General features: G+C 37.8%; 1 protein-coding gene across 1 annotated transcript; it reads left to right on the forward strand.

Annotated features, from left to right (window-relative positions):
• Nucleotides 1-18447: 18447 nt before the first annotated feature.
• Nucleotides 18448-41094, forward strand: LOC144893375 (uncharacterized). Its single transcript, XM_078783959.1, has 4 exons — nucleotides 18448-18957; nucleotides 19044-19237; nucleotides 19329-19526; nucleotides 41010-41094. Exons 1-4 carry the CDS (start codon nucleotides 18583-18585, stop codon nucleotides 41092-41094), a joined length of 852 nt encoding a protein of 283 aa, XP_078640085.1. The 5' UTR covers nucleotides 18448-18582.
• Nucleotides 41095-72089: the final 30995 nt, after the last annotated feature.

Raw genomic sequence — 72089 nt, forward strand, 5'->3', positions numbered from 1 at the left:
CCACTTTATAAACTCTCCAGCATTACATTATTTTTAGTTAAGACATTACATCATTTTCTGTTGAAACATTACATCATTTTCTGTTGAAACATTACATCATTTTCTGTTGAAACATTACATCATTTTCTGTTGAAACATTACATCATTTTCTGTTGAAACATTACATCATTTTCTGTTGAGACATTACATCATTTCCAGTTAAGACATGCCCAGACTTGCCCAGACTTGCCCACACTTGCCCAAGGGAATTTCCACAGGAAATGACACACCCAGTCTTTCTTATAAAAGGCACTAACCACACAGGCCTTTTCAAACACACTTTCTGCTTCACTTGAGAATGGACTACTATGCTGAAAAGGAGTTGGATAACTTTGACATTCCTTGGAGTCCTACTACCTGTGTGGAGCTCAACCTTCAGATTGATGAACTGGACTCGAACCTCTTATCAATGGAGGTAAGTTTATTTATTTATTTATTTATTTATTTATTTATTAGTAGTGTAATAATGTTGCTTCTGGGACACCTCCGTTTAACATGTGAAATCCCTATCTAATACCCCCTTGTCTTTTTCAAAAATCATAAACACCTCTATTTCTCCCACCCTCATCTTTATGAACCTTTTGTCTGTAGTACCTATCCTTAATGTTGTTCATTAGACCACTCAAACACTACAAATATTTGTTTTCTCTTATAGACCTATCATCCTTCTTCTACATATCATCTGGCAGATTAATCTTTGACCCACTCAAACATTGACCCATTCACTTCCATATTAATTCTTTCCCTCCCTCATTGCCCCTAAACACCTATATTTCTCTCACCCTGTTCTTTACGAACCTTCTAACCTTTTGACATGTTATCCTTATTCATTAGACCACTTAAACACCTGTGATCCTTCTGACCTCATGGACCTTTTAACCTTTTACTCTTAATATCATCTGGTGAATATAACCCACTCAAACAACGACCCTACAAATATTTGTTTATGCGTGGGAAATAATTTAATTCTCCTACAACTCTCTTCACCATCTAATATATTAACAAAAAATATGTTTGAGTTTGGTTCTTTATTAAGATATTTTAACTGAGCTAAGATAAAATGGTAAACCTCCCTCAATGTTCTTGCTTGAGCGCCTCCAGTGCCACATACCATTTTTAAATTAAAGTATATATTTTCCTGACAACCATCAAAGTTTTCCGTCCACTCAAAAATATTTCCATCTTTTTTACCCAATTCACCGGTATTTAAATTAATTCTCTTATTTGTTTTGTGAACTTTTTTACCAGTTGCCTTTTCAATTATACCTATTTGATATTTTTCACATTCATTATGTTTTCCATTTATATACCAAGGTTGATTACACCTCCACTCTTTAGTCTGGTTGATACTTGGTTCTATCATTTATATAATAGTAAAAAAGGCGGCGGTAGCCCGTTAAAATCCCCAACCCCCCCCCCTTTTTAACTTATCACTTATATATATCTTATCACTTATATATATCTTATCACTTATGTATATCTTATCACTTATATATATATCTTATCACTTATATATATATCTTATCACTTATATACTTATATAACCATAAGGGAGACTATCAATTCCATTTTCTAAAATAAACCTCTTATCATCAAAAGCCCCCAATGCTTTCTTATTTATCTCTTCTGAATATAATTGATGTTTATAACTTCTTATTCCATTAATCTTTCTAAACTCTTCTTTCTTTGTTGTTAAACAGTTATAATAATCCTTAAAGTTTATTGTTTCTTTAATAACATTTTTCTTTACACCTTTTAACTTCTTATCAGTCTTTTCAACGTTATTCACAATGTATTTATAAGCATAAGCCTTTGACCTCAATCCCACAAATTCACTCATAACATTTCCTCCTAATTCATCCTTGAACTTTCCAATCACCTTTTTATTTTTAGAAGAGAACAACTCACTCTCTGGACTGTAATTACTCGTGTCATAGATATTAATGTCTCTTTTCATGTCTGAATAAACATCGTTGGTATTAATTTTCAAAATAAAACTATCTGTATCCATATAAAGTAGATTAACATCATTTTGATATTTCTTCCTCAAGTTATTATAAAAGTAATCATACATTAATGACTTTGATAAATCAAGAATTGTTGTTCCAATATAAATAGGTTTGTTCATTTCAATACTCTCTTTAATCAAATGGATCGCACAAAAGTTCTCAGTAAAGACCTCAGCTCGAGTAAAACTCGGTCTATTAATTAATTTTGATGCTTGTTCCCAAGATGTTGATAGTCTGATATTTTGTCTTTTCCTCACATTCTCCATAGTCTTACCAAAGACCGCATTATTCATCAATTTATAAAAGTCTTTCTCAAAATCTGTTTTTGACTCTGTTCTTCTTTGTGTATTAAAATCAATGTACCCCTTTAACCAATGACTTTGATTGAACTTTAGAACCCTATGGATCTTCTCTACTCTTAGACCTTTTGATAAATATTGTCGCAAATTTCTTTGGTGTAGAACATAATTTTTCTTGTTATATAATGTAGTAAGTAATTTTTCTGTTGATTCACCTATATCAAACGATCGTTGATAATCACTCAACCATTCTTTCTTTGGACTTGCTTTCTCACAAGCAAATGGGAGATCTTTGTGTAGGTTATGGAGTTCCTCTGGATATTTTAAATCAATTTCAAAATAATAACCAACTTTTTCTTCATCCAATTCTTTTTGTGTAGAGATACATACATCTTGTAAAACGTTTTTGTAGTCTTTTTCCTTTACCCATCTAAGTTTTCCATAAGGAAGAGCCTGAGACATTGCCCAGCCATACAGGTTGTTCGCGTCATAGTACATCAAGTAAGAACTCTCTTTCGTTGGATCATAATTTGGAAGATATTTGTTATTTGCTTTTGCGTATCTACTCGAGCAGACTTGTGAAATTCCACCTCTTTTTGCCTTTTCAATCATCAAAAGCATATCAACATCGGTTATCAAATCCAAATCTTGTTTTGTCATTTTCAACATCGCACTCCAGGCCAATCCAGGTGCTGTGTAGTAGTGAGCAGGATCCAATCCATATCCAGTGCGACAAACAGATCTAAAGGCTTCAAATACATCGGCCAATAAAAGCACATCAGTTTTGAGATACAAATCGTGATACTCGCCAAGATTCTTGATGTTATATTTTTCCCAAACATTTTGTGCGTGTACATAATCTTTATCAGATATATGACTATTATTTAATTTGTTATAGAAATTTTCTTTTGAAGGAAGTTGTGTTTCATTGAATCTCTCAAATGAGTCCATATAGTCATAGGGGTAAATTCCCTTTTGTGTTAGAAAATCTTTATCTAAAAAATACTCTGAAAGACATGGAAACTCTTTTAGATTTTGAACCAAGTTAACCAATGGACTTGCCATGAATTTAAATGTATCAAGAAATCTGATATGAGTAATAGGAGATGTGTGAATTGTTTTTGTGAATGAAATGTATTTCTGATCCGTGTTTGGAATTGCTGAGATACTTCCAGAAGTCTTTGAGAGTTCCTTGATAAATAGATGTGTATCATAATGAGCGTTGTTATGAAGAAAGACAGGAATGAAAGAGGGGAGTTGATAATTAATATTACAACTTTGATGAGCCGGACCTCTATATTTACCAGTGAGATGACAATGGTCTCTAACCTTTAGACCTTTACCAATTTTCTCCTCACAAATATGACAGACATTGTTTTTTATAAATTCCCTTTTTTCTTTACTTGTTAAGGACATTGATTTATTGGTTTCTCTCATTATCTTGGTTAATCGAACACAGTCTTTTTCTAGTCGTTTCACAAACTCCTCTGGGGTATTTGAGCCTCTATACATCTCTAACTTGTTATATTTATCACCAACAGATGATTTGATATAATAACAAAAACCACAAGGAGTATGTTTTTGATATTTATTTGTGTATGATTCTTTTGGATCTTGAGAAGCAGTATCAATTTTTTCTAAAATACTTTCAAAATCAGCATATATAACAAATGGATGTTTGATCTTTTTATTTTCATCTTTGAATGTGATCTTTGAGCCTTCTTTAGGCATATTGATTACCGTTGATTTATGTTCGCCACAATAATTTGAATGTTTATCTAATCTTTCTTGTGAATTGAAGAAGTTAAGACAACGCAAACAAATATATATTTTATTTGTTCTCTTACAGACTTGTGGTTTTATTAATTTAGCAATATCTTTGATGTATGTATAATGTGAATTTTCGTCTGAATTAAAATATAGAAGATTAATATGAGTTTGTTTACAATTGTCAGAAAGCTTTAAAACCTGAATGTTGTTTGTTTCTGTTAGACCATAAACATTAACTGATAAATTATTCATCTTTTCAAATTTAGGAATATCATTTAAAGTCATCGGAAACTTTAGATCTTTCGTATTTAATGTATTCTCATATTTTTTATAATGAGATACTCTTTCATCAAGAAAATGTGGAGGATGTAAGTGTGCTAAAATAGACCAGAGAAAACATTTATTGTCTTTATTTTTGATATTGATAACTGCTTTTCTATTTTTGATAACACTGGGTAAATCAATGTAAGAAGAAGCTTTTAGAGGATCTGATTTAAGAATATGAATGTCTATGTAAATAATTTTTCCTATATTGAATCCACTTCCTACGATTGAATTATCCACATCTTGCTCTTGTTTAATAAGTTCATCATAGACTCCTGATGTTTTAAAATCTTGATATGAAGATATAAAGTGTGGCTCAGTTCTCATGTATGGTGCATCTATAACTCCTTCATCCTTTGTCATTTCTAATTTTACTCCCATATAAAATTTAAGTGGTTTCATTTCCTTTAGTGTTTTTTCAATCAACGTTTGAACAGCAGGTTTAACTATTTCTACAGCATCAACTATAGACTCTGGTTCAGGAGGTTTGAAGTTAAAGACTCTTATTTTAATATGTCCTTTGAATGCTCCATCAGAGTTTTTAGTTGTGATAAAATTTGATAAATGTAGATTTGTTTTAAGATGTATTTTGAAGCCTTTCTTGAGGATATTTTTATTACATGTAGAACAGTGTTTTGTTTCAGGTGGAAGAGGGGAAAGTTTGTTTAAAATGTTGTATGTATGTTTTGCGGTGAGAATATGTTGTTTATAATATTTTACTTCCTTCTCGCAAGTATCACAATAAACCATATTTATAGCGTGAGAAAACGTGGTGTTTTATATATATCACTGTGCTTAAAATAAAACACTTTTGAGCTTTACAGCTCCGTTTTATATATATCGCTGTGCTTAAACTAAAACACTTTTTCACTCAGAATCATCTAAGTCATAACTATCACATGAATACTCAGAATCATACTCAGAGTCATCAATAAAGCTACTCTCATAACTATCATTTGAGCACAAACTATTAGTATCATAACTATCATCTGTGTTCAATGAAATACTATCATCACCATCGTCCAAGTTCAATGAAATACTATCATCACTATCGTCTGAGTTCAATGAAATAGTAAAATCTTCACTGCTGTATTGACTCATATTTAATTAGCAAGAAAAATATTCCCATCAATATCTATATACTTTCTTTCATTAACAGATTCAATCTCTACAATTTTTATATCAAAAGTTATCTTTAAATAATCTCTAACTATCATAGAACGAAATGACATTTCACCAGAAATATTAACATCATTCATTTTACTTAGATCTACACCCTTTGGATTATTAAAGAAAATACAAATGTCTCCTCTAGAATTATTAATGGTCTTATCATTCTTTTTCAAAGTATCGTGGTCAATCACTTTTTCAAGCTTTGAATAAATTGCCAGGAGTAGAGGAGAAACTTTTGTTAGATTTACTTTAATGGATGTCTTTCCAGGTATAGTTAGAGCTCTTCCTTTAAATGAAATAGAGGGGCTCATGTTATTTTCCATAACTGGTTTTACCCAAAAATTTCCATATTTATCTTTGTTCAATTTAACATCTTTGACATATTTTTCTATATCTTCCACCGAAGTAGAGATTGATTGAAATTTGTCTTTTGTGCTTTGAAACATTGTATTTATTAATGAATAAACTTGCGTTTAGTTTAAGTAAAAATTTACCACATAAATATGATAAGTTCTGAAGGATATTTAGAATTTCCAGACTCTCCATATGATAAATTAGAGAATTGTCCGGCTTGTGATAGAGTGGGGCTTAATGATGAGGATTCATATAAACAATGTATTTTCTGTGATTTAATTTTAATTAATGATAATAAGAAATATAAAAAAATATATAACTCTTTTAAATTAGAACCAAAAATGAATTACTTTACAAGATTAATAAGAGAGATGAATGTTAAGTATTGTGATGATAATACACCATTTCTTTCAAGGGAAGAGACTAATTGTATTGAGGAAATGTATAAGGGTTTAATGATATTTATTATTCAAAATAATTTTAATGGAAATGTTAATACAAGATACTATATAAATAAAATAATGGATTATTTTGAAATTAAACCCGAACTCAGGATAAAATATAGAGTTTCTCAAATAGCTCAAAAAAAGTTGGATAACTTGTTTTCCAAATATATAAATGAATGATTTTTTACCCGTTTGGGAAAATAAGATAAAATTTAATAACCATAAAAACATTCCAAATTCATTGAGATGTCTAATAGTTGGTTCAAGCGGATGTGGAAAAACCTGTTTACTTTTAAAGATGCTCCTTGGTTCTAATTTTTTAGATTATGATAATTTAATAATTTTTACAAAGTCAAGTTTTCAACCCGAGTATCAACTACTCTCACAGGGTTTTAATGCGGGTCTTAAAAAGGAAGACATTATCGGTTTATTTAAACTTCAAAACAAACTAAATGATTATAATATTGATGATATAATACAATTATTTTGTGATACACAGAAATCAAAATCGAAACCCATAACTTGTATTCTCAGTGATAATACGGATGATATACCTTCACCTCAAGATTTAGATAAATCAAAAAAGAACCTTGTCATCTTTGATGATTGTGTTAATGAGAGAAACCAAACAGTAATGGATAGCTACTATACAAGAGGGAGACATTCTTCTTGTAATTGTATATATCTTAGTCAATCATATTTTCAACTCCCTCGACGCTCAATAAGAAACAATGCCAATACTTTTATTTTATTTAAGTTAAATTCAATAGATGTAAATAATTTTTGGAGAGATAATTGCTCTACGTTATGTAGTAAAAAAGAATTTGAAAATTATATGAAACACACGATTGGAAAATATAAATATATTGTTGTGAAACAAGATGAGATACTAAATGATATTTTTCAATAAATAAATACAGAAAATGAATACTGAAGAAAGAGAAAGAAAGTTTAAGGAACATCAACAATTAGTTTCAAAAGTTGTTAAACAACAGGAAGAGATAAAGAAGAAACGGAGACAGAAACTAACTGGTGAAGAAGCCTTTGAAAGAAAACAAGAGAAATTCTTTAAACCACTTTTGAAAACTCAACACCCTACAGTTCCCACGGTAGAATTTACTCCGAAAAAACTTCAAATGCTCAAAGATTTTAGTCAGATAACAAAACAAGAACTTGGTGAATTAGAATATGATGACGAGGGATTATTTCGGAAACTTGAGCAGGTAAATCAACCCCCTAATTATGTTGTGGAAGCTCTTCAAAACAATGAATATTCTGCGGGTTCAAAAACCAGAGCAGGTCTCATTCCAACAGAAGAACCAGCAGTGTTTCATCTTGTGGAAGAAAAGGTATTGATATTTAATGATGAATTGATGTTCTTGAGTTCTACTCAACCAAATGTTAAATTAACTCCAAGATTAATGTTTCTTCTAACAAACCCCGGATTCAGCGGTTCAAAATATTTTGAGGAACCACTTGATATGGAAAGAGAGGAAGATAGGGTATATATTGAGTTGTTAAATACACTTGATTATGGAGTTTCTGTTGCTGGTAAAAGTAAGAAGAATGAGAAGGAGAAACATATTATTGATGCTTTAAGTAAGCTTGGTTCGGGTGTTAGTTTTCTTCCAAATGACCCATCACAATTAGTTAATAGGCTATTATTGTTATTAGGTAGTAAGAAGGCTGGAAACAACAATTGTTTTAATGAATCCTCAGCCATTTTAGATCAGTTGATGAACATGAAAATAATTAATAAATGTCAATACAAAGATATTTTATTAGATATTAAATAAGATGAGAAGCACAATTCTTAGTTTTAATTTCACAACGAGCGATTACACAGCTTCATTCCCTTACCCACTACAACTTGACCCCCTTACCTCATATGAGGCATCTTTGTTGTCAATGGAAACTTACAATACCCTTTTTAATATCACAGAGAAAAACAACAAGTTTAGTTATAATCCAGGCACTGCCTACAAAACTATAACTGTTTCACCTGGAGCTTACGAGATTTCTCAAATATCTTCAGAAGTCTCTCGCCTTATGAAAGAAAAAGGTGATGAACCAAAAAATATTGTAATAGATATTCAAACACACACTTCAAAATCAACTATTAAACTGAAAAATAATTATAAAGTTGATTTCACGATTGAAAATTCGTTCAGAGAGCTATTGGGTTTCTCTTCAAAAAAGATTGAAAATAACGGGACGTTTTACAGTGATAATGTTATCCAAATATCCTCCGGTATAAATTCAGTATTAATTCATTGTGATTTGATTGATGGTGCTTATAACGATGGAATAAGAACAAATACAATATTTTCATTCAGTGCATACTCAACCCCGATTGGTTATAAATTTAATATGGAACCAAAAAATCTTGTCTATTTACCTGTGTCAGGAAAAACCATATACAGAGTAAATTTTAGGATAACCGACCAAGATAATCGTATGATATCCTTTAATGATGAAATTATATCCATCAGAATTCACCTACGTGAAGTTTTTCAATAAATAAATAATGGTTATTGTAAGAAAACACGAGTTGGGAAAATATAAAATAATTACAGGGGAGGGCATGTTCCTTTCACCAGACTATACAAGGTATGTGGGTAAAGGATACTATAAACCTAAGAGACAACGGGGTGTGGGTCATCAATTTCGAAATAAAGGAGATGGGATAATTGATACTCTAATGGGTATTGGTTCAACCATTCTTAAACATAAAGACCTAATTGGTTCAACTGCTTCTCTCATGGGAAATGTAGCAGGTGTTGTAAAGAGTATAAAAGATGCTCAAAAGGAGTCCCATAAATTACAAGCAATCAAAGAAATTAAAAAAGGTAAAACTCAACTATCTTCACAAGAACGACAAAAAATCATTAAAATACTTGGGTCAGGGTTTCAACAATTTTAATACTATATAAATACAAGTATGGAAGCGATTGATAGTATCTATGATTTGGATGATACGATTATCATTTCAAACTCTACTAAAAAGGAAGACTATTTTAAGGTAAATGCTATTACAGGAACCGACTGGAATTCAAACGGAACAAAAAGTTTTGAAATAAATAATCAACAAACTTACTTGAATATAGCTGATAGTTTCTTGCTGTGTAAATTTAAATTCACTAAGGCTGCGAATAATACTAATGCTACACTCGTAAATGATTTCTTCTGGAAAATGTTTGACAGTGTTCGCCTGTATATTGGAACACAAGAGGTTGAAGCGGTTGATTATGTCTCTGCTACATCTGAAATGATGAAATTTACACTATATTCGTTTGGTGATAGAATGGGTAAGGGAGCTGTTGAAGGCTTTATTCCTGATATGTCAACGGGAACAAACACAGACCCTGGTTATAGTCAAAGGAAGTCAATGTATAATGATGACGCAAAAGCTGAGAATAGTTTTACCGTAGCAGTACCTCTTAAAGGTATATTTGGATTTTGTGATTATGATAAAGTTTTGTATGGTCTTAAAATTAGATTTCAACTACAAAGGAATGATAATGTAAATAGATTGCTTTTTGGGGCTGAAAATGCTTTTGGCGACAATAATAAATTTGTTATTAATGATTTGTGTTGGTATATCAATGAATATACTCCTAATCTTAAAACGGAGGAGATGTTAAATAGAAGACTTAACTCAAAGAAACCGCTAAATGTATCATACCTTAAAAGAAGATGTCAACACGTTAAACTGGAACACACTACCTACACTTGGAATTTGGGTGTTCTTGAAGGAAAGCCACGATACCTATGGCTCATTTTTAAAAAACCAGATGGAGAGGAGGGTACTAATAAGAATAATGCGCTGAGTGATAATGCTAAGGTGAAACAACTTCGGGTTTCTCTTGATGGCACATTTTATCCGCGAGATAGATTGGAAATTGATTGGGAAAAAAATGATTATGCGGAAGCCTACAAGTCCTACCAAAAAGTGTGTGAAAGTAATGGTAATAATGATCCTATTTTGGATATGGTTGCATTTAAAGGTTTATATACAATCTACGCAATTGACCTGAGTTCTCAAAAGGAAACTATAAAGTCTAATCGAGTGGATACTTCTCTATACATTGAAAGAGGGGAGAATGAAGAAGTTGATGCTTATTGTTTGCTTTTGGAGGAAACAGAATTACAGATTAATACAGATAATGGTGTTATGATTAATATCACATAGGTTTTTTCTCATAAATAAATGGTAGGGGTATATGTTAATCAAATCAATCTTAATAAATTAACATCTTGTATTCAAAATCAAAAGCCTTGTATTATTAATGTTAATACAATTCAAAGAAAAGGAGCTGTAAGAATTGATGTTTTACTCACACACACACAAGTAAAAACACTAAATGATGTTGGATCACTTAAAATTAAAATGACGAAACCTATGTTAAAGAAATATTCAATAGACGAGTCAAGAGGAGGATTTCTCCCGTTTCTAATTCCTTTATTTGCTGGTTTAAGTGCGGCGGGAGCATTGACTGGTGGTATTTCAGCAGCGGTAAAAACTGCTAACGAAAGGAAGGCACAACTAAAAGCTCAAAAAGAATTGGAAAGACATAACAAGGAGTTGGAGAAACAAATTAGTGGAAGTGGTGTAATTGTAGATTTTGCTCAAAAACTTGAAAGTCTACCTGATAAAGCTAGATTGTTGGTTGGTGATATGCTTTCCTCTATCGCTCAAGCGGGTGTTAAACTAACTAAACGGGGTAATGGATTGTATCTTTCTCATAAATAAATGGATAAATGGTTTAAACAATTTGGAAAGAATACAACGTCAAATATAGAACTAGCCAAGTATTGTAAAACACTAAAAATTGATAATGTGGTAATCTGTATGAGAGATGAATTAATACATATAAATAAGAATACAAAGAATATTATTATGAATTTAGACACACAGAATGGTTCTCATTGGGTTTGTATTCATAATAGTCAGGATAAATATTATTTTGATAGTTATGGTATGCCACCACCTGTTGAAGTAATACAATTCTTACAGAATGGTGTTTATCAAACATTTCAAGTTCAAGAAATTAATTCTAAATGTTGTGGTCAATTATGTTTATATGTATTATTTCAACTCAACAATAATGAAAATTTTTATGATATCATTTTTAATCTAATATAAATGACTTATGTTGGAAAAGATGGTTCTATCTTTGGAAAATCCTCTCAGGATATTGATTTATCAAATTATTATACAAAGGCACAGGCTGAACGACAAAAATATAGTGTAAGTAAAAATATTAATATGAAGAATACTTATAAATTAATCAATTATCCAAACCCTACAGATGCGAATGACTTAATTAGATTAAGTGATTTATCACAATATATATTTTTAAAGAAAACAGCACGTTTTGTGAAAGAAGTAAAATTTACAACCACAACACCTGGTTATACTGACCATACACCTTTCCTCATTGAATTTAACTACCTGCTTACAAATGAATTTTATAAAGAAGGACATTTAGTTAATATGCGAATTAATAAATGGGGGTATGATATGCCTGATTTAGGGTATAATTGGTCTTTTTCAATAAACATAGAAGACCTACATGATTTAAATCAGTCTCGTAAAGAAGAATATTATCCACTTGGTGAGGATAAGGATTTATGTGGAAGTACAATTAGTAAACAACAAATACGTGATTTTAAGAAAAGAAAAATATATGATAGTATAGCGATGGTTCGCATGACAAAGAAGGAAGGTAATGAGATAAGGATAGAAAGCCGAGGAATACAAACCGATTTGGTAGTGGGAAGATGGGGTGGTATTACCTGTCATAATATTAATCTCACATATATTTCTGATACATAAATGGCAGGAAGAAGACTACAAGAGAATTATAATTTTTGTATTCAAGGATACCTACAAGAAAAGGGTGCTCGGTATTACATACCTTATGATTTGGAGCATATACATGGGAATTTTGTCATTAAAAACTGGCCTTATACTGATATTGTTAAACCCACAAATAGAGACTTGTTTAAAATATTAAATAAAAATGAACTTCTCAAAGTTATGAAATATAAAACTCTTTTAGAAATCGTCAACAAATCTTATTGGTATCCTATTATGAGAAAAATAATTATAGATACAAGAATATCTCAAAATCCAGATGAGTATATGTATAATATTCTTTGGGGTTCAAACTCAAGGGTAGCAAGGGATGAGGAAGGAGTTGAAGAAGAGAAGGAGGAAAGAGAGAAAAAGGAGAAGGAGGAAAGGGAGAGGGAGGAGAAGGAGGAGAGGGAGAAAAAGGAGGAGAAGGAGGAGAGGGAGAAAAATGAGAAGGAGGAAAGGGAGAAAAGGGAGAAGGAGGAAAGGGAGAAAAGGGAGAAAAAGGAGAAGGAGGAGAGGGAGAAAATGGAGGAGGAGGAGAGGGAGCAAAGAGAGAGGGAGGAAAAATATAAAAAGATGGAAATCATTGAGATTCATAAAAGATTGAGTGTATTAAAGCAAATAAATCAATCTCAACGCACCGAAGAGGAAATTAAAGAATTAACAACTCTTATGAAGATAATGGTTTCAAAAATAAGAACGTCAATGTCTTCAATTTCAGGGAGGAGATTTAAACGAGAAAGTGGTGAAGAAGAAGAAGAAGAAGAAGGAAAAGATTATGTGATTGATGATGTTGGTGTCATTGACTTTAGTTAGTTTTTATTTGTAAATAAATGGAGGAGAGAGTGAAGGCATTCCTTATGATTCTTTATGTTTTAAAAATAAAGATTGAAATGTATATGTTGAAAACCAAAAAGGTTTTGATACTCTGTCGGAATTTTTCTGATAAATAAATATGAGTTATTGTCTCAAATGTAAAAAGAAAACTAAATCTAAAAATATCTCTTATGTTAAAGCTAAAAATAATAGAGTTTATCAAAAAGGAATATGTCAAGTATGTGGCTCTAAAAAGTGCCAATTCATCTCTCCTAAAAGAGGAGGAGACATACAAAAGTTTCTGTCAGGAAGTAAATTTACAACAACTGGAATTCCAGGGGAATTACACCTTCCAGGGTATTCTTTCTGTGGTCCAGGAACAAACTTGGATAAAAGATTAGATGAGGCTGACAATCCTAAACCTTGGTCTAAACCTACAAATAGGGTTGACGAAGTGTGTATGAAGCATGATATTGCTTATGGGAAAACCACTACGTTGACTGAAAAACATAAAGCCGACAGCGAAATGTTGTATAATTTGTCTTTGATACAAAATCCAACGTTGAGAGAGAAAGTTGATAGGTTTATTGTGAGAAATTTGATAAATGCTAAATTGAAACTTGGTCTTGGTTATTCCTCAAAAAACTATTAGGCTCTAATGATGTCATCAAGACTGAGGAGCTTTTGGCTGAAGAATTACACAAACCTATAATCACAAAGTTTAAAAGAAGGAAGGTTTATTCTAAATACACTGACCACATATGGTCCGCTGATTTAATTGAATTGAATAATGACAGGGGATACAGGTATGCTTTAACCGTTATTGATTTGAGGAGTAGATTTGCCTGGGTTGTCCCTTTAAAAAATAAAAGGGGTGATACTTTAATGTTAGCCTTTAAGCTAATATTTGATCGGGATAAAAGGAAACCAAAGAAGTTATGGACTGATGAGGGAACAGAGTTCTATAACAAAATATTCATGAAATTTCTTAAGGGGAAGGGTATTAAATTATACAGCACCTTTAATGAAGGAAAGACAGTTGTTATTGAGCGTTTTAATCGTACTTTAAAAGAGAAATTATATAAAAAATTCACACAACTCGGTTCTCAAAAATGGGTGTATTTAATTCAGGATATTGTAGATAATTACAATAATACAGTTCATTCATCAACACAATCAAAACCATCAGAAACATTTACAAAATTAGAATATGAAAAGGAGATTAATTTGAGAAAGCCCAAGTTTAAAGTTGGTGATATTGTAAGAATATACAAATGGAAAAGTCATTTTGAGAAAGGTTATACACAAAAATGGACTCGTAAATTATTTAAAATCATTGATGTAATGGATACAGTCCCTTGGACCTACAAATTATATGATTTAAATGGAGAAGAAATCTTGGGTTCATTTTACTCACAAGAATTACAAAAAACACAAGTAAGCAGATAATACCCTTGAAAATAATAAATAAATAAATAAAATGTAATGGGGATACGTTTTTAAATCTGTGAACCCCAAACACAGAATCCCACAACTTTTTAGTTGGGGCTTAACTTTTGTGTGTGTATAATGGGGATACGTTTTTAAATCTGTGAACCCCAAACACAGAATCCCACAACTTTTTAGTTGGGGCTTAACTTTTGTGTGTGTATAATGGGGATACGTTTTTAAATCTGTGAACCCCAAACACAGAATCCCACAACTTTTTAGTTGGGGCTTAACTTTTGTGTGTGTATAATGGGGATACGTTTTTAAATCTGTGAACCCCAAACACAGAATCCCACAACTTTTTAGTTGGGGCTTAACTTTTGTGTGTGTATAATGGGGATACGTTTTTAAATCTGTGAACCCCAAACACAGAATCCCACAACTTTTTAGTTGGGGCTTAACTTTTGTGTGTGTATAATGGGGATACGTTTTTAAATCTGTGAACCCCAAACACAGAATCCCACAACTTTTTAGTTGGGGCTTAACTTTTGTGTGTGTATAATGGGGATACGTTTTTAAATCTGTGAACCCCAAACACAGAATCCCACAACTTTTTAGTTGGGGCTTAACTTTTGTGTGTGTGTGTATGTGCGAGTGAGTCATAATAATATACAAACCCTAACCCAACCCAAGCCCTAACCCAACCCCATCCCTAACCCAAACCCATCCCTAACCCAACCCATCCCTAACCCAACCCCATCCCTAACCCAACCCCATCCCTAACCCAACCCCATCCCTAACCCAACCCCATCCCTAACCCAACCCCATCCCTAACCCAACCCCAACCCTAACCCAACCCCATCCCTAACCCAACCCCATCCCTAACCCAACCCATCCCTAACCCTCACATTCAAAATCCCAACCCTAACCCAATCCCATCCCTAACCCAACCCCAACCCTAACCCTCACATTCAAAATCCCAACCCTAACCCAACCCATCCCTAACCCAACCCCATCCCTAACCCAACCCCATCCCTAACCCAACCCCAACCCTAACCCTCACATTCAAAATCCCAACCCTAACCCAACCCCATCCCTAACCCTCACATTCAAAATCCCACCCAAACCCTAACATAATCTTTCTTTTCTTCTTTTTTAAATACGTATTTCTTTTTTTTTTTTTCCTCTTCCTCCAATTCTGTCTTTCAAGGCTTTTAAGTTTGAAGAAGTAGAAATGGGAAGAAAGAATTTTCCAGCATTTTCTTCCTCGAACTTTCTTGATATTGCTTAAATCAAGCGTCATTAAATAAAGAACATTGTTCATTGCTTTAGAATCCAAAGAGTCTCCAAGAGGAACCCCACAGGTAGAGTCTCCAAAATAAAACCAACTTTCCAAGTTCCCAAGGTATAACCACATTCCTGTTGAGCCTCCAAGATAGGTATCACATTCCGAGTCATCAAAACAAAACCCCCATTCCGAGTCTCCAAAAATATAACCATCTTTCCAAGTCCCCAAGGTAAAACCACAATTTTCAGAAATATTGGGGGTTTCCGTGATAAGTCTCACATAGTATAACTGCGGACCATCAGGGAAAACTTCCCTTTCCCAATTTTTTAGGGTTTCTATGATGTGTCTCACATAGTATAACTGCGGACCATCAGGGAGAATTCCCATTTCACAATTTTTTAGGGTTTCTATGATGTGTCTCACATAGTATAACTGCGGACCATCAGGGAGAACTCTCCTTGCCCAATTTTTTAGGGTTTCTATGATGTGTCTCACATAGTATAACTGCGGACCATCAGGGAGAACTCTCCTTGCCCAATTTTTTAGGGTTTCTATGATGTGTCTCACATAGTATAACTGCGGACCATCAGGGAGAACTCTCCTTGCCCAATTTTTTAGGGTTTCTATGATGTGTCTCACATAGTATAACTGCGGACCATCAGGGAGAACTCTCCTTGCCCAATTTTTTAGGGTTTCTATGATGTGTCTCACATAGTATAACTGCGGACCATCAGGGAGAACTCTCCTTTCCCAATTTTCAGAAATTTGTGGGTCTCCAATGTATGACTTGTATTCTGGCTCATCAAGGTAGAACTTGTTCAGTGGGTTTTGTTTTGATAACTCACAACAAGTATCATCATGGTAAAACTCTTTTTCAGGATTTTGTGGATCTCCAAGGTATAACTCTTTGGCTGGGTCATCAAGGTAGAACTCGTTCTGGGGGTCTTGGTTGTTCAAAATGTCTTCAAACAAAAAAATAACTTCATCCCAAGTTGTGTTAAAAGCAGAATTTTCATTTCGTATCTCAGATACAATTTCCTGTGAAAGAAAATAACAATGTATTAATTTAATACAATATTTTTTATTTGTATAAATCAAGCTCTATGAATATTAAAATAAACTTTGTTAACTCTTACACGAGTCTCATCTTAAAAAAAAAAAAAAAAAAAAAAAAAAAAAATTAAATAAATAAATAAATAAATAAACAAACTTACCTCCATTGATAAGAGGTTCGAGTCCAGTTCATCAATCTGAAGGTTGAGTTCTACACAGGTAGTAGGACTCCATGGAATAGCAAAGTTATCCCATTCCATTTCGGCATAGTAGTCCATTCTCAAGTGAAGCAGAAAGCGTGTTTGAAAAAGCCTGTGTGGTCGGTGCCTTTTATAAGGACTGGGTGTGTCTTCCTGTGGAAATTCCCTGGGCGTGTCTTAACTGGAAATGATGTGATGGAAATTCCCTGAAAATGATGTAATGTATTACCTGGAAATGATACAATGCTGAAGAGTTTATAAAGTGGGTGGGACTTAGCAAAAGTGGGAGGAGCTTAGCAAAAGTGGGCGGGGCTTAGTAAAAAGTGGGCGTGGTTTAACAAAAAGTGGGCGGGGCTTAGTAAAAAATGGGCGTGGTTTACCAAAAAGTGGGCGGAGCTTACCAAAAAATGGTATGTGGCACTGGAGGCGCTCAAACAAGAACATTGAGGGAGGTTTACCATTTTATCTTAGCTCAGTTAAAATATCTTAATAAAGAACCAAACTCAAACATATTTTTTGTTAATATATTAGATGGTGAAGAGAGTTGTAGGAGAATTAAATTATTTCCCACGCATAAACAAATATTTGTAGGGTCGTTGTTTGAGTGGGTTATATTCACCAGATGATATTAAGAGTAAAAGGTTAAAAGGTCCATGAGGTCAGAAGGATCACAGGTGTTTAAGTGGTCTAATGAATAAGGATAACATGTCAAAAGGTTAGAAGGTTCGTAAAGAACAGGGTGAGAGAAATATAGGTGTTTAGGGGCAATGAGGGAGGGAAAGAATTAATATGGAAGTGAATGGGTCAATGTTTGAGTGGGTCAAAGATTAATCTGCCAGATGATATGTAGAAGAAGGATGATAGGTCTATAAGAGAAAACAAATATTTGTAGTGTTTGAGTGGTCTAATGAACAACATTAAGGATAGGTACTACAGACAAAAGGTTCATAAAGATGAGGGTGGGAGAAATAGAGGTGTTTATGATTTTTGAAAAAGACAAGGGGGTAAATGACATTAGATAGGGATTTCACATGTTAAACGGAGGTGTCCCAGAAGCAACATTATTACACTACTTTTATTTATTTTTTTTGTATTTTTTTTTTGTATTTTTTTTTTTTTTGTATTTTTTTTTTTTTTTTTTTGTATATTTTATTTTGTATTTTTTTTTTGTATTTTTTTTTTTTTGTATATATATATATTTTTTTGTATTTTTTTTGTATTTTTTTTTTTTTTTTTTGTATTTATTTTTTTTTTTTTTTGTATTTTTTTTTGTATTTTTTTTTTTGTATTTTTTTTTTGTATTTTTTTTGGGATTTTTTTTTTTGTATTTTTTTTTTTTTTTTTTTTTTTTTTAGATAAGACTCGTGCAAGAGTCAGCAAAGTTTCTTTTAATATTCATAGAGCTTGATTTATATAAATAATAATATTGTATTAAATTAATACGTTGTTATTTTCTCTCACAGGAAATTGTATCTGAGATACAAAATGAAAATACCACTTTTGCCACAACCTGGGGTGAAATGATGATTGATTTGTTTGAAGACCTTTTGAACAACCAAGACCCACAGAACGAGTTCTACCTTGATGACCCAGCCAAAGAGTTATACCGTGGAGACTCACTAAATTTGGGAAAAACAAATTATGAGGTCTGCCTAGATGGTTCTAACTGTGGAGCCTACCTTGGAGACTCACTAAATTTGGGAAAAACAAATTATGAGGTCTGCCTAGATGGTTCTAACTGTGGAGCCTACCTTGGAGACTCACTAAATTTCATAAAATTAGGAAAAGAGTTTTACCTTGGAGACTTTGAAAACTGGTTTCGTTTTGGAGACTCTAGCTGTGTGGAGCTAAACCTTCACCTTGATAAACTCGATTCAAATTTCTCATCAATGAAGGTAATATTTTATTTTAATATACATATAATAATTGTGTATTAAATGTAAAAAATAATTAATTAATACGTTGTTATTTTCTCTCACAGGAAATTGTATCTGAGATTCAAAATGAAAATACCACTTTTGCCACAACCTGGGGTGAAATGATCGATTTGTTTAAAGACCATGACCAAGAGAACGAGTTTTACCTTGATAATCCAACGAAAGAGTTTTACCTTGGAGGCTCTTTGGATTCTAAAGCAATGAACAATGTTCTTTCTTTAATGACGTTTGATTTAAGGTAAGTTCAGTTGATTAATAATCAATTAAAGTATATGTTATTTCATTCAATATTAGATAAGTAATATATTTCTTTTTTACATGTATTTCAGCAATATCAAGAAAGTTCGGGGAAGAAGATGCTGGAAAATACTTTCTTCCCATTTCTACTTTTTCCAACTTGAAAGCCTTGAAAGACAGAATTGGAGGAAGAGGAAAAATATATATATTGAAATACGTATTAAAAAACATTTTAAAAAAATATTGAAATACGTATTAAAAAAAGAAAAGGAAAAAAAGATTATGCTAGGGTTAGGGTTGGGATTTTGAATGTGAGGGTTAGGGATGGGGTTGGGTTAATGGGTTAGGGATGGGTTGGGTTAGGGTTGGGATTTTGAATGTGAGGGTTAGGGATGGGTTGGGTAAGGGATGGGGATGGGTTAGGGATTGGGTTGGGTTAGCGTTCTGGATGTGAGGTGAATTTTTGAATGAATGTCAAACCTCACAGACTCATTTATCTTATATTATCATTGAATTGTTTTAAAAAAGTTGGGAAAAGATAAATAGAATTGGAAGGTCATACAAAGAGATGGAGTTAAGAACTTTTTTTAATGGTTGATGTAATGGATTCAGTTGTTTTGACTAACAAATATGGTGTTTTAATGTGGGGGTTGGGTTAGGGTTTGTACATTATTATGACCCACTCACACACACACAAAAGTTAAGCCCCAACTAAAAAGTTGTGGGATTCTGTGTTTGGGGTTCACAGATTTAAAAACGTATCCCCATGATACACACAAAAGTTAAGCCCCAACTAAAAAGTTGTGGGATTCTGTGTTTGGGGTTCACAGATTTAAAAACGTATCCCCGTTATACACACAAAAGTTAAGCCCCAACTAAAAAGTTGTGGGATTCTGTGTTTGGGGTTCACAGATTTAAAAACGTATCCCCATTACATTTTTTTATTTATTTATTATTTTCAAGGGTTATCAGCTTTGTTTTTTGTAATTCCTGTGAATAAAATGACCCTAAGATTTCTTCTCCATTTAAATCATATAATTTGTAGGTCCAAGGGACTGTATCCATTACATCAACGATTTTAAATAATTCATTAGTCCATTTTTTTGTATAACCTTTCTCAAAATGGCTTTTCCATCTGTATATCTATCTATAATTCCAGTAATCTCTGTACGTTTGTACGTTTGTACGTCTGTACGTCTGTACGTCTGTTTGTCTGTGACCGCTGTTTCTCGACAACCACGGGTCCGATATACTTTTAACTTGCCAGGTATATTGCTGGGGACCCGAGGATGTGCCTTTTCAAGGTTTCATATTAATCGGACAATTACTTACCGAGCTATGTCCAAAAAACGATTCAACCAATCAGAGAGCAGCGAACTATCGCGTGTGCCGAACGTGGCGGACACACTCTGCCTCGGATGGCACATTTGAGAGCGTATTCATTTATTTCACGTTTGCAAACTATGTTGGCGTTAAACTATGTTTTAAAACTAATAAAAACGAATTTGCGATTCATTCGCTTTCCTGCGCGTTTGTGCACGCGATGGCGATTTCTTTACCAAGCTCCGGAAGCCGTTCGCTTTGGACCAAACCATTTCATGTAAATAGAGGGGGGGGATTGTCACCACTCGCAAGCCGTTCGCTTTGGACCAAACCATTTCATGTAAATAGAGGGGGGGGATATAATTTTAGATATATATATAGTACGGGCATGCCCTAGTTCTTACAATATCACCAACTTTGAACTTCGGTTTTCTCAAATTAATCTCCTTTTCATATTCTAATTTTGTAAATGATTCTGATGGTTTTGATTTTGTTGATGAATGAACGGTATTATTGTAATTATCTACAATACCCTGAATTAAATACACCCATTTTTGAGAACCGAGTTGTGTGAATTTTTTATATAGCCTCTCTTTCAAAGTACGATTAAAACGCTCAATAACAACTGCTTTTCCTTCATTAAAGGTGCTGTATAATTTAATACCCTCCCCCTTAAGAAATTTCATAAATATTTTGTTATAGAACTCTGTTCCCTCATCGGTCCACAGTTTCTTTGGTTTTCTTTTACTTTTATTAAATATCTGTTGGAAGGCTAACATCAGAGTATAACCTCTCTTGTTTTTCAAAGGAACAACCCAAGCAAATCTACTCCTCAAATCAATAACGGTTAAAGCATACTTGTATCCCTTATCATTTTTTAGTTCAATTAAATCAGCGGACCATATGTGGTCGGTGTATTTAGAATAAACTTTCCTTCTTTTAAACTTTGTGATTATAGGTTTATGTAATTCATCAGCCAAAAGCTCCTCAGTCTTGATGACATCATGAGAGCCTAATAGTTTTTTGAGGGTGAATAACCAAGGCCAAGTTTCAATTTAGCATTTATCAAATTTCTCACAATAAACCTATCAACTTTCTCTCTCAACGTTGGATTTTGTATCAAAGACAAATTATACAACATTTCTCTGTCGGCTTTATGTTTTTCAGTCAACGTAGTGGTTTTCCCATAAGCAATATCATGCTTCATACACACTTCATCAACCCTATTTGTAGGTTTAGACCAAGGTTTAGGATTGTCAGCCTCATCTAATCTTTTATCCAAGTTTGTTCCTGGGCCACAGAAAGAATACCCTGGAAGGTGTAATTCCCCTGGAATTCCAGTTGTTGTAAATTTGCTACCTGACAAAAACTTTTGTATGTCTCCTCCACTTTTAGGAGAGATGAATTGACACTTTTTAGAGCCACACACTTGACATATTCCTTTTTGATAAACTCTATTATTTTTAGCTTTAACATAAGAGATATTTTTAGATTTAGTTTTCTTTTTACATTTGAGACAATAACTCATATTTATTTATGAGAAAAAGTCCTACATAGTGCCAAAACCTTTTTGGTTTTCAACATATACATTTCTATCTTGATTTTTAAAACATAAAGAATCCTTAGAAATGGCTTCACTCTCTCCTCCATTTATTTACAAATAAAACTAACTAAAGTCAATAACACCAACATCATCAACTATATGTTGTATATCTGCGCTCTGAATTCATTATAGCAAATTTAAAAACCAATATGTTCGTAAGAGTCATTAATTCTTTATTTTCCTCTTCAGTGCGTTGAGATTTATTTATTTGCCGTAATACCTTCAATCTTTCATTAATCTCAGGAATGGTCATATTTTTATATTTTTCCACCCTCTCTCTTTCCTCCCTCTCCTCCTTCTCCTTCTCCTCCTCCTTTTTCTCCCTTTCATCCTTCTCCTTTTTCTCCCTCTCCTCCTTCTCCTTTTTCTCCCTTTCCTCTGTCTCCTTTTTCTCCCTTTCCTCCTTCTCCTTTTTCTCTCTTTCCTCCTTCTCTTCTTCAACTCCTTCCTCATCCCTTGCTACCCTTGAGTTTGAACCCCAAAGAATATTATACATATACTCATCTGGATTTTGAGATATTCTTGTATCTATAATTATTTTTCTCATAATAGGATACCAATAAGATTTGTTGACGATTTCTAAAAGAGTTTTATATTTCATAACTTTGAGAAGTTCATTTTTATTTAATATTTTAAACAAGTCTCTATTTGTGGGTTTAACAATATCAGTATAAGGCCAGTTTTTAATGACAAAATTCCCATGTATATGCTCCAAATCATAAGGTATGTAATACCGAGCACCCTTTTCTTGTAGGTATCCTTGAATACAAAAATTATAATTCTCTTGTAGTCTTCTTCCTGCCATTTATGTATCAGAAATATATGTGAGATTAATATTATGACAGGTAATACCACCCCATCTTCCCACTACCAAATCGGTTTGTATTCCTCGGCTTTCTATCCTTATCTCATTACCTTCCTTCTTTGTCATGCGAACCATCGCTATACTATCATATATTTTTCTTTTCTTAAAATCACGTATTTGTTGTTTACTAATTGTACTTCCACATAAATCCTTATCTTCACCAAGTGGATAATATTCTTCTTTACGAGACTGATTTAAATCATGTAGGTCTTCTATGTTTATTGAAAAAGACCAATTATACCCTAAATCAGGCATATCATACCCCCATTTATTAATTCGCATATTAACTAAATGTCCTTCTTTATAAAATTCAATTGTAAGCAGGTAGTTAAATTCAATGAGGAAAGGTGTATGGTCAGTATAACCAGGTGTTGTGGTTGTAAATTTTACTTGTTTAACAAAACGTGCTGTTTTCTTTAAAAATATATATTGTGATAAATCACTTAATCTAATTAAGTCATTCGCATCTGTAGGGTTTGGATAATTGATTAATTTATAAGTATTCTTCATATTAATATTTTTACTTACACTATATTTTTGTCGTTCAGCCTGTGCCTTTGTATAATAATTTGATAAATCAATATCCTGAGAGGATTTTCCAAAGATAGAACCATCTTTTCCAACATAAGTCATTTATATTAGATTAAAAATGATATCATAAAAATTTTCATTATTGTTGAGTTGAAATAATACATATAAACATAATTGACCACAACATTTAGAATTAATTTCTTGAACTTGAAATGTTTGATAAACACCATTCTGTAAGAATTGTATTACTTCAACAGGTGGTGGCATACCATAACTATCAAAATAATATTTATCCTGACTATTATGAATACAAACCCAATGAGAACCATTCTGTGTGTCTAAATTCATAATAATATTCTTTGTATTCTTATTTATATGTATTAATTCATCTCTCATACAAATAACCACATTATCAATTTTTAGTGTTTTACAATACTTAGCTAGTTCTATATTTGACGTTGTATTCTTTCCAAATTGTTTAAACCATTTATCCATTTATTTATGAGAAAGATACAATCCATTACCCCGTTTAGTTAGTTTAACACCCGCTTGAGCGATAGAGGAAAGCATATCTCCAACTAACAATCTAGCTTTATCAGGTAGACTTTCAGGTTTTTGAGCAAAATCTACAATTACACCACTTCCACTAATTTGTTTCTCCAACTCCTTGTTATGTCTTTCCAATTCTTTTTGAGCTTTTAGTTGTGCCTTCCTTTCGTTAGCAGTTTTTATCGCTGCTGAAATACCACCAGTCAATGCTCCCGCCGCACTTAAACCAGCAAATAAAGGAATTAGAAATGGGAGAAATCCTCCTCTTGACTCGTCTATTGAATATTTCTTTAACATAGGTTTTGTCATTTTAATTTTAAGTGATCCAGCATCATTTAGTGTTTTCACCTGCTCTCTTGTGAGTAAAACATCAATTCTTACTGCTCCTTTTCTTTGAAATGTATTAACATTAATAATACAAGGCTTTTGATTTTGAATACAAGATGTTAATTTATCAAGATTGATTTGATTAACATATACCCCTACCATTTATTTATGAGAAAAAACCTATGTGATATTAATCATAACACCATTATCTGTATTAATCTGTAATTCTGTTTCCTCCAAAAGCAAACAATAAGCATCAACTTCTTCATTCTCTCCTCTTTCAATGTATAGAGAAGTATCCACTCTATTAGACTTTATAGTTTCCTTTTGAGAACTCAGGTCAATTGCGTAGATTGTATAAAGTTTTTGAAACGCAACCATATCCAAAATAGGTTCATTATTACCATTACTTTCACACACCTTTTGGTAGGACTTGTAGGCTTCCGCATAATCATTTTTTTCCCAATCAATTTCCAATCTATCTCGCGGATAAAATGTTCCATCAAGAGAAACCCGAAGTTGTTTCACCTTAGCATTATCACTCAGCGCATTATTCTTATTAGTACCCTCCTCTCCATCTGGTTTTTTAAAAATGAGCCAGAGGTATCGTGGCTTTCCTTCAAGAACACCCAAATTCCAAGTGTAGGTAGTGTGTTCCAGTTTAACGTGTTGACATCTTCTTTTAAGGTATGATACATTTAGCGGTTTCTTTGAGTTAAGTCTTCTATTTAACATCTCTTCCGTTTTAAGATTAGGAGTATATTCACTGATATACCAACACAAATCATTAATAACAAATTTATTATTTTCTCCAAAAGCATTTTCATCCCCAAAAAGCAACCTATTTACATTATCATTCCTTTGTAGTTGAAATCTAATTTTAAGCCCATACAAAACTTTATCATAATCACAAAATCCAAATATACCTTTCAGAGGTACTGCTACCGTAAAACTATTCTCTGCTTTTGTATCATCATTATACATTGACTTCCTTTGACTATAACCAGGGTCAGCATTTGTTCCCGTTGACATATCAGGAATAAAACCTTCAACAGCTCCCTTACCCATTCTATCACTAAACGAATATAGTGTAAATTTCATCATTTCAGATATAGCAGAGACATAATCAACCGCTTCAACCTCTTGTGTTCCAATATACAGGCGGACACTATCAAACATTTTCCAGAAGAAATCATTTACGAGTGTAGCATTAGTATTATTCGCAGCCTTAGTGAATTTAAATTTACACAGCAAGAAACTATCAGCTATATTCAAGTAAGTTTGTTGATTATTTATTTCAAAACTTTTTGTTCCGTTTGAATTCCAGTCTGTTCCTGTTATAGCATTTACCTTAAAATAGTCTTCCTTTTTAGTAGAGTTTGAAATGATAATCGTATCATCCAAATCATAGATACTATCAATCGCTTCCATACTTGTATTTATATAGCATTAAAATCGTTGAAACCCTGACCCAAGTATTTTAATGATTTTTTGTCGTTCTTGTGAAGATAGTTGAGTTTTACCTTTTTTAATTTCTTTGATTGCTTGTAATTTATGAGACTCCTTTTGAGCATCTTTTATACTCTTTATAGCACCCGCAACTGAGCCCACGGCTGAAGCAGTTGAACCAATTAGGTCTTTATGTTTAAGGATGGTTGAACCAATACCCATTAGAGTATCAATTATCCCATCTCCTTTATTTCTAAATTGATGTCCCACACCCCGTTGTCTCTTTGGTTTATAGTATCCTCTCCCAAGAAACATACCTTCACCCTTATAGTATGGTGAAAGGAACATCCCATCCCCTGTAATTATTTTATATTTTCCCAACTCGTGTTTTCTCACAATAACCATTATTTATTTATTGAAAAACTTCACGTAGGTGAATTCTGATGGATATAATTTCATCATTAAAGGATATCATACGATTATCTTGGTCGGTTATCCTAAAATTTACTCTGTATATGGTTTTTCCTGACACAGGTAAATAGACAAGATTTTTTGGTTCCATATTAAATTTATAACCAATCGGGGTTGAGTATGCGCTGAATGAAAATATTGTATTTGTTCTTATTCCATCGTTATAAGCACCATCAATCAAATCACAATGAATTAATACTGAATTTATACCGGAGGATATTTGAATGACATTATCACTGTAAGACGTCCCGTTAGTTTCAATCTTTTTAGAAGAGAACCCCAATAGCTCTCTGAACGAATTTTCAATCGTGAAATCAACTTTATAATTATTTTTAAGTTTAATAGTTGATTTTGAAGTGTGTTTTTGAATATCTATTACAATATTTTTTGGTTCATCACCTTTTTCTTTCATAAGGCGAGAGACTTCTGAAGATATTTGAGAAATCTCGTAAGCACCGGGTGAAACGGTTATAGTTTTATATCCACTTCCTGGATTATAACTAAACTTGTTGTTTTTCTCTGTGATATTAAAAAGGGTATTGTAAGTCTCCATTGACAACAAAGAAGCCTCATATTCTTTTTTGGGGTCAAGTTGTAGTGGGTAAGGGAATGAAGCTGTGTAATCACTCGTTGTGAAATTAAAACTAAGAATTGTGCTTCTCATCTTATTTAATATCTAATAAAATATCTTTGTATTGACATTTATTAATTATTTTCATATTCATCAACTGATCTAAAATGGCGGATGCTTCATTAAAACAATTGTTGTTTCCAGCCTTCTTACTACCTAACAACAATAATAACCTATTAACTAATTGTGATGGGTCATTTGGAAGAAAACTAACACCCGAACCAAGCTTACTTAAAGCATCAATAATATGTTTCTCCTTCTCATTCTTCTTACTTTTACCAGCAACAGAAACTCCATAATCAAGTGCGTTTAGCAACTCAATATACTCTCTATCTTCCTCTCTTTCCATATCAAGCGGTTCATCAAAATAAGGTGAATTAGAATGTCCATCTTTTGTTAGAAGAAACATTAATCTTGGGGTTAATTCAACATTTGGTTGGTCAGAACTTAAGAACACCAATTTATCATTAAATATCAATAACTTTTCTTTCACAAGATGGAACTGTGCTGGTTCTTCTGTTGGAATGAGACCTGCTCTGGTTTTTGAACCCTTCAAATATTCATTGTTTTGAAGAGCTTCTACAATATAATTGGAAAGTTTATTTACCTTCTCAAGATGCCGAAATAATCCTTCATCATCATATTCTAATTCTCCAAGTTCTTGCTCTGTCATTTGACTAAAATCTTTGAGCATTTGAAATTTTTTTGGAGTAAATTCTACCGTGGGAACTGTAGGTGAAATCGTTTGTTGAGTTTTTAAAAGTGGTTTAAAAAATTTCTCTTGTTTTCTTTCAAAGGCTTCTTCACCAGTTAGTTTCTGTCTCCTTTTCTTCTTTATGTCTTCCTGTTGCTTTACAACTTTTGAAACCAACTCTTGATGTTCTTTAAACTTTCTTACTCTTTCTTCGGTATTCATTTTCTGTATTTATTTATTGAAAAATATCATTTAGTATCTCATCTTGTTTCACAACAATATATTTATATTTTCCAATCGTGTGTTTCATATTATTTTCAAATTCCTTCTTACTACGTAATGTAGAACAATTATCTCTCCAAAAATTATTTGTATCTATTGAATTTAACTTAAATAAAATAAAAGTATTAGCATTGTTTCTTATTGAGCGCCGAGGGAGTTGAAAATATGACTGACTAAGATAAATACAATTACAAGAAGAATGTCTCCCTCTTGTATAGTAGCTATCCATTACTGTTTGGTTTCTCTCATTAACACAATCATCAAAGATAACGAGGTTCTTTTTTGATTTATCTAAATCTTGAGGTGAAGGTATATCATCCGTATTATCACTGAGAATACAAGTTATGGGTTTTGGTTTTGATTTTGATTTCTGTGTATCACAAAATAATTGTATTATATCATCAATATTATAATCATTTAGTTTGTTTTGAAGTTTAAATAAACCGATAATGTCTTCCTTTTTAAGACCCGCATTAAAACCCTGTGAGAGTAGTTGATACTCAGGTTGAAAACTTGACTTTGTAAAAATTATTAAATTATTATCATAATCTAAAAAATTAGGACTAAGGAGCATCTTTAAAAGTAAACAGGTTTTTCCACATCCGCTTGAACCGACTATTAGACATCTCAATGAATTTGGAAGATTTTTATGGTTATTAAATTTTATCTTATTTTCCCAAACAGGTAAAAAATCATTCATTTATATATTTGGAAAACAAGTCATCTAACTTTTTTTGAGTTTTTTGAGAAACTCTATATTTTATCCTGAGTTCAGGTTTAATTTCAAAATAATCCATTATTTTGTTTATATAGTATCTTGTATTAACATTTCCATTAAAATTATTTTGAATAATAAATATCATTAAACCCTTATACATTTCCTCAATACAAATAGTCTCTTCCCTTGTAAGAAATGGTGTATTATCACCATAATACTTAACATTCATCTCTCTTATTAATCTTGTAAAGTAATTCATTTTTGGTTCTAATTTAAAAGAGTTATATATTTTTCTATATTTTTTATTATCATTAATTAGAAGATAATCACAGAAAATACATTGTTTATATGCTTCTGATTCTGTATTAAGCCCCACTCTACCACAAGCCGGACAATTCTCTAATTTATCATATGGAGAGTCTGGAAATTCTAAATATCCTTCAGAATTTATCATATTTATAAAGTAAAATTATACTTAAAACAAAGTGCCTTTTTTAGAGGCTTTTTTAAAGATGAAACTGTGCTTAAAGTAAAACACCTTTGAGCTTTTCAACTCGTTTTATGTATATAACTTTACTTAAACTAAACGCAAATTTATTAGCTAATAAATACAATGTTTCAAAACACAAAAGACAAATTTCAATCAATCTCTACTTCGGTGGAAGATATAGAAAAATATGTCAAAGATGTTAAATTGAACAAAGATAAATATGGAAATTTTTGGATTAAACCCATAATGGAGAATAACATGTGTCCTTTTATTAAATTTACGGGACAAGCTATGTTAATTAATAACTCTATTAAAGTAAATTTGACAAAAGTTTCTCCACTACTACTAACAATTTACTCAAAGCTTGAAAAGGTCATTGATAAAGAAGCTTTGAAAATGAATGATAAGACCATCAATGATTCCAGAGGAAACATTTGTATATTCTTTAATAGACCCAAAGATGTGGGTGAAATTAATAATATGAATATTAGTGGTGAACTATCATTCCGTACTCTGATTATTAGAGATTATTTGAAAATAACATTTAATGTAAAAAATATTGTGGTTATTAGTTCTAATGAAAGAAAATATATAGATATTGATGGAAGTTTAATGGTATGTAAATTAGTGATATTAACAGTCAATACTCTGAGAGTTATTATACTGAGAGTCTAGGATCTGAAGATAGTTATGATACTAATAGTTTGTGTTCAAATGATAGTTATGAGAGTAGCTTTATTGATGACTCAGATAGTGAAATTGAAATTGATGAACTAGAGTATCTAAACTTTCTGGCTAATACATAGACGCTTTACTTTAAGTAAAGTTATATACATAAAACGAGTTGAAAAGCTCAAAGGTGGTTTTACTTTAAGTAAAGTTATATACATAAAACGAGTTGAAAAGCTCAAAGATGTTTTACTTTAAGTAAAGTTATATACATAAAACGAGTTGAAAAGCTCAAAGATGTTTTACTTTAAGCACAGTTTCATCTTTAAAAAAGCCTCTAAAAAAGGCACTTTGTTTTAAGTATAATTTTACTATATAAATAAATATGATCAAAGCAACGTATTGCGACGTTTGTGAACAAGAATATAAACAATACAAAAGACACCTTAAAACTAACAAACACACATTTAATCTACTTCACCTACTATCTCCTATTCAGAAGGAAACAAAACACTGTTCTGCATGTCATAAAAATATCCTCAAGAAAGGCTTCGAAATACATCTTAAAACAATTCTACGTTTATCAAATTTTATCACAACTAAAAACTCTGATGGCGCATTCAAAGGACATATTAAAATAAGAGTCTTTAACTTCAAACCTCCTGAACCAGAGTCTATAGTTGATGCTGTAGAAATAGTTAAACCTGCTGTTCAAACGTTGATTGAAAAAACACTAAAAGAAATGAAACCACTTAAATTTTATATGGGAGTAAAATTAGAAATGACAAAGGACGAAGGAGTTATAGATACACCATACATGAGAACTGAGCCACACTTTATATCTTCATATCAAGATTTTAAAACATCAGGAGTCTATGATGAACTTATAAAACAAGAGCAAGATGTGGATAATTCAATCGTAGGAAGTGGCTTCAATATAGGAAAAATTATTTACATAGACATTCATATTCTTAAATCAGATCCTCTAAAAGCTTCTTCCTACATTGATTTACGCAGTGTTATCAAAAATAGAAAAGCAGTTATCAATATCAAAAATAAAGACAATAAATGTTTTCTCTGGTCTATTCTAGCACACTTACATCCTCCACATTTTCATGATGAAAGAGTATCTCATTATAAAAAATATGAGAATACATTAAATATGAAAGATCTAAAGTTTCCGATGGCTTTAAATGATATTCCTAAATTTGAAAAGATAAATAATTTATCAGTTAATGTTTATGGTCTAACAGAAACAAACAACATTCAGGTTTTAAAGCTTTCTGACAATTGTAAACAAACTCATATTAATCTTCTATATTTTAATTCAGAGGAAAATTCACATTATACATACATTAAAGATATTGCTAAATTAATAAAACCACAAGTATGTAAAAGAACAAATAAAATATATATTTGTTTGCGTTTTCTTAACTTCTTCCATACACAAGAAAGATTAGATAAACATTCAAATTATTGTGGTGAACATAAATCAACGGTAATCAATATGCCTAAAGAAGGCTCAAATATCATATTCAAAGATGAAAATAAAAAGATCAAACATCCATTTGTTATATATGCTGATTTTGAAAGTATTCTAGAAAAAATAGATACTGCTTCTCCAGATCCAAAAGATTCATACACAAATAAATATCAAAAACATACTCCTTGCGGTTTTTGTTATTATATCAAATCATCCGTTGGTGATAAATATAACAAGTTAGAGGAGTATAGAGGCTCAAATACCCCAGAGGAGTTTGTGAAACGACTAGAAAAAGACTGTGTCCGATTAACCAAGATAATGAGAGAAACTAATAAACCAATGTCCTTGACGAGTGAACAGAAAAGGGAATTTAGAAAAAACAATGTTTGTCATATTTGTGAGGAAAAAATTGGTGAAGGTCTAAAGGTTAGAGATCATTGTCATCTCACTGGTAAATATAGAGGTCCAGCTCATCAAAGTTGTAATATTAATTATCAACTCCCCTCTTTCATTCCTGTCTTTCTTCATAACAACGCTCATTATGATACGCATCTATTTATTAATGAACTTTCAAAGACATCTGGACACATTTCAGCAATTCCTAACACAGATCAGAAATACATTTCATTCACAAAAACAATTCACACATCTCCTATTACTCATATCAGATTTCTTGATACATTTAAATTCATGGCAAGTCCATTGGCTAACTTGGTTCAAAATCTAAAAGAGTTTCCATGTCTTTCAGAGTATTTTTCAGATAAAGATTTTCTAACACAAAAGGGAATTTACCCCTATGACTATATGGACTCATTTGAGAGATTCAATGAAACACAACTTCCTTTAAAAGAAAATTTCGATAACAAATTAAACAACAGTCATATATCTGATAAAGATTATGTACACGCACAAAATGTTTGGGAAAAATATAACATCAAGAATCTTGGTGAGTATCACGATTTGTATCTCAAAACTGATGTGCTTTTATTGGCTGATGTATTTGAAGCCTTTAGATCTGTTTGTCGCACTGGATATGGATTGGATCCTGCTCACTACTACACAGCACCTGGATTGGCTTGGAGCGCGATGTTGAAAATGACAAAACAAGATTTGGATTTGATAACCGATGTCGATATGCTTTTGATGATTGAAAAGGCAAAAAGAGGTGGAATTTCACAAGTATGCTCGAGCAGCTACGCAAAAGCAAATAACAAATATCTTCCAAATTATGATTCAACGAAAGAGAGTTCTTACTTGATGTACTATGACGCAAACAACTTGTATGGCTGGGCAATGTCTCAAGCTCTTCCTTATGGGAAACTAAGATGGGTAAAGGAAAAAGACTACACAAAGGTTTTACAAGATGTATGTATCTCTACACAAAAAGAATTGGATGATTCAAAGGTTGGTTATTATTTTGAGGTCGATTTAAAATATCCTGAAGAACTTCATATCAAACATAAAGATCTTCCATTTGCTTGTGAGAAAGAAAGTCCAAAGAAAGAATGGTTGAGTGATTATCAACGATCGTTTGATATAGGTGAATCAACAGAAAAATTACTTACTACATTATATAACAAGAAAAATTATGTACTACACCAAAGAAATTTGCGACAATATTTATCAAAAGGTCTAAGAGTAGAGAAGATCCACAGGGTTCTAAAGTTCAATCAAAGTCATTGGTTAAAGGGGTACATTGATTTTAATACACAAAGAAGAACAGAGTCAAAAACAGATTTTGAGAAAGACTTTTATAAATTGATGAATAATGCGGTCTTTGGTAAGACCATGGAGAATGTGAGGAAAAGACAAAATATCAAACTAGCAACATCTTGGGAACAAGCATCAAAATTAATTAATAGACCGAGTTTTACTAGAGCTGAGGTCTTTACTGAGAACTTTTGTGCGATCCATTTGGTTAAAGAGAGTATTGAAATGGACAAACCTATTTACATTGGAACATCAATTCTTGACTTGTCAAAGTCATTAATGTATGATTACTTTTATATTAATCTAAAATCAAAGTATAAGGATAATGTGTCATTGTTGTATATGGATACTGATAGTTTTATTTTGAAAATTAATACTGATGATGTTTATTCAGACATGAAAAAGGACATTAATATCTATGATACAAGTAATTACAGTCCAGAGAGTGAGTTGTTCTCTTCTAAAAATAAAAAGGTGATTGGAAAGTTCAAGGATGAATTGGGGGGAAATGTTATGAGTGAATTTGTGGGATTGAGGTCGAAGGCTTATGCTTATAAATACATTGTGAATAACGTTGAAAAGACTGATAAGAAGTTAAAAGGTGTAAAGAAAAATGTCATTAAAGAAACAATAAACTTTAAGGATTATTATAACTGTTTAACAACAAAGAAAGAAGAGTTTAGAAAGATTAATGGAATAAGAAGTTATAAACATCAATTATATTCAGAAGAGGTGAATAAGAAAGCATTGGGGGCTTTTGATGATAAGAGGTTTATTTTAGAAAATGGAATTGATAGTCTCCCTTATGGTTATATAAGTATATAAGTGATAAGATATATAAGTGATAAGATATATAAGTGATAAGATATAAGTGATAAGATATATAAGTGATAAGATATATAAGTGATAAGATATATATAAGTGATAAGATATATATATAAGTGATAAGTTAAAAAGGGGGGGGGGGGGGGTTAGGGATTTTAACGGGCTACCGCCACCTTTTTTACTATTATATAAATGATAGAACCAAGTATCAACCAGACTAAAGAGTGGAGGTGTAATCAACCTTGGTATATAAATGGAAAACATAACGAATGTGAAAAATATCAGATTCAAGAGGTTGAGCGAATCACTGGTCAGAAGGTTCTCAAGACGGATAAACGTATTCATTTGTTAAGTGGGGTAATGGAGGGCGGGAAGAAAAATATATTAGAGTGGAGTGAGAACATTAATGGTTATCAATCGGATAATAAATATTATAATTTTAAAATGGTATGTGGGAGAGGTGGAGGTCAAACAAGAACCCTCCGTGAAACATACCACTTTATACTTTCACAACAAAAGGTTAAGGAACCTGTATACTTTATAAATATACTTGATGGGGATGAGTTCTATAGGAGAATGGAACTCTTAAAAAAGTTAGAAAGAGATAATATATTTATAGGCTCATTAGTAGAGTGGTCTAAGGAACTACATTAAGGGGCTAGTGGGGGGAATAGGGTAAAAATTACATGGAAGTGAGAATGATCATAGGTTCATAAGGCTAGAAGGATTATAGGTTCATAAAGGAAGAAAATCATAGGTTCATAAGGCGAGAAGGATCATAGGTTCATAAGGTGAGAAGGATTATAGGTTCATAGAGGGAGAAATAGAGGTGTTTATGATTTTTGAAAAAGACAAGGGGTAAATGACATTAGATAGGGATTTCCCATGTTAAACGGAGGTGTCCCAGAAGCAACATTTATCACCTACTTATATATATATATATATATATGTATATATATATATATATATTGTTACGGATCGCGGATTAGATGTTATTATGGGCCGAGCGGATGGTCCACCGCGACCTAACAGTTCCCCCGATTCTTCCCCAACTCACCCGATTCCACCCGAACGTTGGCCAAATCGCGCTACGCTAAATCAATGATTGGAAAGGACACAACGACTGGGATAAATGAAACGACGCAAGGGGTACAGTTCTCAAGACCTCCGGAGGAGGGTATAATTAGTGGTGGAGAAAAGGGGTAGATTACAAGGTAGTGAGGTAAAGACACAGAAGAGATAGGCACTTAAATACAATCTTATCTTACCCCAGACAGACCACACACAAACGGGACAAGGCTGACTTACACAGGGATTGATGGCAGGAAGGGACAGGTAGTCGATAGCACAAGGTGCACCTTGGCTCGGGGGCAGGATCAAGCACGGTCCAAGAGATGCAGGGAGGCCTCACAGCGCTCGGAGGTGGCGTCTTTCTTTCTCCAAGCTCAGCGCGCATCTGACGTCACCTCCCTCTTCCTGCGCATGCTCAGCGGGGAGTGACACGCCCTCGGCTGGTTGGCTCCGCCCCAGATGGGACTGGTCCGCCGCTTCCATTGGGTGCGGGGGTTACCGGGCTCCGCCCTTGACGAGGAGCTGACAGGGAGCCCCTATTTGGTAACCCCGTCGAGCACATGTTCGATGGCGGCTCGCTGGGAAGGCCTCATGCCCTCCCAACACCCCCTACCAACCAAGCCGGAGTGAGGACGCGCACTCCCTGTGCACGCCGCCGCCGTCGCTGTTGTTGTTGTTGTTGTTTCTGAACCGTGAGGAAGAGCTGCGGGGAGGTATTGGGAGGTCCTAAACTTCCTAACGGTGCCATACAATCACATTCTGGTGCAACGAAGGGTCAGAATTAATGGAAACGAATCCTTAACTGACATAGACTAAGAATAACTAGCAAGATGTCCTATAGTTGTCTACGTGAGATGCGGTGGACCTGGATGCGACATTTAATGGGGGAAATAGGGGGAGGTCGGGTCTACAGAGTGTTGTTTACAGAAAATGGGACTAGGGAATGGGGGATTGGGGATAGTTGGGAAGTATTGAGGAAATAGGGGAATATTTACAAGCGGATATGGATGGATGCAAATCCCATATCCGCAACAATATATATATATATATATATATATATATATATATATATATATATATATATATATATATATATATATATATCTATCTATCTATCTCTATATATATAATCGGGAGATTAAATCAGATGCGGACGCAGCTTCAGGGCGTCCATCTTTATACAGACTTGGCATTTAATATGGAATATATTTTTTTTCTTGACTTGGGTTTACTTTCTGAACTCAGTATATCAATCTGGTGAGTTTCTTTTACGCTTCGGTGATGTCTTTGTTGAAAGAACCCTGTCACTGATTGTCTTTCGCAGCAAGAAGTCAATAACAGGATTATATCACAGGTGGCATGACAAAATGTAAGGACAGGTACATTTGACGATTGGCTTCACAATCGGGTATATAAGGGTTGTTGCGTTCTGTATTAGTGGAAAACAACTGCTGCATGTCTACAAAAGTTATTGCCGCTTCCTCTGGAGATGGTCCGTCAACTTGACAATGCTGTTTGTCATGGAGTGGTGGCTTTACGAAATTCTGGCATGAAACAGCGTGCCATTGCTCGGCAGTATGGCATCACTCAAGGTCAGGTGTCAAAGATCCTGAAACGAAATGCTCAGAGGGGTGTCCCTACTCCAATACCGAGGCCAGGCGTCCACGCAGAACCACAAGGAGAGATGATCGCCAGCTGCACCAGTTAGTCTGCAATGGCCGTACCAAGTCAGCTAATCGGCTTCGGGCTGAGTGGCAGCAACTGACAAATGTGCCTGTATCCAGAAGGCTAGTCAACCAACGACTGGTTCAAGCAGGCTGTCGTGCCAGGCATCCCCTGAGAAAGCCACGCATGACCAGACAACACAGCCAGCGCCGATTGCAGTGGGCCAGAGAGCACCGTCAATGGCAGCCAGGAAACTGGATTCAAGTGACCTTTAGTGACTCGTCTAGATTTCTGGTCTATCGTCAAGATGGCCGTGTCCGAGTGCGCAGACAAGTGCATGAAGCCCACAACGAAGATATTATAGTGCCAAGAGTCCAGGCTGGAGGTGGTTGGGTGACCGTTTGGGCTGCTTTTCATGCAGGGGGCAAAACTGACCTGGTTGTTCTGAATGGAAACCTGAACCAGTTCAAGTACAGGGCCATTCTGGAAGAAACATTGCTTCCATTTGCTCGTGCAGCCTTTCTAGGAAACTTTGTCTTCCAAGATGACAATGCACGGCCTCATCGTGCTCGCATGATCCAACACTTTCTTGCTGACCATGGTGTAGAGCATATGGAGTGGCCTGCCATGTCCCCGGATATGAATCCGATAGAGAACTTGTGGGCAGAATTAACGCGTCAAATCGACAACTTGGACCAGCAGCCTACCTCTGTGCGTGAATTGCAGCAGACTATTGTCTCTGCATGGCAAGCGCTTCCTGTCCAAACCTTGGCAAATCTCGTGAACAGCATGCCTCGACATGTACGTGCTCTCCTGAATGCTCATGGGGGTTACACGAAGTACTGAACTGTAATTTTACTGTCCGTAATCCCAGTCATAATTTAGCTTTTGTTTTGGATGATATTTTTTTTGGCTAATGTGCAAAATAAAGAGATACTTCTGGAAAACACACAGAAGTTTAACACAGTACTGTCCATGAATTGAGTTCGATATTTACATCACTTTCAAGGATCAATTTATTTGCTTCGAAATGTCAAATGTGGTTTTTGTTTCTTTTAAAGGTCACATTAACAAAATCTAGAATAATTTCAACATAACTCCAATGAACTTTTGGTTCTAAGTCATCTTGAAAAGTAAGTTCACCCCCACAAAAAAAAAATATTCCATATTAAATGCCAAGTCTGTATATATATATATATATATATATATATATATATATATATATATATATATATATATATATATATATCTATATATATAAAGTAGAGTTGGTCCTGATCTATGTATCTATGATCTCTAAGATCTCGAGAACCCGTGGACGGATTTGCGAGCGGAAAGTACTGTTCGACTCGGGATGGTCCCAGGAATGTCACGGAGACATAAACATTTAAAAAATTTCGGGTTTTAAAATTAGCGTATTATTAGCACTAGCAGAAGAGAGAGGGATTCGAAGGGAGGGAGCGCAGCGCTTCTAGCGCTTCTGACTACAGCACACCTTAAAATTAAAAAAACTTCGGGTTTTAAAATTAGTGTGTTACGCGTAATTAGCGCTAGCAGAAGAGGGAGGGAATCTAAGGGAGGGAGCGCAGTGCTCCCTCCAGCGCTTCTGTTAGCGTAATTAGCGTATTTCGGAACGTTAATTTTTCAACTTCATTATTCGGAATCAGTACGTCCCAGAGAACCTTCGTAACGTTAATTTTTCAACTTCATCCGATTGACATGGGACCAACGGCATGTGACAAAGAGTGAAACATACAGGCTACATTTATTTGACGACAATGAGTTCCGACTTCCGACCTCGGTGGGATGACAGGCTGAGTCAACCCCCCTGGTGTGAAGGGGGAGGAGGAGGGGAGGGGGAAGAGAAGGGGAGGGGAACGAGGGGGAAGGGGATGGGAGGGGGGGAGGGGGAGGGGGAAGGGGGAGGGGGAGGGGGAAGGGGGAGGGGAGGGGGGGGAGGGGAAAGACGGGGAGGGGGAGGGGAGGGGCCCTTCTTCCCCTGGGCACCCCCGCACCCTTCCCTCCCCCCTTCCCCTCCCCCCTCCCCCCTTCCCCCTCCCCCCCCATTCCCCTCCCCTCCTCTTCCCCCTCCCCTCCTCCTCCCCCGCTTCCCCCTCCCCCCTCCCCCCCGTTCCCCTCCCCTCCTCTTCCCCCTCCCCTCCTCCTCCCACTCCCGTGCAAAGCCGGGTACCTCTGCTAGTATATATATATATGTATGTATGTATGTATGTATGTATGTATATATATATATATATATATATATATATATATATATATATATATATATATACAATTATATATATATATATATATATATATATATATATATATATATATATATATATATATATATATATATATATATATATATATATATATATATACAGACTTGGCATTTAATGTGGAATATTTTTTTTTTCCTTGACTTGGGTTTACTTTCTCAACTCAGTATATCAATCTGGTGAGTTTCTTTTACACTTTGGTGATTTATTTGTTAAAAGAACCATGTCACTGATTGTCTGTCGCAGCAAGAAGTCAACAACAGGATTATATCACAGGTGGCGTGGCAAAATGTACGGACAGGTGCATTTGACGATTGACTTCACAGTCAGGTTGTTGAATGCGTCAAATGTTGGTTGTTTGTTATTGTAATCAATAACAATTAATATTGTTTGTTATTGTAATTGTTGGTTGTCAAATGTAAAAATCAAATACAATGGTTGTTGCGTTCTGTATTAGTGGAAAACAACTGCTGCACATCTCCAAAAGTTATTGCCGCTTCCTCTGGAGATGGTCCGTCCACTCGATAATGCTGTTTCTCATGGAGTGGTGGCTTTACGAAATTACGGCATGAAAGACCGTGCTATTGCTCGGCAGTATGGCATCACTCAAGGTCAAGTGTCAAAGATCCTGAAACGAAATGCTCATAGGGGTGTCCCTACTCCAATAACGAGGCCAGGACATCCCCGCAGAACCACAAGGAGGGATGATCGCCAGCTGCACCGGTTAGTCCGCAATGGCTGTACCAAGTCAGCTAATCGGCTTCGGGCTGAGTGGCAGCAACTGACAAATGTGCCTGTATCCAGAAGGCTAGTCAACCAACGACTGGTTCAAGCAGGCTATCGTACCAGGCGTCCCCTGAGAAAGCCACGCCTAACCAGACAACACCGCCAGCGCCGATTGCAGTGGGTCAGAGAGCACCGTCAATGGCAGCCAGGACACTGGAATCACATGATCTTCAGTGACGAGTCTAGACTTCTGGTCTATCGTCAAGATGGCCACGTCCGAGTGCGCAGACAAGTGCATGAAGCCTACAACAAAGATTGTATCGTGCCAAGAGTCCAAGCTGGAGGTGGTGGGGTGACCATTTGGGCTTCTTTTCATGCAGGGGGCAAAACTGACCTGGTTGTTCCGAATGGAAACCTGAACCAGTTCAAGTACAGGGCCATTCTGGAAGAAACATTGCTTCCATTTGCTTGTGCAGCCTTTAGAGGAAACTTTGTCTTCCAAGATGACAATGCATGGCCTCATCGTGCTCGCATGATCCAACACTTTCTTGCTGACTGTGGTGTAGAGCATATGGAGTGGCCTGCCATGTCCCCGGATATGAATCCGATAGAGAACTTTTGGGCAGAATTAACGCGTCAAATCGACCACTTGGACCAGCAGCCGACCTCTGTGCGTGAATTGCAGCAGGCTATTGTCACTGCATGGCAAGCGATTCCTGTCCAAACCTTGGCAAATCTCGTGAACAGCATGCCTCAACGTGTACGTGCTCTCCTGAATGCTCGTGGGGGTTACACGAAGTACTGAACTGTAATTTTACTGTCCGTAATCCCAGTCGTAATTTAACTTTTGTTTTTGTTAAAAAACATTTTGGCTAATGTGCAAAATAAAGAGATGCTTCTGGAAAACGTACAGAAGTTTAACACAGTACTGTCTGTGAATTGAGTTCGATATCAGTTTACATCACTTTCAAGGATCAATTTATTTGTTTCGAAATGTCAAATGTGGTTTTTGTTTCTTTTAAAGGTCACATTAACAAAATCTAGAATAATTTCAACATAATTCCAATGAACTTTTGGTTCTAAGACATCTTGAAAAGTAAGTTCACCCCCACAAAAAAAATATTCCATATTAAATGCCAAGTCTGTATATATATATATACATATATATATGTATGTGGCGGGCCACGTGAAAAGGGGAAAAGGGGGCTTATGGATGTTCCTTGGGTAAACTGACTTTTCATCGTTTTCTGACCACCCGTAAGCCCGCTCTTTAGGTGGCGCGCCACATATATATGTATATATATACGAGGGGCAGTCAATAAGTAACCTTAACTATTTTTCACAACTTGTTTATTGCATGTACGTGTGTAACAACTGTTATTTTTCAACATAATCCCCATTGCGTTCAGTGCATTTTTTCCTGAGGCTGCTTGTGCAGCCATTTGCAGAAAAAATTCTGCCTGTGCAGAAAAAATGTTTTGGCTGCTTGTGTAGCCATTCGTGCACCGCCTCTTGGACCTCTTCGTTGGATGGGAAAATGGTCCCACCAAGCGCCTCTTTAAGTGGCCCAAAGATGTGGTAATCTGAAGGGGTGAGGTCTTGTGAGTTGGGTGGATACCAATGATTCTGAAAGCTTTGGTTTCTACAGTGTGAAGGTGAGCTGGGTGTGAGGCAGGAGCACCCGCCCAGAGGAGAGAGCAGTACTCCTCAAGCTGCAGATGAAAAAACACTGCACTGAAGCTTCTCTCTCCTTCCACAAAAGTTGGAGGTATAGTCTTCACAGCATTGGATATCTTGTCCAATGAATTTGGATGTTCTTGGGTACATTCAAAGATGGCCATTTCTGTCTTTAACCACTTCAAGATTTATTGGGGTGAAGTTTCCGGGCCCAATGCTTTTGCGTTTCCTCCTTTCTTCTTTTGTGATATCAAAGCACCTAGTTCCTCTGCCTTTGGTTATTGGTTATCTTGGCAATTTATTCCTGGATGGATGTTGGACACCTTCCAAGAGTGAGCTGTACATATTTGGGTCCTCCAAATAGCATAACCAGCTTGCAAGATTTGCATTTCTTCTTTCTTTAATCCTCTGATCTATAGCCAGATACAACTTATGGCCTACCATGCTCTCCTGTTCATTTAAATTCCTCAGGAAAAACTCAAATATTTTTTCAGCCTTGATCAAGTCCAATCTCTCCTGCCCAATGCCAGCATTCATTTGCACAACTTCTAAGGCCTCAACAATTTCTGAAATGAGCTTAATCTTTTCTTCAGAGGGAAAAAGCTCAATTGCAGAAAGATAAATCAGAGCGTATTCGGGAAATGAACTCTGAACCACTATGGCATCTTGTAGGATGATCCAAAGATGGCCCTTATCGTTGTCAGATTACAGTCTCCAGAAAGTATTCACACCCTTTGACTTTTTCACATTTTGTTGTGTTACAGCCTGAATTTAAAATGGATTAAATTGACATTTTTGGTCACTGATCTACACATAATACCCCATAATGTCAAACTGAAGAAAAAAAATTCGACAAAATAATTTATAATGAAAAGCTGAAATGTCTTGAGTCAATAATTATTCAAGACCTTTACTATGACACTCCAAATTGAGCTCAGGTGCATCCAATTTCCTTTGATCATCCTCGAGATGTCTCCACAACTTGATTGGAATCCACCTGTGGCCAATTCAATTGATTGGACATGATTTAGAAAGAAATACACCTTTTATATAAGGTCTCACAGTTCACAGTGCATGTCAAATCAGAAACTCGACCATTAAGTCCAAGGAACTATACATATAACTCCGAGATAGAAATGTGAGGAGGCATAGATCTGGGGGAAGGGTATAAACAATTTCTAGCGTTGAAAGTTCCCAAGAGCACAGTGAGCTCCATCATTAAGAAATGGAAAGAATATGGAAGTAGACAGACTCTTCTTAGAGCTGGCCGTCCGACCAACATGAGCAACCAGGCAAGAAGGAGCTTGGTCATTGTGGTGACCAAGAACCCAATGACCACTCTGACAGAACTACAGTTCTTTGGCTGTGAAGGGAGAACCTGCCAGAGGACAGCAGTCTCTGCAGCACTTCACAAATCTAGGCTTTATGGGAGAGTGGCCAGATGGAAACCACTCCTGAGAAAAGGGACATGACAGCATGCCTGGAATTTGCAAAAAGGCACGTGAAAGACTCTGAGAGAATGAGGCAAAAGACTCTGCGATCTGATGAGGCGAAAATTGAAATCTTTGGTCTGAATGCAAAGCGCTATGTCTGGTGGAAACAGAGCACAGCTCATCACCCATCTAACACCATCCCTACCATGAGGCATGGTGGTAGCAGCACCATGCTTTGGGGATGCTTTTCAGAGGGAGGGACTGGGAGACTTGTAAGGATAGAATGGGGGAAGGGAACAATAAATGTAGCCAAATACAGGTAAATCCTTAAGGAGAACCTGCTTCAGAGTGCAAAAGACCTTAGACTACAGCGAATATTTATTTTCCAACAGGACAATGACCCCAAGCACACAGCCAAAGCAACACTGGAATGGCTTCAGAACAAGAACGTGAAAGTCTTTGAGTGGCCCAGCCACAGCCCAGAATTGAATCCCATTGAGAATTTGTGGAAAGACTTGAAGATTGCTGTTCACCAATGCTCCTCGTCAAACGTGACAGAGCTTGAGCAAATCTGGAAGTAAGAATGGGATAAACTCCCCAAATTCAGATGTGCGAAGCTGATAGAGACATACTCAAGAAGACTCAAAGTTGTAATCGCTGCCAAAGGTGCTTCTACGAAGCATTGCCTCAGGGGGCTGAATACTTATGTTAATTAGATATTTGTGAATTTCATTTTTAATTATTTTGTAAATTTATTTAACCACTTTGCCATTATGGGGTATTATGTGTAGATAAATGACAAAACAATCTCAATTTAATCCACTTTAAATTCAGGCTATAACAACAAAATGTGAAGGGGTGTGAATCCTTTCTAAAGGCACTGTATAATTAGCATTTGAAGCACAAGAAAAGCAATTGGGTCATCCGGATGTGCTTGATCATATTCTTCTTCACGAGTTTCCAACCTATATCCTCATCCCAGTAGAGATGGTACATCTGATGGAATTCCTCCTATCCAATGGACATGTATCTTACACCAAAACTGTCCCAGTGCTGTTTTCGGTGCTGATGCCTCTGCTGTTGGGGTGTCCTGACAAGAATTACATCCATTTGAGGAAGAATTACATCCATTCTTCAGATGAATGACAGAGTTACGCCATTGGTGTGAGGCATGTCAATGTGCTCGTGAGAACATCACTCACTTTGATGGTCTCGTTGATCAATTTTCTTTGATGGCTCAGACAATGCTGAGCTGTGGACCTTCACAGGTCAAGCTCCATGGCAAAGTGGCTTCTGATCAAGATCATAGAGTTGGTTGAATGCAACAAGCGATAGGCCTTCACAATTCTGTTTAGTCCATGCATGAGCAATGGAAGGATTTGCAAATGGATTTCTGAACTTATCTGCATCCTGACACCAATTGTTGGGTTTATGTTTTTTTTAGTTTTTTTTTTGCCATTTTCATCCTTGAATGAGGTCCAAAATGCTGCATGAAGTGTGGCACGGTGCTTGTGAAAACATGATTCAGCTCTGCATAACCCTTCCATGGGTAATCTGTGACACGGTATCCCATGAAAAGACAATTCAAACAGGTTCCCTTTTCTTCCAAGGAAATCGATCGGCCACAGACTTATTCTTGTAGTCCACACTTCCCAATGACATGGTTTGCTGAACATAATAGGCACTGCCAATGCTTTGGCTGACACTTTCCTTGGATCAAGGTAGCCAAGTTCTTATGGTCCAAGGTTGTGCTCATGCCAAACACAAGCACATACACACAAACAATATTGGAAATCATTATGGAAACAGAAGTAAAACTGCACTAAATCAATTGAAAATGACTCCTCTGATGTAAAAATGAAATTCTCCATATTGCTGCTTTGTGTTGATAAAGTACTGTGATTGGTTGTCATGCCAGCAATCAGAAAGTGCCACGCCTGCAGAAGGGCTAATAAAGTATAGGTGATGATATCATTGTGGTGGCGTGAATCTGGGAAGGAAATATCACCTGACAAATGTATAGAAATTATTGTCTTAGATAGTGAAGGCTACTCCATTCAGCAGATGGCAGCCCGACTTCATGTTTGAGTAGGGGCAGTATGCAAGGCTCTGAGGAGGATACACAAAACTGGTACTGTTGACAATAGAAGTGGCTTGAGGAGAAAGCCAAAACTCTCCATAAGTGATAGTAACTACCTCAAGGTATGCACTCTATGTGAGACGATGCTGCTTGGTAAATGAGCACACCTCCAAACCTTGTGGGGTATATAGATTACAGTAGATCTTCCCTCAGTTCTGTAAGTAAATCTTACCTCATGGATGTCGAGATTCCTCCAATTTTTTTGTTTAATGTTATAAGCAGCATTAACGAGTGTTTGAAAAGCTAATAATATGTGTTTGTGGTTTATAATATTTCACAAGCCCGGCTACGCCGCTGTTAGACTTTTGGTGTTGTTTCTAAAAGAATGAATTCATTATGCGTTTAATATAGCTATTTCAGTTGGAATTACTCATTACCCTGCACAGGTAGCACTAAATAGTTCGGACACGGGTGCGATTTTTTTTTTTTTTTAACTCTGCTTGCCTGGAAGTCAAATATTAATTGAAAACCATTCCAAACAGGAAACTTATTGTGCTTGAGGACATCATAAAAGACACAAACAACAGGCACAAATATCGAATTTAACGTGTTTGATAGGGTGGTGTAATAGACACTGCAAAATATGGCGGTAAAATCCAAAAATAAATAATGAATACGACTTTTGTAATCTTTATTTAAATTTAACTGGTACACCCATTCACTACGGGAGCGGCAGGAGGAGTCATTCTTCTTTGGGGTACATAGATTACAGTCGATCTATGGTCGGGACTCAAGAACATTGGGTGTGTTCATTTACTAAGTTTCTTGTGGAGAGATCGCCAAGTGGTTTAAGCATTCGAGCAATCACTCCATTCAAAACAGTTAAGGAACGGCTGCCTTTGCAAGCGCTAGCTAGCCGCTTAGTAAATGAGCACAACCTGGGCTTCCTCCCTTTCAGTTTCGTGTTAAACAGCAGGAGCGAGTTTCAAAAGGCCGCGACGAAAAACGCTACGTTAGCGGCAGGAAGGGTCATGTTATTAGCCCAACCCTTGTGAGGTATATATATTACAGTAGATCTTTTCTCAGTTCTGTAAGTAAAAGTTATCTCACGGATGTCGGGATTCCTCCAAATGTATTTGTTTCATGTTATAAACAGCATTAGCGACTGTTTAAAAAGCTAATCATACGTGTATGTGGTTTATAATATTTTTACTTCTGGTAGAGGCCGTTGTTCCCACAAAAAACGCCATGATAAGCTATTTATAAACGTTGACACGACCTTTGTTCAAGGAAAAAAAACCTTGGGGAGGTGGGATATTATTAGTATTAATATTGTTTTGTAATAACATTAATATTATGCTCATATCATTACCTCTGCCACCAAAGGTGGATGGAAGTTGTTTTCACCCCTGTCTGTCCGTTTGTCTGTTTGTCTGTTTGTGAACAAAATATCTCAATAAGTTGTTGACTGATTTGGACGAAACTTGGTGGAAAGGTTGGGTGTGTCACAAGGACCATTCAATTCGATTTTGGTGAAGATCTGAATATGGATTCGGATTTGAGAGTAATTAAATTTTTCAAGTGTTTCTTCACCATTGGGAAATAGGGCCAAAAACGATACATAGCGGGATATCTCAAAAAGTTATGGATGGATTTTGACGAAACTTGTTGGACAGGTTATGTGTGCGACAAGGAAGAATCGATTCAATTTTGGTGAAGATCCGGATCTGGATCCAGCTAGTAGAATTTTAAAGTGATTCTTCAACATTGAGTGACATGGCCAACAAGGTGGAGGTATGCTCTCTACTGAGTGCCGTTCTAGTTCGTTTTGTTATTATCAGCGCCCTTGGCAAAACGCCACGATAAAGCTAGCTTAACATGGATATACACCTCAACAAGAACCCCATTGGCGGCAATGGTGGGGAAAATCCGCTTGGGGAGAGGGGCAAATGAATTCGCTACAACCTTCATTGTGTAACCACAGCCTGGTGTTGGCTTAGCAGTTAGGGTGCCAGCTTGGGATCCTAGCATCCTGGGTTTGAATCCCGGTCGATTGCTGAATTAATGCCAGGGGGATTGACTCAGCCTGTCATCCTTCCGAGGTCGGCAAATTGAATACCAGCTCACTGATAATTTCCTGTATGTCGCAATAATTTCCTGTTTTCGCTCTTTCACGAGTCTCGATCTTGTATACAAAGGCGATTAACAGGGTTGGCGGCAGGTAGGGCATCCGGCCATAAAAAAAACATTGCTTCAAAAAGTGGACCACGGTGCCCGAAAAGGCCAACCCCTGCTTTGTGGGGCAAAATGGCCTCTAAAGGTGGTTCTTCATTGTGTAACCCTCAGTCCTCCTGTCAGATTTGGTTGAGATTGGATAAGTAATGACAGAATGTATCGCGGTCAAAAAATCATCAGACAGACAGACGTCCAAATTGCGTATTTTAGTATGATTATACACTTGAAGACTGGAACACAAATCACCTTCTTATCACTTCCAAAACATCCACTTTTGCAGTACCATCGGACCCCACTATTCGCAGGGGATACGTTCCTGGAAAATCCGTGAATAGCGGGGCATTGTTTCAATGGAAAAAGAGGGGATAGGTTCCCAAGTCGCGAAAATCCGCGAATAGAGAAGACCAAACCGCAAATGGCAAGAAAAATCCACGAATGTTGAGGCAAATCCCGAGAATGTCGACGGTAATCCATGAAGGTCGATGAAAGTCCCGGAAATGGCGAGACAAAACCCGCGAATGTCAGTGAAAATCCCGCAAATGGCGAGGCAAATCCCGTGAATGTCGGTGATAATCCCGCAAATGGCAAGGCAAATCCCACGAATGCCGGCGATAATCCCAGAACTGGCGAGGCAAACAAATCCCACGAATATCGATGAAAATCCGTGAATGCATGCCATGCCTGTTTCAATGGGGGAAATGGGAGACAGCTAATTGCATTAATAGATACTGTGGAGTGTTTTCATTCTGTACAGTAACTCGTGGGGTGGCATGTTTTGCAACTGGTGGGACATCCCACTAAGCTCTCGATTATAGTGCGGCTAAAATTCGCGGCCGCGAAAGTCACGAAAATGCAAAGCATGCAGCAGTGGATGTAGAAGCAGGTCATACTCGCGGCTCGTAGAAGATGTTTTTTTTTGCGTATATACACCTGCTTTATGCATGGTTGGTGAAAGATGGGTTTTATAAATGTGTCAAGCTTGCAGCTCGTGAATTTTTTTTTTACGCCCATGAAAAACCGCAAATTTCCGAATAGGAAAAAAAAAAACCGCGACCACGCGGAACTCTTTTCCGCGAGTAGAGAAACAGGTCGCATTTTATCAACCGCGAATACACTGATTCCACGAATATCAGAACCGCGAATAGTGGAGTCCGACTGTACTTAAATTTAAATAAAGGTTCAATTGGGTGGTGTTTGGGGTGGTATTCAGGACTGCTTCTGGATCTGGAGTACTTCAACAGCACTAGACTTACAGATTTCTGTTTTTTTTAACTATTGCTAAAATTATTATTTTATTAAAACTAAAGTAACTGCATGGGGTATAAACCAGGAATTGGTCAATTCCTTCAAAGTTACTACGGTTATTATTTATAGGTATACAACTATTTTGAGGTTTGTGATGTGGGTGGTTCGTGTGCATCCACCCAGCTGCTGGTTGCATCATTTTTCTGTGGGCGCGTCTGCCGCTGATGCGATGCCTCTCTATAACCAGTTATCTGTTACCTATTTTGCCGACCTCGGAAGGATGACAGGCTGAGTCAACCCCACTTGGTGTTAATTTCAACGAGATTTGAACTCAGGACCTTAGGATCCCAAGCCCACCACCCTAACCATTCGGCCAACACCAGGTATAGGTTTGTGATTAAAATTATTAACGCACAGGTTGTAAACCTGGTGCGTTATAGCGTTTGCCTGGGAATTTCTGTCTCTCCAAAAGTGAAGCTCCGTTTCTGTCGCTCAGATGTGTAGCCAGTTTCTGTCGCTCAGATGTGTAAACATGACGTCATCAAATCTATATTTAGGCTAACCATGGGCTACCCCTTTGGCTGGTACGCGGCCGCTCGCTAGTACATAATATAGGATATATTTGTTATATGTTATGTTATAGGATATATAGGATATATGTTATATGATATAGGATATATATAGGATAGGTTATAGGATATATATGTTATAGGATAGGAATATAGGACCCAAATGACCCAGAGGACCCAAATGACCCAGAGGACCCAAATGACCCAGAGGACCCAAATGAACCAGAGGACCCAAATGACCCAAATGACCCAGAGGACCCAAATGACCCAGAGGACCCAAATGACCCAGAGGACCCAAATGACCCAGAGGACCCAAATGACCCAGAGGACCCAAATGACCCAGAGGACCCAAATGACCCAGAGGACCCAAATGACCCAGAGGACCCAAATGACCCAAATGACCCAGAGGACCCAGAGGACCCAAATGACCCAAATGACCCAGAGGACCCAAATGACCCAGAGGACCCAAATGACCCAGAGGACCCAAATGACCCAGAGGACCCAAATGACCCAGAGGACCCAAATGACCCAGAGGACCCAAATGACCCAGAGGACCCAAATGACCCAGAGGACCCAAATGACCCAGAGGACCCAAATGACCCAGAGGACCCAGAGGACCCAAATGACCCAGAGGACCCAGAGGACCCAAATGACCCAGAGGACCCAGAGGACCCAAATGACCCAGAGGCCCCAAATGACCCAGAGGACCCAAATGACCCAGAGGACCCAAATGACCCAGAGGACCCAAATGACCCAGAGGACCCAAATGACCCAGAGGACCCAAATGACCCAGAGGACCCAAATGACCCAGAGGACCCAAATGACCCAGAGGACCCAAATGACCCAGAGGACCCAAATGACCCAGAGGACCCAAATGACCCAGAGGACCCAAATGACCCAGAGGACCCAAATGACCCAGAGGACCCAGAGGACCCAAATGACCCAGAGGACCCAAATGACCCAGAGGACCCAAATGACCCAGAGGACCCAGAGGACCCAAATGACCCAGAGGACCCAAATGACCCAAATGACCCAGAGGACCCAGAGGACCCAAATGACCCAGAGGACCCAAATGACCCAGAGGACCCAGAGGACCCAGAGGACCCAAATGACCCAGAGGACCCAAATGACCCAAATGACCCAGAGGACCCAAATGACCCAAATGACCCAGAGGACCCAAATGACCCAGAGGACCCAAATGACCCAGAGGACCCAAATGACCCAGAGGACCCAAATGACCCAGAGGACCCAAATGACCCAGAGGACCCAAATTCTATGTATGTTTCTATGATGATGTATGTTTTGGTGAAAGTACATAATGTGAATACTAGTAGCAATTTTACAAAAACCATGGCATAATTTCAAATCTTGACCCGAGATGATAATTATGCTACATCATAATTTCCATGTGCCAACCTGGGCGGAATCCAAGTGGATTCACTTGACTTGTTTTAAGTATAGGTTGGTGCAGAATTCATCATGTATAACATCCTTTATTAGCCCCCCCCCCCCCCCCCCCCTCAACCCCCGTGAGAGACGGGGTTTTGCAATCACTTATGTGTGTGATTCTGTATTTGTGTGTGTCTGTCTGGGCCATTACGTTTTTACCATTTGCGCTTTGTCATCAAATTTTCAACAAAGCTTTATTCTGAGAACATGGAGAACTAGAACAATGCGACTGTGTTGCCAATATGCCTCCGCATAGTCCCACAACGGGTAGATGCCATCGTTCACTGTCCTAAAAATAAACAAGTTTGATTTAAATCCCTTCAGCTGTTTTCAAGTACTGTATTACATTTTCACCAACCATGACAGGTTTCACATCGATCGGTGAAGCAGCTTCAGAGAAGGGATTTATTTTTAAATATCGGCTTTCAAGCTAATATGGCTGCCATACCACATGACATATGACCTTAAAAATGTACACTCTGCATATATGTATATGGGTAGGTGTATACCACTCTACATTTTTGACTGGTATACCACTTCACCTATGAATGAATGAATAAATGATCGTTTTAAGGCCATTTTCCCCGCTAGAGCAGGGGTTAGCCTTGCGGGCCCCATGACAATCATGGTTCCCTGTTTGAGGCAATGTTTTTATGGCCGGATGCCCTTCCTGACGCCAACCCTTGGTCACGCTCTTACGATGCGCAGGGATACGGTGTACCTATTCTAAATCGGGGTACACACCGTGATCATTCATCCCAGCAAGCTGGTACTCAATTTGCCGACCTCAGCAGGATGACAGGCTGAGTCAACCCCCCTGGCATTAATTCAACGATCGACCGGGATTCGAACCCAGGACCCTAGGATCCCAAGCCGGCACCCTAACCACTAAGCACTAAGCCAACACCATCATCACCTATGATGTCATCATTATTATGCCTTTGTTCCCTATTGGAAGTACATGACAATGTACCAAGTTTCAAATTCTTCATTCAGCGGTTTCCAAGAAATAATTCTTTAATTATTTGTGTTTAATCCAAAATGGCTGCCATACCACGAGACATATGACGTCCACAACTATCATAAAACATTCTGCATGGGTGTCACTCTTACCCTGAAAGTTTCGTCTCAATCGGACATATGGTTGCTGAGAAAAACGAGGTTAGCCTGTACGGATGGACGGACAACCCGAAAACATAATTCCTCTGGCCAACCTCCGGGGGTGGAGACATAAAAATTTTAATAATTTGGTCAAAAGGTCAGCATCACATGAAATCGTCAATTTTCATCCAATTGACCTGAAAATTTAAGAATTTGCATATTGGGTCACTGAATTGGTTCACCAATGAAAAGCTAGAAGCTAATTGTTTTGGGTTTTTTTTAGATCAAAAGGTCAAAGGTCAACGTTGCATAAAATCGTTCGTTTTCATCCAATGACCTGAAATATTGGGTCACTGAATTCTGAACACAAAGTGGACGCAGACTGGGTTTGAATATTCAGATGATTTCTAGTATGTTAATGTAATGCTTTAGGAATTCATATGTTACTGTTTAGTAGATGATTACAATTATGTGGAACTGATTCATGAAATAAAACGTGTGTGTGTGTGTGTGTGTGTGTGTGTGTGTGTGTGTGTGTGTGTGTGTGTCGTTGGTTGTTATATCTCCATAATTTTGGTTTTAGAAGGTGGAACGGAGTCCTCCCAGGACTCGAAGTATCCACGCCCGCTTCGGTGAAGGATTGTGATTCATGGACTAAGTTGTGAAGTTTTGTTGTTCTCACAGTTTTGTTCCAAGGGCTCTTTTCAGGATCGTCACTGAGCCCCGTACAGCCTCCAACTGTAGTTTGTTTGTACTAATGTTCCCAGGGATGGTTTTAAGATCTCTTTAAGGTTAGATCTCTGCTCAAATAATCCCTGGTACAAATTCGATGCTCTTCAGCTTCCAGGATCTTTTCACTTCATTCTTGAGATCTTGTTATTTGGTCGTTTTCTTGATTTCTGCATTATTTAGGCGAAAATCCCGGAGTACTGATATCTCAATCAGCAATGCTGTCTTCACACTGGATGGGATCATCAGGTCATATGTGAGCATTATGGCCTTGTTTTCAATGATGGCTTTTAGTTCATGTTTCCCTGAGTTATGTGGTACTAGGATATTGAAATTTCTACAGATGTGTCAGTGGATTGGTAAATCCAGACAGCAAAATACTCTACATACCTTGTTATGCCTTTGGATGTACAGCTGTTCTGACATGATTGTTTTACATCCCGATAGAAGGTGACTCGTGCTTTCTGTTTCTACCTTGCAGAAGCTACTTTTGTCCGATTGACTCAGTTCTGGCGTCTTCTTAAAGCCATTGGTGTCGTGTCCTTGGTCTTGGGCATTAATAATGATTCATTGTCCGTCCCAGTTGAGCTGACCTCTTCTTAGCCATTCCAGTGATCCTTCTTTGTCTATCCCTGATTTATCCAACTCTTTTTTATATTGTGTGTGTATGTGCTGGGTTATAAGGTTGGCATGGACAAAATTGTAGAAAATCTTTCACAGCTTTGATATTTTTGGAGCATAAACCAATTTTTTTTCCCTCCTTTGTAGAATTGCCGACGTTAATTTTAAGGTGCTCCGACTCAATCCTGTGAGTGTAGATATACGACGTAAGGGTATACAGGATATTGCTTAAGAAACGTAAAGTCCGAAGAGCATGATATAGGCTTTGTGAAGGGTTCCCAAGGAACTGACGTGTGATTGCCTTTTTTTTTGGCCAACTCATCAAATTTAGAGCCACCTACATTGCATATTATTATTGATATGCTGACTTGATGATGCTTTACAACCTCCTCGTTGTGTTCCTAGCGCTACTTAGCCGCATGGCAGCACATTTGAATAAGCATCATGGAGCTCAGTCCCTCATGACTGAAAATAATGCTGATATTGGTGGGGTGTGAAGTACCACCACCATTTACCAAAAAAGCCGCAAAATGCATCTAAAGGTCACACGACAATGTAGGCATCCACATTCCATGTAATCACGCGTGGTTGTTAATGATTCCTCGAGTGATTACTGAGGAGCAATTGGGAGGGTATTAAATAGATATTTCCAAATGCTGGAACCCCTTTCTTTCCTTTTTTTTTACTGCTGTTGTAATTGAATCGGCCCCTGCTTAATTGCGAGCCTTCTTCACAGCATCTTTCATTAGTGGTTGTCAGTGGCACAGTGCAGGGAGTGATCGGACATCCCGACAGAAACAAACTTGGCTATCCAAGCACCACGGCCTAGCTTCCAGAACCCAGCAAATGGGGGCATCTCTGGTGGCTGGCAGGTATCGCGCGAATCTTCTTGCTTTCATTAAAAGGACAGAGTGCACATTAGCTCCCTGCTGGCCCAAAGTCCCAGAGACAGCAAAATTCCAGATGAGAATGCAACCAAGCCAGTCCCAGCTGCCTAATGAAACTGCATTTACTGCTCTCTATTCTACCATTTCAGTGCACGTGCTTTAGAGGTGTGATGTGCCAAGGGTAGATATTTAATCTTCCTATAATAAGAGATATGTTCATAATTTCCATATATTTGGTCTATGCTCCCATGTCCCATGACCCTGTGTAAATAACCATGAACGGCCATTAAAGAACCGCGAATAACACTGAGCGATGATTCAAAGTACATTGTCCAGTCGCTTTTTATCACTCAAACGTTTTCCGCTCCCAAAAGTGAATGGATTTCCAGCCTTTTGGATGAAAGAGGAGAATGGTGAACGTCAAAGTGGATAAGAGGACACCTAGCTTGTGGACAAAGGCAAGGTAAGGCATTAAAGAAGGTGGAAATTGAGGCTATGGCCAGATTACATAATTACTTCATCGGTGAAAGAATGTCTTCTTCTTCTTCTTTCATATACAGCACAAGGCTGCGGGGCAGCATCATTGACTGAGGACACAGTTGTGGCGCTAAAGCAAGACACTCTTTAGGTTGGGGCAGGAATTTGGAATTGTTCAGGGTTCCGGTGATGGGTCGCCGACTCTTTGTGAAGGACACAATGGGATCTATAACGTTCACTGGCATTGGTAGTCGGGGCGCCCGTTTAACCTCCAGTGAGATGTGCATGGAAGAGGTTTCGGGAACTGAGTGGCGTGCTGACGAGGAGGGGAGTGTCGTTGAAGCTGAAGGGAAAGGTGTATGCTGCATGTGTGAGAAGTGTTATGATTTATGGGAGCGAGACATGGGTCATGAACGTAGAGCAGCAATGAAGGCTGGAAAGGGTGGAAATGCGAATGGTTCGATGGATGTGTGGAGTATCGTTGAGAGAGAGGAAGACAAATGATGAATTGCAAAAGATGATGGGAATAGAGCCTGTGATTGATGCTGTGAAGAGGAACAGGTTGAGATGGTTTGGTCATGTGTTGAGGAAGGATGAAAGTGACTGGTTGAGAAGAGTGATGGAAATGAATGTGGAAGGAAGTAGAGGACGGGGAAGACCGAGAAAGACTTGGCTAAAGATGGTGGAAGAAGAAATGCGAGCAAGGGGGTTAACAAGGAGAGATGCAGAAAATAGGGCAAAATGGAGAAGATTGTCATGGGGACCGCAAGGCTAACCCCCGCTCTAGCAGGGAAAATGGCCTTAAAATGCATGTTGTTGTTGTTGTTGTTGTTGTTGTTGTTGTCCATCCGAGGAATCACCCTGCCTGTGAAACACCGAGATGACAGTTTATAGCTGTGTGTGTTGGGATTCTAACCCAGCCTAGACAACTTAGAGAAGACTGTTTGTACCTCTAGGTCATCCTGTGAGCACAAGATATATTGTGTGACGGGAATGGCCAAAGGGGTTAAAGGGGAACAGTTTATGCTGGTTATTCCATTCATACCTGTTCAGCATAAGTGTATAACAGGCAGGCTCATGTTTGTTCACTTCTGAGCAACATTATTTCCCCATAGTCAGGTTCACTATGTTAACAAATAGAATTTCGTTCAAAACTTTGGGAGATTAGCAAACCTGTACATTTTTGGAATCATCAGAGCATGGAGAATCCTAAAATCAATGTTGGCATTTGCACAGACACCTGCATGGCCGCCATTTTGGATTTTCAAAATGGCCGCCATAAAATACATATTTTGCGCTATCTCGGCTTCTAGTCAACCTAGAGACTTAATTAAATATGCTAATCCTATGTTTTCTGGGTTAAGGAATCCAATAAAGGCCTCAAAATAGTGCTCAGTGTTATAGAAAAGCAACAAACAAAGGTAATTGAAAACCATTGTCCATATATTTGTGATATAACTGTATTACATAATACATGATATTGCAAGTCCTTTGAAGTTATAGGTATGGGTTTATAAAGCAAGAAAGCAGCCTTGTTAGTATCAGATTGAACTATAAGTCCTATACACAGGATCTACGAGGTCTATACAGTTCAGGAATATGCTTTTACAGATCTTCATCACTGTCCTGAGGGTCATTTTCGCAAAGGTGTCTACGCAAATGCCAACATTAATTTTTGGATTCCTCATGCTCTGAATATTCCAAAAATGTATAGTTTTGCTAATCTCCAAAAATTTTGAACGAAAAAATATAGTGAACCTGACTACCACCTTTGTGTTGTTACCCTGTGCTCGCGAAGCGAAAAGCAGGGTTAGGCATTCGGTTGCGTACATTTGCCGTACGTCTTTGCATTTTAAAAATTCATTTTCTCGGCAACCCCTGGTCCGATTGACATGAAATTTTACCTTAGGAGCGCCTCTGCCTGTAGACTTTTTTTGCTGTTAATGATGACGTCATAGGTCACGTGGTACAGACGCAATCTTGGAAAAAAATCGAAAAACGTTGCACCACTATATCTCCGAAACCGCTCCATGGAATAAATTGAAACATGGCTCATTGTCCCTCGGGGAATAAGATATGTTAATGATGATGTCATCGGTGCCTTCGTGATGACGTCACATTTCGACAAGTACAACAGGTATCCGATCATTATGAATTTTTTTTCTCAGCAACTGTTGGTCTGATGGGCACAAAATTTTTACCATCGGAGCGCCTCCTCCTGTAGAATATTTTAATGATAATCATGACGTCATAAGTCATGTGGTACAGGCGCCATCTTGGAAAAACCGAAAAATGTTGCACCTCTATATCTCCAAAACTGCTGTATGGAAAAAATTAAAACATGGCTCATTGTAAAGAACTCCCTATGGGGAATAGGTGTTGTTAACGATGACGTCATTGGTGCCATAATTATGACGTCATAATTCGACAGGGACAACGCTTAGTCTGATCAGTTTGAAATGTATTGAGCGTGATCTATGCAACAATTATATGAGAGAATATAAATTTATGATGTCATCGCTCACGTGGTCTGGCAGCCATATTGGATCAAAGGAAAAAAATGTTCAAAAACAGAAGAGTTGGCTCAGAACAAGTTGACTGTGCAGGGTAAGTATTCTATGAATGCCATCTAGTGCTTTGTTTGTAATCAAGATCACAAAAGCTTAAAACAAGGCGATGTCAATATTTCCCTCATCAACAGGCAGGAAGTCGTCAGTATCATTCCCATCACTGCTACTTTACTCTAATATAGTGAAGGTTCAATAAAGCAATTGGTGATCAACCTCTGCCATTAATCAATCCTCTTTGGATTCTGACCTTATTGAAACTTCAGGCCTTATTCAAACCATCGGTGGCGCCATCGGTCATCGTATAATTATTTGTTTCCTTGATAAGACAGCTTGATATTGCCTCACTTCAACAGCCTTCTTGAAGAAATACTTGAAGAATTTTCATAGCCATAGGTTGGCAATCATTGCACAGACTTGATGGGCCTAATGAGCTCCTCCTACGTCGTTAGATCCTCATTAGAGAACTCAAAGTAAAACGTTCCGTAACACCAGCAAAAGGTAAGGGGATGATTTTCCACGCCACGTGATCCGAATCAAGATGACGACCCCCCGACCCCCCAGACTGCAAGGAGACGCCCCAACCATAACGCCACTGAGTGTGCCACTCTCTCTCGATTCTTCTGAACCTTACTAGCTATTAATGTATTCATTTCAAGCACATAAAATGCATGGAATATTTAAATGAACATTAACCTTGCAAGCTTAATTCTAATGGGTGGTCAAAGAGTTTGTCACCTTCTATATTATGTTTCCGGCCTTCGGAGCTGAGGACATTTTTCCCATGATACCTCTACCTTACCCACACCCTATTATCTTAAAGTATCCATTTATTTACATTTTGTGTAGGGCTGCAGGCTACTACTGTCATTAACATAATTTATACATGCCATTATATTTACCTTACACATTGACAGATCAGCAATGGCCAGGTAACTTTCTCATAACAAAACCTATTGAGTGTAATTACCTCTGCCACCAAAGGTAAATGGAGGTTATTTTCAACCCTGTTTTCTGTCTGTCTGTTTATGTCTGTGAGCAGGATAACTCACAAGGTTGTGCACGGATTCGGAAGAAGATTGGTGGACAGGTTTTCTTTTCTTTTTTGTATACTGAATCGAGGCTCGTGAAAGAGCGAACATTTACTTCACAAACAAATCAACCAGACAAACAAAATACATAAAAAGAGGGAGCGGAAGACAAGATGGGGAGAGAAGGGGAAGCACACAAACACAACATTTGAGAGCAGGGAGATGTGTGGAAGGGAGAGGGCTTGGGGGGAGGAGGCGTGGGAAGGGGATGGAGGGGAGGGAGAAGTATAAAACACAAGGACACCAAAGAATTCCAGGACAGAAGTTGGTATTTCAAAAAAGTGGAATTGGGGTGAAATTAGCGGGGGTAGAAAAGATCAAGGTTTTGGATGGGGGAAGATAAGAGATGGTGGTGAACAGCTGTTTTAAAGACCTGGAGGGTGGAGTGGGATTGAAGAGAGTGAGGGAGTTTGTTCCAGAGGTGGGAGAAAAGAGGACTGAAGGAGTGAAGGTGAGCAGAGAGTCTTGATTTTGGCAGTTTAACCATAAGAGGGTTGCAGGCAGATCTTGTGCGACCTGTAGGAATATTTGCGGGACAGAACCCAGAGAGAGCTGGGGGGGCAAGGCCAGAGAGGAGTCGGTAGAAGACGGAAAGACCACCAACCTGCCTGCGGTGAGTGAGTGAGAGGCCCTTGGAGTTAGCTTCATCGCGGGAGATTCCAATGATTCTGAATGCTTTGGTTTCAACAGCGTGAAGACGAGCTAGGTGTGAGGCAGGAGCACCAGCCCAGAGGGGAGAGCAGTATTGCATTGAGCTGTGGATGAAAGCCTTGTATGTGGTGAGGAGCTCAGGTGTGCCAAGGAAGGACTTCGCACGACGGAGGATGCCCAGTTGGCGACTGGCTTTGGAGGCCAGATTTGAAATGTGGTTTTCCCAAGAAAGATCATGGCAGATAGTGAGACCCAAAAGCTTGAATGACAGAACTTCTTGGAGAGGATTATTCAGAAAGTGGATGGGAGGGTTGTCCAGTCGGTCTTATCGGAGAGACATCATAAGAGTGTGAGATTTGTCAGGATTGAAAGACATGTTCCACTTGTTTGCCCAATCTGTGATTTTGTCCAGGTCTGCAGAGAGTGAGGAGGCTGCAGACTGCCGATCTGAGGGATGAAGAATGGAGTGACAGAGGGTGGAGTCATCAGCAAAGAGATAGGATTTTCAAGAGAGTCAGAGAGATCATTGATGAAGACCTGAAAAAGCACAGGGCCCAGAACACTGCCTTGGGGAACTCCAGCCTGAACAGGAAGAGGAGATGAGAGAAACCCATTCAGGGCCACACGTTGACAACGACTAGAGAGGAAGTCCGCCAGCCATGCGTGGAGATTTTCATGGATACCAAAGAGGAGAGTTTGGTGAGCAGAGTGGGGTGCCAGACAGTATCGAAGGCACGTGATATGTCAAGGGAGACTGCTCTAATTTCCTGTTTGGCATTGAGGACCTCCATCCATTGTTGAGAAAGCAGAAGCAGCGTGTTCAGAGTAGAGTGACCAGGTCTGAAACCAAATTGATGTTCAGAGATCAAGCCATTGGAGAAGAGGAAAGATTTCATATCTGAAGCAATGATGGATTCCATGACTTTGCTGATAATTGGGAGAAGGCTGATTGGTCTGTAGTTGCTGGGATCTGTTTTTGCACCTTTTTTGTGCAAAGCGGTGATGTTGGCAGATTTCCAAGCAGATGGAAGATGACCTTGAGCAAAAGAGAGGGTGAAGAGAACAGAGAGAGGGAGTGAAAGAGCGGAAGAACAGGATTTTAGGACCCGTGGGCTGACCCGTGGGCTGATTTTAGGACCTCAGGTCCAGTTGCAGAATCAGAGTCGAGGGTTGACAGAAACTTTTCCACCTTGTCAGGAGGAAAGGTTGGGTACGTGACAAGGATGAATTGATTCGATTTTGGTGAAGATCTCGATCCGGAGAGGAGGATTAAAAAAAAATTTTGAATTGACTTTTCACCATTGAGTGAGAGGGCCAAAAACGATACATAGCACAATATTTCAAAAAGTTGTGAACAAGTTATGGCAAAACTAGGTGGATAAGTTGGGTAGGTGACAAGAACAAGGTGATTAGATTTTGGTTCAGGTGCAGAATCATATCTGGCCTATCAGTGGGATACAAAACATAAATTGTTCAGTCTGGTGGAGGTTTGCGCTCTACCGAGTGACGTTCTAGTTTTATTCATTTTTATCAGTGCACACAAACTATCTGTCCAAAACAGCCTCTCCTCATCACCACCTACTTCCCATCTATATATACTATATAGGTTTAAGTCTGAATTACTGATAACCATCTCTGCCTGCGAGTTTCCCTTGAACTCGTAGTAGGGGGAGAATATTTTTAAATCCCCATTTTATTACCTGCGAAATCCAAGATTCGAAGGTTCGCAAGTAGATTCATTTCCTGAGTATGTTTGTTAGTCTGACAGTCGCTTACAGGTCGCAATTCTACACCAAGCCTCACAAAACCTAATCAACTGGAGGCCAAAAACTAGCCCACTATTGTTTTGGAGGTCAAGAGGTCAAATGTCAAGGTCACAGCAAGGTCATATTTTGTGACACACTTTTTGAGATATACCGAAACTTACTAAACTGGTAAAGCAAGTCAAAAGCTAGAAGACCATTGTTTTTTCACATCCAAAGGTCAAGGTCATGTTTCCTGGCATTGAAAAATATATACAGACTTGGCATTTAATATGGAATATTTTTTTTGTGGGGGTGAACGTACTTTTCAAGATGTCTTAGAACCAAAAGTTCATTGGAATTATGTTGAAATTATTCTAGATTTTGTTAATGTGACCTTTAAAAGAAACAAAAACCCGATTTGACATTTCGAAACAAATAAATTGATCCTTGAAAGTGATGTAAACTGATATCGAACTCAATTCATGGACAGTACTGTGTTAAACTTCTGTACGTTTTCCAGAAGTATCTCTTTATTTTACACATTAGCCAAAAATCTTTTAACCAAAACAAAAGTTAAATTGCGACTGGGATTACGGACAGTAAAATTACCGTTCAGTACTTCGTGTAACCCCCACGAGCATTCAGGAGAGCACGTACACGTTGACGCATGCTGTTCACGAGATTTGCCAAGGTTTGGACAGGAATTGCTTGCCATGCAGTGACAATACTCTGCTGCAATTCACGCACAGATGTCGGCTGCTGGTCCAAGTGGTCGATTTGACACGTTAATTCTGCCTACAAGTTCTCTATCGGATTCATATCCGGGGACATGGCAGGCCACTCCATATGCTCTACACCACAGTCAGCAAAAAAGTGTTGGATCATGCGAGCACGATGAGGCCATGCCTTGTCATCTTGGAAGACAAAGTTTCCTCGAAAGGCTGCACGAGCAAATGGAAGCAATGTTTCTTCCAGAATGGCCCTGTACTTGAACTGGTTCAGGTTTCCATTCAGAACAACCAGGTCAGTTTTGCCCCCTGCATTAAAAGCAGCCCATATAATACAACGGTCACCCCACCACCTCCAGCTTGGACTCTTGGCACTATACAATCTTTGTTGTAGGCTTCATGCACTTGTCTGCGCACTCGGACGCGGCCATCTTGACGATAGACCAGAAATCTAGACTCGTCACTGAAGATCACGTGATTCCAGTGTCCTGGCTGCCATTGACGGTGCTCTCTGGCCCACTGCAATCGGCGCTGGCGGTGTTGTCTGGTCAGGCGTGGCTTTCTCAGGGGACGCCTGGCACGATAGCCTGCTTGAACCAGTCGTTGGTTGAGTCGCCTTCTGGATACAGGCACATTTGTCAGTTGCTGCCACTCAGCCCTAAGCCGATTAGCTGACTTGGTACGGCCATTGCGGACTAACCGGTGCAGCTGGCGATCATCCCTCCTTGTGGTTCTGCGGGGACGTCCTGGCCTCGGTATTGGAGTAGGGACACCCCTCTGAGCATTTCGTTTCAGGATCTTTGACACCTGACCTTGAGTGATGCCATACTGCCGAGCAATAGCACGCTGTTTCATGCAGTAATTTCGTAAAGCCACCACTCCATGACAAACAGCATTGTCGAGTTTTTTTTTGTTGTTTTTTTTTTTTGTATACTGAATCGAGGCTCGTGAAAGAGCTAACATTTACTTCACAAACAAATCAACCAGACAAACAAAACACACAAAAAGAGGGAGCGGAAAACAAGATGGGGAGAGAAGGGGAAGCACACAAACACAACATTTGAGAGCAGGGAGATGTGTGGAAGGGAGAGGGCTTGGGGGGAGGAGGCGTGGGAAGGGGGGGGGGTGGAGGGAGAAGTATAAAACACAAGGACACCAAGGACTTCCAGGACAGAAGTTGGTATTTCAAAAAAGTGGAATTGGGGTGAAATTAGCGGGGGTAGAAAAGATCAAGGTTTTGGATGGGGGAAGATAAGAGATGGTGGTGAACAGCAGTTTTAAAGACCTGGAGGGTGGAGTGGGATTGAAGAGAGTGAGGGAGTTTGTTCCAGAGGCGGGAGAAGAGAGGAATGAAGGAGTGAAGGTGAGCAGAGAGTCTTGATTTTGGTAGTTTGACCATAAGAGGGTTGCAGGCAGATCTTGTGCGACCTGTAGGAATATTTGCGGGACAGAGCCCAGAGAGAGCTGGGGGGGCAAGGCCAGAGAGGAGTCGGTAGAAGATGGAAAGACCACCAACCTGCCTGCGGTGAGTGCGTGAGAGGCCCTTGGAGTTAGCTTCATCGCGGGAGATTCCAATGATTCTGAATGCTTTGGTTTCAACAGCGTGAAGACGAGCTAGGTGTGAGGCAGGAGCACCAGCCCAGAGGGGAGAGCAGTATTCCATTGACGGACCATCTCCAGAGAAAGCGGCAATAACTTTTGGAGACGTGCAGCAGTTGTTTTCCACTAATACAGAACGCAACAACCCTTGTATACCCGACTGTGAAGCCAATCATCAAATGCACCTGTCCGTACATTTTGCCACGCCACCTGTGATATAATCCTGTTGTTGACTTCTTGCTGCGACAGACAATCAGTGACATGGTTCTTTTAACAAATAAATCACCAAAGTGTAAAAGAAACTCACCAGATTGATATACTGAGTTAAGAAAGTAAACCCAAGTCAAGAAAAAAAAAATATTCCATATTAAATGCCAAGTCTGTATAAATTGGCACATAGTCATTATTGAGAAGTGATGTTTGCGTCGATACATTCTACTCGATCAGTGCTTTAAAATCGGTGGTTGGTCGATCGCTTCTGGTCAGCCTTTTCCTCAAGCAGACAAGGTCAAAACTTTGGACCTCAAGGTCAAATTTCTAAAATCGTCATTTGTTATCAGATTAAGTTGAAATTTTAACAGTATTTGCATATTGGGTCACTGAGTTGGTTCACCCAGAATCAGAACGAACGATTTCATTTCCATGGCATCATTTTCATCCGTTCATATTAAAATACGCAATTTGGTTTCTGTCTCCGTTTCTTTGTCTGTCTGTGCGTATTTTTGACCACGACACATTCGGGGTTCGGCTGTTACTTATCCAATCTCAACCAAACATGAGAGGAGGACTACGGGTCACACGATAGAGGTTGTAGCGACTTAATTTACCCTCTTACCCAAGGGGGTTTTCCTGCTTAGAGAAACGCCGTGTTAATGTGTATAAATAGATTATTGTGGTGTTTAGAGGGGTACACCTACCGGAAGTAAAAAAAATATAAACCATAAACACGTGTGATTATATCTTTTTAAAACAATCTCTACTGCTATTTGACAAATACTCAACTGAAATTAAAGGGAGGAACCCGACGTTAATGAGACCCGACACTAGATCTACTGTAATCTATATACCCCACAGATGATAATAACATGACCCCTCCTGCTGCTCCCATAGGGAGTGGGTGTACTAGTTTTAATGAAATTGTGCTTTCTGTGATTTTTAGCGCACCTGGCACATAGTTCCGGGGAGCTTATGCAATGGCGCGTCGTCCGTACGTCCATCAGTCAGTCAGTCCATAAACACGTGCAACTTCTCCGAAACTGCTGATGGGATTGTGACAAAACTTGGCACAAATGATCTTTGGTATGTTGCAACTCAAGTTTGTTCACGGCATGAAAAAGATCATGGTCGATGGGGGTCAAAGTGGGTCCAGGTTTGACCCCTCAAAATAGGAATTTGCTTTCTTCTCTGAAACTACACACACAATTCCGATGAAACATTACCTTAACCTTCACCACCCATGATGTACCAAAGTTCGTTCACGGCATTTTAAAAAATCGTATCGGGCCCTGACGGCGTCTACGGGGTGGGGGGTGGGGGGGTTCCCACCAGAATAGGTATTTGCTTTCTTCTCAGAAACTACATAAGCAATTCCGATGTAACTTGACCACAACCTTCAACAACCAGGATGTACCAAAATTTGTTCGCGCATTTTTAAAAATTGGGCCCTAAGGGGAAGTGCGGGGTGTGGGGTGGGGCTTGCCCCACAAAATAGGTATTAGTTTTCTTCTCAGAAACTACACATGCGATTCCGATGAATATTCACCACAACCATAATCACCCATGTTATACCAAAGTTTGTTCATGGCATTAAGAAACCAGGCCCTGAGGGGTCTACGTGGGGGTTGCCCCCCCAAAGTAGGTATTTTTTGTTTGTTTGTTTGTTTAAAGTCTTATGATTATGTTAGTGCCATGGGGATGCTCAGGTGAGCAATCAATAAGTAGTCCTTGTGCCAGGTTTAGCTGAATGGATTTATTTCAGCCGTTATAGACCAATCAAATGAGTGGAAAAAGAGAACCCTGAGGTCAATCTCTGAAAGTATTACTTTCATACCGTCATCCACGCGATGTGCCAGTAAGCGCGGGAAGCAACGGTCGGCGTTGTTCGGCGCAACACGGCCTCACCCTGCGACTCGCGTCTGCGACCTACTCCATGCAGTCATCGCCCACCAGCTTCCTCCCACGTCCACACTGGTCCCATCTCCAAAAGCAACCCTCGAGAGTGGCTGTCTGATTCAGCAGAATGGCCTCCACGCACTCTCAACAAGCAGTACATCATCGACTGCTCGGCCATGCACTACCTCGGCCGCTTCTTCCTCTTCAACCTGTCTGCCGGCAGTGACGTCACCTTCCACTATTCACAAGCTACTGCAACATCCCTCACAATCTTTAAATGCTGTTTAACATTAAACTGAAAGAAATTTGGAGAAATTATGACATTAGTAAGCCAAATTTTACTTACGGAACTGAGTGAAGATCTACTGTAATCTATAAACCCCACAAGGAGGTAATGACATGACCCTTCCTACCCCTCCTGTAGAGAACGGTTTTCTATTTTTAGACTTTGCGACATTTCCATTTTATTATATCATATACAGTCACGTGAAAAAGTAAGTACACCCCATGTAAAGTTTTGACTTTTTCAACATATTTCAACATACAGCTATTTCATCTTCATTTCAACAATATTGACAGATAAAGGTGATATAACATAACAAATATCATGAAACATTTACATTTTGTAGTCCATTGTATAATTTAAATAAACATAAATGCAAATTTCGCATGTGGAAAAAGTAAGTACACCCTTGGCTCTAATAGGTGGTATTTCCCCCTTTGGCAGAAACAACCTCAAGTAGACATTTCTTATAACTGTCTACCTCTGACATCGACTTTTCTACTCTGATATCTACCTCTTTACCTCTGACATCGACTGGGAGAAATTTTTGCCCACTCCTCCATGCAGAATTCTTTCAGCTGTGCGATGTTTGAGGGGTTTCTTGCATGCACATCTCGTTTCAAATCCCCCCACAACATCTCGATGGGATTTAGATCCGGGCTTTGACTTGGCCATTCCAGAACCCTCCATTTCTTTCTTTTCAGCCATTCCTTGGTGGATTTACTGGTATGTATAGGGTCATTGTCATGTTGCAAGGTCCACCTTCGGTTGAGCTTCAACTTTCTGACAGATGGCCTCACATTATCCTCAAGCACCCTCTGGTACAATGAAGAATTCATAGTGGATTATATGATGGTGAGCTGCCCAGGCCCTGATGCAGCAAAGCTGCCCCAAACCATAATATTTCCACCACCATGCTTTACAGTTGGTATCAGGTTCTTGTGGTCAAATGCTGTCTTTGGTTTTCGCCGAACATGTCTTCTGGTACTGGGCCCAAATAGCTCTACCTTTGACTCATCTGTCCAGAGCACATTGTTCCAGAAGTGCTAGTCTTTGCCTCGGTGTTCATTAGCAAACTTTAGTCTTGCCCTGATGTTCCTTCTGGACAGCAAAGGTTTCCTCCTGGCACACCTCCCATGTAGATCAAATTTGTGCAGCCTCTTTCTCATGGTTGACTCGTGCACTTTGACATCAACAGTGGCAAGAGCTACCTATAGGTCCCGTGATGACATTCTGGGGTTCTTAGAGACTTCTTTCAGCATCTTGCGGTCTACTCTCGGGCTGAACTTGCTGGGGCGGCCTGGCCTGAACAAGTTGGCAGTTGTTTGGAATCTTCTCCACTTGTAGATGATCTTCCGGACAGTCGAATGATTGATTTCAAATTGTTGGGAGATCTTTTTAAATCCCTTCCCAGACTCGTAGGCATCTATAACCTTCTTTCTGAAGGCCTCAGAGAGCTCTTTTGATCTAGGCATGGTGATGACGCACACTTCAACAACAAAGAGCAAACCAAACTAAATATCTGAGGTTTAAATAAGACAGGTTCCTCCAAGATCCTCTCCAACGATGTTCTAATCATTTGCACCTGAGCTGGTGCACCTGATTCAAATTTTATGTATTTGAAGTTGTGATAAATGTAGGGGTGTACTTACTTTTTCCACATGCGAAATTTGCATTTATGTTTATTTAAATTATACAATGGACGACAAAATGTAAATGTTTCATGATATTTGTTATATTATATCACCTTTATATGTCAATATTGTTGAAATGAAGATCAAATAGCTGTATGTTGAAATATGTTGAAAAAGTCAAAACTTTACATGGGGTGTACTTACTTTTTCATGTGACTGTATCAGTGTATCATCTTCATCGTTGAAGGTATTTTTTTCCTCTTCCTTCATTTAGTCCAGTACGACAAAAAGAGCGGTGTCGTCTTTGGCCATTTTATTCACTTCCCGACATTTGTATGATTCGACATGCTGTCCTGTCTTCCAGCAACCATTGAAATTGGTTTAAAATACCTTTAGTCAGTGTAGTATACTGCTTTATTCTATCAGGTGAGCGTCCAGGAGTATTGTACACCGCACCTTTCCTATGCCATCTCCAGGCATTGCAAATCGTCATTGCTGGGCACCGAAGGGGGCTCGGCAGTGACGCACGCTGAAAGGGAGCACTCAGTTTTCACTCTGGTTGTTGTACACCGCACCTTTCCTTTGCCATCTCCAGGCATTGCAAATCGTCATTGCTGGGCACCGAAGGGGGCTCGGCAGTGACGCACACTGAAAGGGAGCACTCAGTTTTCACTCTGGTTGTTGTCCACCGCACCTTTCCTATGCCATCTCCAGGCATTGCAAATCGTCATTGCTGGGCACCGAAGGGGGCTCGGCAGTGTCGCACGCTGAAAGAGAGTACTCAGTTTTCACTCTGGTTGTTTTCTTGTTTTCTTGTTTGTTTGCTTGTCCGGGCGATATCTCAGCCATCCTTTGAGCTGGGAAGCTGAAATTTCGGCACAATAGTGAGCAAGTCATTTGTCAAAAACAGTATTTTTTGTTTTTTGATTAATTAAATAATTGAGGAGTTATTTAATTATTAGCGATTAATAAAGTACTTATTTAATTAATCAAATTTCCTTTCTCTTCTGACCATTAACTCAGGCACCTTTTGAGTTAGGAAGCTGATATTTGGACATGCCAATGACCAGGTGATTTGGCTGCAAAGGCTATTTTTGATTTATTAATTAATCAATTAATCAATTAATCGATTAATTATTTAATTATTCGATTAATGACTAAAAAATTTTTTTTTTTTTTAAGTTACAGATTCTGATGAAATGGTGGTGGTTTATGTGTTCTGTGACCGAATTGATTAATAATTTAATTTTTTAATGATTATTATTTATTTCTTTTCATTATTAATCATTTATTTATTTTCTTTCTCATTTGGCCAATATCTCAGGCACCTTTTGAGCTGGGAAGCTAATATTTGGACATGACAGTGACCAAGTGATGTGGCTATCAAGGATATTTTTGATTTATTGATTAATCAATTAATCGATTAATTATTTAATTTTTCGATTAAGTACTAAAAAAAAAAAAAAAATCAGTTACAGATTCTGATGGAATGGTGATGGTTTATGTGTTCTGTGACCGAATTGATTAATAATTTAATTTTTTAATGATTATTATTTATTTATTTTCATTATTAATCATTTATTTATTTTCTTTCTCATTTGGCCAATATCTCAGGCACCTTTTGAGCTGGGAAGCTAATATTTGGACATGACAGTGACCAAGTGATGTGGCTATCAAGGATATTTTTGATTTATTGATTAATCATTTAATCGATTAATTATTTATTGATTAATTGATTAATTATTGATTCATCAATTAATTATTTAATTTTTTATTAATGACTTATTCAATTAAATTTCTAAAAGATACATCTTCGGATGAAGCACTTGTGGGTTAGTTATGCTATTAGCCAATTGATTAAGAAAATATTTTGTGATAATCTTTTATTGATTTTATCTATACAATTAATCAATCAATTAGCGTACACCTCTCCCTCCCAATGCAGCCTCTATGAGGTGCACTGCGGTATTGCCGGGTGCCAGAGGCTTGTCAAATTATGACGTCATAATGGAGGCACCTATGACATCATCATTAACATATTTTATTTCCCATGGAGTGTTCTTTACAATGAGCCATTTCTCAATTTTTCTATGCAGCGCTCTCAATGATATAGAGGTGCAAAGTTTTTAGGTTTTTCCAAGATGGCGGCCGAACCACGTGACCTATGACGTCATGATTATCATTAAAAAAATATACACGTGGAGTTGCACCTATGATGAAAATTTCCTGTCAATCGGACCAACGGTTGCAGAGAAAATCATATTTATTCTGTGCAGACAAACAGACAGACAGACAGATAGACAGACAAACAAACAAACGGACTCAAATGCAATACCCTCTCCTCTGGCGAGGGCAATAATATATACAGATAATTAAATACAATATCAAATCTAAGATATTAAAATGTTCCTATGCAATAGCAACGCTTTCAACAACATATCAATACAAGGAGTTTCAACAAAGAATCATCACTACCTCAAAGGCAACACAAAAAGGGAAAGTTGAGTGATTATGTATCAACTCTTCTTCATGGTATATAAATTTTGAAGTCGAGTCTCTGGGCAGAATGAAGGAAGATGGTGAGGGGTAGAATGGAAAAGGTGCTACCTCGGCTTTATATTCTCCTTTCCTCGTTGTTTTTGAGGTTTCTCTCCGAGGGATACCTGCCTGTGTCATGGAAAGTTTCCAATGTTAATATCCCAATTCATATATTTTTGTGTGATATATATATATTGTTGTGGTTTTGAGATTGTACATATAACATATTAAAGGTTAAAGGTTTGCCCCCCCCATAGTTAGTCCACAAGCAACACGTAGGCCCATTAGAATTAGTTATGTCATAGTATGTGTAAGAGTAGGCCATTTCCCTAGTGACATCTGCGTTGTGTAAAGAATTGAGCTTAGGTCCTTTTCATTTTGCGGCCACCCTCTAATTACATCTATGGGCCACCCTCTAATTACCGCGCCCCATTTTGCTAATTACCGCGTATTGATATACCCGCGCCCCATTTTGGCTGATCCCTCCGTGTGTGGTGCTTTGGCTGCCAGCAGCATTAGCTGCCCTTTGCTCACTCAAACTAGTCGGGTAACTACGAGGTAGGCCTAAGAAGAGGGAGGAGCGCGAGGGTCGAGGTGTGGCCGCGTCAAGCAGCGCGTCAGAGGCGGTGACGGTAAGAGCAACAGCCAACCAGGGCTGAGATGGCATGGCTTGATAGGGTGTGGTACAGAGCGTCTAGTAAGTTCCAGAGGGTTCGCTGTGCAAGGCTATATAAGCCTTCACACAAAGCCCTTGAACAGGACTGATGCAAAAGGACTGGCTGGAAGAGGACTCGTTGGCTAAAAGGACTGGTTGGAAAAGGACTCGGATGAGAAGGACTCGAAGCACTGGGCTTGAGAGAACTGATCCGGAGCACTCTTGTGAGAACTGCATTAAGAGGACTGGCGTGCACACGACAGTTTCGAGCCTTGATTGAGGAGCGCGTATTGAACTGTCCGTTTATTACGTACGCAGCCCCGCAAGTGTAACCGCCAAAGCCAGCCCTACCGTTCGCCCTGTAATTATCCCGTGCACGCCAAACGACACATGGAGAGCTCCTGCCGTCTGTTCATCTACTTCTCGGTGCGAGTTGGGGACCGGAGAGCGAGCTGCCTGGATGCCATCCCTGGACCATCGACCTGTTCGTCTGCAACCCCGTGTGAGTGTGTCTGAGTGTGACAGGCCCGTTTGTCTTGGGATAAGTTAAGACTGTTTAAGGCTGCACTGTGTATTCTTCTTCTTCTTATTGTACAAAGTGTAAATAAATATTGTTATTTCTTTCTTCCAATTCGATCGTTTCCGTGATTTCCTCCATTGGGTAAGCGTGGCACGATTACGAACCGCTTGGATCAGATTTAGTCATTGATAACGGCTCGGGTCATGGGTTCGCTACCGCTTAGTGTTTCCACCAACACCCATGATTCGGGCGGGGCTTATTTCCTCGTTTCTGGGCGGCGTTGGTAGTTAGGTAATAGCGAATTCTTAGTCCTAAAACCCTACCTAACGCTGTCCGGGTAGGACGTCATCGGTCCCGGGTCTCGTCGGCTAATCAAAGACAAGGGGACTAATCCCCCCTTGGTAAGGGGAAAAGGCCAGCGCTGAGATCCGCAACAATATCATATATTTTTCGTATATTTTTGTTTGACTCTACTTTGGCAACTATGGAAATAAATGTTTATTTGAATTGAATTAAATTCACAAGGATGTCAAAACTGACTTTCAAGTAGTGACCAAGCAGCCTCGTCATCATCATAAGCAAAGTATGGAATCGATCATATTGCAGCAGATCTCAAGACATCTATTCTCAAATCTTTTTTTCTCTACGTTAGTTATCACTTTAAGAGTCAATTTTCCACATTGGATTTAGGCTTCCGATGAAGCACGAAGGGCATTTAGGGATGTCTAATGTTGCTGGTGTCATCACATCACCCTGTATCTTGTGTTTTTCTTGCTACTTACTGGCAGTGTGGCAGAGAACAGCCAATTAGCAATGTCATAGGACTGACACTTGTTATGACACTTGTATGCTGGCACTTGTTTTACTGTCAAGAAATGGGATTAGGAAATAATTCATAGCATATTTATGTTTGACTTTATATTTGTTATTTTTTATGACGAGCTATTTTCCCTTGCATACTCGTATCTAATATTCCTTTAAAATTTGAATTTAATTATGTGCCCACTGGCCATGTCCCTTATGCAAAGAGCAGCATTGCATGTGAGCACAGCATTATTAATGCAGCAAATTGTATTTAATTTTGCACCTTGCACAAAATAAAATGCATGCGTATGTATAATTCATACGTATTAAAGTATTAATTTCATCAAGGAAGGAAATATACTGCTTGTTTGTGTCGATCCAATCGATGTGCTTCTTGCTATCTTAGTAATATATTTGTGGGTTTACTGTTGCCATATAGGCCGTTTGTGTTTGAGTATATGCGGAGTTGAAAACGTTATCGAAATGAACCACCAACTATATTCCAAAATAAAACATTTTAAAAATATATACAGTATCTGTACATATTATTTGGAAGAAAAAAATATTTTCTACTAATTACATATACAGTCATGTGAAAAAGTAAGTACACCCCATGTAAAGTTTTGACTTTTTCAACATATTTCAACATACAACTATTTGATCTTCATTTCAACAATATTGATAGATAAAGGTGATATAATATAACAAATATCATAAAACATTGACATTTTGTAGTCCATTGTAAAATTTAAATAAACATAAATGCAAATTTCGCATGTGGAAAAAGTAAGTACACCCCTATTTGTTATTTGTTATTTATCACTACTTATCACTACTTCAAATACCTAAAATTAGAATCAGGTACACCAGCTCAGGTGCAAATGATGAGAACATCGTTAGAGAGGATCTTGGAGGAACCTGTCTTATTTAAACCTCAGACATTGTTTGGTTTGCTCTTTATTGTTGAAGTGTGCAGCGTCACCATGCCTAGATCAAAATAACTCTCTGAGGAATTCAGAAAGAAGGTTATAGATGCCGACGAATCTGGGAAGGGATTTA

This window comes from Myxine glutinosa, chromosome 8 (assembly GCF_964187855.1).
Source record: "Myxine glutinosa chromosome 8, kmMyxGlut1.1, whole genome shotgun sequence".
Taxonomy (NCBI): domain Eukaryota; kingdom Metazoa; phylum Chordata; class Myxini; order Myxiniformes; family Myxinidae; genus Myxine; species Myxine glutinosa.

Excerpts from the sequence above, each read along its gene's own strand:
- LOC144893375 (XM_078783959.1), top strand. The coding sequence starts at position 18,583 with ATGATGATTGATTTGTTTGAAGACCTTTTGAACAACCAAGACCCACAG. Across the intron at positions 19,238-19,328 it reads TTAATGACGTTTGATTTAAG|CAATATCAAGAAAGTTCGGG; the intron begins GTAAGTTCAGTT and ends CATGTATTTCAG. Across the intron at positions 19,527-41,009 it reads GAAAAAAAGATTATGCTAGG|TGCATTTTTTCCTGAGGCTG; the intron begins GTTAGGGTTGGG and ends CATTGCGTTCAG.